General features: G+C 42.2%; 2 protein-coding genes across 5 annotated transcripts; both read right to left on the reverse strand.

The window, feature by feature from the left end:
- Positions 1 to 18,852: 18,852 nt before the first annotated feature.
- On the reverse strand, positions 18,853 to 44,828 carry rbm26 (RNA binding motif protein 26). Of its 3 annotated transcripts, none has more exons than XM_061815109.1 (23): positions 44,358 to 44,828; positions 44,046 to 44,164; positions 43,825 to 43,943; positions 42,916 to 43,004; positions 42,560 to 42,801; positions 39,598 to 39,873; positions 39,272 to 39,511; positions 37,513 to 37,608; positions 36,827 to 36,967; positions 36,579 to 36,719; positions 36,173 to 36,281; positions 35,927 to 36,086; positions 31,751 to 31,945; positions 31,376 to 31,474; positions 31,232 to 31,297; positions 31,051 to 31,149; positions 29,371 to 29,445; positions 26,651 to 26,821; positions 25,705 to 25,809; positions 22,315 to 22,518; positions 21,626 to 21,712; positions 20,334 to 20,447; positions 18,853 to 19,486 (listed from the first exon to the last, which is right to left on the reverse strand). In XM_061815109.1, the coding sequence occupies exons 1-23, from the start codon at positions 44,414 to 44,416 to the stop codon at positions 19,397 to 19,399; spliced, it is 3,096 nt and encodes a 1,031-aa protein (XP_061671093.1). In that variant the 5' UTR covers positions 44,417 to 44,828; the 3' UTR covers positions 18,853 to 19,396. The 3 variants fall into 3 exon arrangements, with proteins under 3 accessions (XP_061671093.1, XP_061671092.1, XP_061671094.1); XM_061815108.1 differs by having other exon boundaries at positions 42,560 to 42,837; XM_061815110.1 differs by lacking the exon at positions 37,513 to 37,608 and having other exon boundaries at positions 42,560 to 42,837; positions 44,358 to 44,827.
- A 2,291-nt stretch (positions 44,829 to 47,119) lies between these two features.
- LOC133498376 (cytochrome P450 27C1) lies at positions 47,120 to 58,325 on the reverse strand. Of its 2 annotated transcripts, XM_061815113.1 has the most exons (10): positions 58,010 to 58,325; positions 54,554 to 56,363; positions 52,546 to 52,736; positions 52,133 to 52,332; positions 51,794 to 52,003; positions 50,969 to 51,132; positions 48,893 to 49,059; positions 48,661 to 48,739; positions 48,271 to 48,474; positions 47,120 to 48,157 (listed from the first exon to the last, which is right to left on the reverse strand). In XM_061815113.1, exons 2-10 carry the CDS (start codon positions 54,839 to 54,841, stop codon positions 48,038 to 48,040), a joined length of 1,623 nt encoding a protein of 540 aa, XP_061671097.1. In that variant the 5' UTR covers positions 54,842 to 56,363; positions 58,010 to 58,325; the 3' UTR covers positions 47,120 to 48,037. The 2 variants fall into 2 exon arrangements, with proteins under 2 accessions (XP_061671097.1, XP_061671095.1); XM_061815111.1 differs by having other exon boundaries at positions 54,554 to 58,325.
- Positions 58,326 to 67,744: the final 9,419 nt, after the last annotated feature.

Here is a 67,744-nt window from a genome sequence, read left to right on the forward strand (position 1 = left end):
TCGTGACAGCAACTTGAAGTGTCCTTGGGCTCTGCAGCAGAACAATGCTCCAAAGAACACCAGCAAGTGAACTTCTGGATATTGAAAAAAAAAAAAAAAAACATTGTTTTTTCCATTTCAATTTTTTTCATACAGGCCTAACAAGCTTTGAATAGTTTTTTGTTCCAAATAAATAAAATCACTATGTAAAAACTGCATTTTATATTTACTTGTGTTATTTTCATCTGATGTATGCATTTTTGATTATATTAAACAAAGCGGGGAACTAATGAACAAAAAAAACGAATTTGAGAAGGATTCCAAAACATTTTCACAGCACTGCCCTTGAGAATGGGGAAAAGAACTTGAACTAAACTGCGTCCTTCTGAAACACCATCTGTGGGATTTGGGCCCAAAGAGAAAACCTGAGCACCCACACAACTCTGTGACGGCAGAATGTAGAAATATTGTATCTACTTGGCACTCCGTCAAGTTTCTCAACAGGTGAAGGCTACACACCCTCCTCGAGCAGAGAGATTGCTCAGCAATCTCAAACCAGGGTATTAGGTTGTTGTGACTTGTGCAGGACATTTGTTGAAAGCATTGGATCAATTCCAGCCACTGAAGAAAGGTGCCAACTCCAAATGACACGAGCAACAAAACCCTGGGAAAAAGGACAAAATAAGCACCCTCTTCCTTGCCCCTCAATCAAAAGTCTTCCCCCCAGATGACAGCTTGCTGGCCAACCACTCAAACCTGTCTACATTCTAATGAAGGCCGTGGTAGTCATCAGCAGGTGACTGCATACTGAAATGAAAACAATGCAATCGCCTTTCTTACAGGGCACCATAAACCACAGCATGGTAAAATACAAATATGCAAAACAATCATATTCAGTGTGAAACCTTCCAGTGTTAACAATGGTGGATCTGAACTTGTATGACACCTCCATTGTCCTGCACATACCAAGAGTTCAACTGGGGAAAATGGATGACAGTGAGCAAAGTGGCATAAGAATTTGTCACAGGTTTGGTGATAAGAAGCCTTCCAAATACTAAACCACAGTCAAAAGCCGGCAAAGATTGTGGCAGTAGTGTAACCTCACCCGGAGGCTGCTGTTAGTACACTATAAACCTCACCTATGTCTGCTTTCCTCCACCTGTGGCTCCAAATTTTCCTTGACATAGACTTGATTTTCCTGGCTCTCCAATTGTAGTTTAGTCTTGTAACCACTCTTAATTCACCCCTGGTTGAAGTTACTGGCCTGCAGGGTCATATTTTGACAGCAATGATTAATCATTATCTGCCAGTTAATAAAGGCTTTCTTTTTTTATCTGTTATTTTTCCCTGCAAGAAATTTTGAGGGGAGATTTTTGTATCAAATTTCAAACAAATCAGAGGTTGTCCTGGAATGCATTATACAGTATTTGACTACTTATTGTACAGTATGTACTTGTGTTGTACTGTAGATGTACTGTACAGCACTGTATTTCAATATGGATCTATGGTGATTCTAAAGCTAAAGTTTCCTGACGCTCATCAAACTGAACCAATTATGCCAACACCAATAACAAGTGATTTCACTTTTTTTTTCCCTTTGTGTTTTTCTTATTTATTTGCAAAGAGACGTGCCACACAAAGGGGCCCTATTTCCCTGTCCCCTCACAGTGGACATTAACACCAGGAGCTAGCGTTGTCACAGTAGTAATAAATTGAGGTGAACATTGATAAACTAATGCAATTACCTGCAGGACACGGCAGTCAGCTAATTTAAAGATACCAGGTTTGTTCACGGGGTGGGAGGCGCCCAATAGGCCCCAAGGGTGAAAGATGGCGCCTTTATTACATCTGAGAGGTCATCTTGGTAGCACTGTATTAGGATTGATCTTTTGATCTCTACTTCAAGCATGCACTCCTCCCCAAACTGTACACAGGCGATACGTGGATGGTGTAAAGGGTTAACTCTGCCAACCAGGCAGCCTAATTGAGCACCACACATCTTGCAGCACAAACAGGAACCTGGAGGGTCATAACAAGCCAGCCGTGACTTATTCACATAATAAACCAAGCAGATATCTTAATGAGCCATTGAGCAAACCAGAGGAGGAGGGGCTCCGGGGGCCATTAGACCGCCTGGACCATGGGTACATATTTGTATAGCTGCAATTGCCCAATCATTTGCATATGTGGCTTGCTATAAGACATGTGGCGCATTGCATCCTGGGGCCCAGCGACACAACGGCAACTACCTTTCCTCGCTCGAAGGGTCATAAAAAAACAACTAGACAGATAGATAACAACTGAAAAGGTGATGTACACTGGAAGTATTTCTCTTTTTTTTTTTTAACTATCTTACCACAAGAGAGCCAAAATATTCTTTCAGTAGTTCTTCACCACTGCAAACGTCAACCACAGTAAGTGGTATAATGAACTATTGTAAACGGAGTGTTTATCTACTGTACATAATGCAGCATATCTGCTAAAATAAATAAATAAATAAAGGTACTACCACATATTAAGGTGATCTTGGTTGAGTCGGTGAAAACGTAACACACCAGGGGTTTAATGAATATTTGTGAATTATTATAAGGATAATAGAGTGAAAGTTCTCCGATCAAATACATTATAGATTACAATCCATCTATGCATACTCTATTCTGTTCATGGGCACAGAGAGCTGTTAGACATTTTTGCAATTTCTATAGTTATTCACCACGTACTCTACAGTAAAATAATGTTGGCCTATTTAGCCCTCAGTAGAATTAACATGGATGACTAACTAACACGGACTTATTATAAAAGTGTTTCCAGAAAAAGGCCCTCCGGCAGCTATTTCTGTTTGATCGAATTTTCTATCCGCTTTGTCCATATTTGGCTCACAGAGGAGTCAAAGAGAAGAAATCTTCTCTAGTGATGTAGATAAACTCAAGAAATTCAAATGACATGATTTCAAGCATCTCGGCGAAAACATCTGGAACTCAGGAATGCGGGAACTATTTTAATTCATGTTTCACCTATTTTACACAGACAACAAATCTACACAATATTCTAACCTAAATACCTTTTGGCATCGTAAAAAGGTGCACTCCTTTTACCTTTGGCATTTTACCGTAAAATATTCTCCAACCTTCCTTCCATGATTTACGAATGTATGTAAATGCTCTTCGTTAATTATTTGACAACAATAAATTAGGAGAAGCTCAAAAATTGAAAGCAACAGAACTATGAAGCAGCGAGGTCCCAAACATACACTGCACTATTCATGTTGTTGCACTGTTGAAGTGCTGTCATCATAACGATGTTAATCCTTAATGTTCTTAAACAATAACGATTCATGTAATGTCTGTGTGTCCTGTATGTCTGTTCGTTGAATGCGTGTCATATTTATTTTTGCGTTGCATTTATGTCACTCTTAGTTTTTTAGGAAAGCCTGACTGTTGGTCGTGTGCGATTGAAGGACATCCAGGTCAGTTCTGCTCTCTGCTATGTGAAGCCGAGCTAGGTGTTACCTGGAAATTCATCAGTTGTCTTTGGTACAAGCAAATGTTTCCTTGTAATTGCTCAATTTGGCCAACTTCTTTGGCAATCCAAAGCTGTTCTATGTTTTCTTGTGTGACTTATCAGCACTCCCATAAATATAAATTTTAATTAAAAAAAATACAAAAATAGCTCATAACTTTATAGACATGTCAACCACAATCCTATGATGCAGTAGGGACTATATTTGATAAATGAATAATCACTTTAAAGTTTTTACTGTATAGTATGTGGTAAATAACAATTTTGAGAAAGGTCCAAATGTACTGGGATGTGTGTCAATAATTACCAGTATGGATACAACATTTGTGGCTGCATAGTTTAAGCATTTTGAGATGTTAAAAAAAAAGTGTATAAAACAACAGAAACAACATGTGATTATTTCAAGAAAGAAAATGATATATTGTGTAAAACTACTGAATGCTAACAGTGCAGCACCATAGCACAAAATCATAGTTATATATGCTACACATGGGTGACCAAAACTTTTTGCCCCAAGATTATGGAAGTAAATTAGTGCCACCAGGGTTTGAATTTGAAATGCCACAGAAAACAGTATTTCAATTTGAATTTGAAATGTAAAGTGATCACATTTTCAATAGTTGCTACAATTCGCTGTCTGAAATTCAACTGGCTACAATTCGCTGTCTAAAATTCACCGTCTGTGCCACCAGGCCTGGTTACTTCAGGTCATAACCGAAAAACCAGCCAATCGCACTTGGGCTTTCTTAGTATGTGACGTCACGTGACTGGGACACATAACTGCGATTGGCTGGGTGTTCAGTTCTGACCTGAAGTAACCAGGCCTGATGACACAGACGGTGAATTTCAAACAGCGAATTGTAGCAACTATTGAAAATGTGATCACTTTACATTTCAAATTCAAATCCCGTTTTCTGTAGCATTTCAAATTCAAATCCTGGTGGGACTAATTTACTTCCATACAAGATCGAGTTTTCAAGCACCCAACCTCCACTGATCAGGGGGGTATTATTTATCTTGCATGTTTTGTATTTCTCAATAGTTCTTTCCATACTACACAGTAATATGAATTCGTGAAGTACAGACATCAGAATTCAATTGTTTTAAGTCATACATTTCCACAAACCCTGTAATGAGCTATTAAAATACTGAAATATGTCCACTCCTCATGTACATTCTTTCATGGGCAAGACTGTCAACAGTTCCTCTTTTACAATCATATCAGAAAACCCCATCCGAATAAAAATGCACAACTGAGCTGAGACAGGCAGCTGCAGTAAGAAACAATCGTGATCTGCAATGTCCTTCCATATTTGCTTGGACAGTCGGTGCATTTGATTGTTTTTACTAGGTCCAGCTCACGAGAATGTCCCGTTGTGTGCACATCCGCAGGGACACGTCAGGAAAGGCCAGGATTAGCCAAGCCGACTGTCAGTCAATCGACGTATTGGGCACACCTGAATCAAGCAAGGAGATGGACGATAACCTGACTTCTTTTTTGGGAGGACGAGGGGGACACGCGGTCACGCGATCGACCAACACTACCTTTTCGATCAATGCATTGAGCACCCCTGTGCTATTATATACATGTGGGGATGGATCACAATATGCTTCGATGGGAAGAACCTCATTGTAGATCAAGACATGGGATCAAATTGCTGCTTTCGCGGTGTCAAGTGACTCAAGTAAGATCGTAAAAACTACTTCATGCTTGGAATGATTCGTAGTCCGTAATGTGGTGCATGACTCCAGAATCCAATCTGTAATACTGTCCAACAAATTTTGTTAGTACTGTAATTTGTTTACAATGACATACTGGCAACCATGTTGGCATTGAGTTACTCATTTAAAACAATCATTTTTCTTACTTGATTTGTCTACGCGCATTTATTTTAATGTATACTTTTGAAGTTGTAGTTTCACTAGATAATAATTTGTAGCTTGTACACAAATTCAAGTGTCCTTTTACAAATCTAAGTCCTACAAGGTCAGGCTTCAGTCATGATCTGTTATCGTGCACACGTACTCTATTCTCTGCAATGCTGCTTCAAAAGTAATGCTAGGTTGTCACTAATCAGAGGGTCCTGCAGTCAGGGGTCAAGGGTCGGAATTTAATGCGACCTCTGACACATAATTAAATTGCCATCTTTAACCTCAGTTACAAGCTGTCACTGAGCATTGGATTGCTTGCTGCAAATCACAGCAGCAATCAATGTGTGTGTGTGTGGGGGGGCGGGGGGCTGTGTCCTGCAGCATCTGCACAAGCCCGTTATCGCTATTTGAGTTCAACTGTACAATGATCATGTTAATGTACAATCTGATCACATCCAGTGTGGCAAAGACAAAACACAGCAGTGGAGTCAGTTTTTCATAGCAAAGATGGCCCAGTAAGCACTGGTAAGTAAAGCATATCCAGAGCACTGTCAAATTCTCCTTGAGCAAGGCGGCACTGAACTCATCTTAAAATTAACAAGTACGATAAAATTATTCATCAAATAACTTGGCCTGTCACTAAGCCCAAACAAAAGTAGAGATCTTTTTTTTTTCTTTTGTGAGATAAATGGCAAATGAAAAACTGACTCCATTCACATATTTTGAAGATGTTCCGACTGCTGCCAATTTGAATTTGATGTTTGAATTATTTTCAGGTCTGGACAAATGTCTTTTTTTTCCCTGAAGAATGAAAATGGATGTATAGCGTTTCAGAAAAGAGCACTTGAAATATATACTATGCTACAATCATTTTATGAGTACAAATCATAGATATAATACTGAATTCTGACTTGACAGTATGTACTGCATTTTCCTCGCAGTTAGAATATGCGGGTTTGTGCTTGTGTGGATTAGCACTAGGTACACTAGTTTATTCCCACATGCTAAAACACAGATATTAAAGGGCCACTGTCATGAAATACATGATTTTTAGTATGTTATTAATGAAAAAATGGCAGCCGACATGGACCCATGCGTTTTTTCACCACAAAACGTGATTTTGATGTAGACAGCTTTTCTTAACTCTCTTCCTCTCGAGGGATTTGTTTTCGAGACGAAGCAGGGACTGACGTCCATGGCAGGACCGCCCTCAAGTGAACTCATTTGTTTCTATTAGTTTTACCTCCGGGAAGGTAGCTCGTTGTTGCTTCATGTTAGCCAAAATGCTGGCTTGTTGCATTGCTGGACATTGCTTGAACACTCGGGAGGATGGACTTACCCTTCATAAGTTTGCAAGAGACCCGGTTCGTCAGATTCCACGGGTGAAAACGACGAGAGCTTCGGGGGTTCCAAATGATAGGTAGGTATGTGGTACTAAAAAAAAATAATAGTTTTGGGCAGACCACATAATCGGTCTCTCATAATGTAACAAAAGATCCGGGTACGTATGACAGGCGTGCTAAAAGTGTCGATGTGCGCGTCGGACGGCGTCGGCCTCACCGGCGAAGGCTGCTGCATCCCCTTGCCAGTGAAGGAAGAATGCTGGCGACAATGGCGCACTCAGCCGCGTGTGACGACAACGCCGTAAAGCGCCCCGGCTCAGCTCCGTGGTGAGCCACCTTGGCGCCGAAAATGAGCCACACCGGCTAAGGTGCCGCGTCCGCCTCACAGACGGCGGCTGCTCTGAAGAACGCTGCCGACAATGCCGCACTCAGCCGCGTGCGATGACAACGCCGTAAAGGGCCCCGGCTCGACGGTGTAGTTCATCGCGGACGGTGGCGGCTATGGACAACGCCCTAAAGCAGCTCAGCTCGGCTCTGTTATAAGCCACCTCGGCGCCGAAAATGAGCCACACCGCCTGAGGTGCCGCGTCCGCCGTTCACTGCTTCGGTGAAGGCTGCGTGTCAGGCTTGCGGACGGCAGCGGCTCTGAAGAACGCTGCCAACAATGGCACACTCAGCCGCGTGCGACGACAACCCCGTAAAGCAGGAGGCGGTTTGGCTGTGATCGCATATCATCTGAATATGGCTCGAAACAATAGGGTAGTATTACCCCGGTAACTTTACTCAGTTGTGAGATGTTTTCTTCTTTGAAAAGAGCTTCTGTGTCAGAAGGGGCATCTTCGTCTCCCATAGTAGGGCCTACCGCGTGTTTTCATTGGCGAATGTCCAGGGTGACGTCACGGACAGGGGATGCAGCCAATATGGCGACCACTTGGAAGTTGTCAAATGACACTTCTGCAACTTTGCGTATGGATGATGCGCTCTCCGCTCATATTTATTTTTTCTTGTAGACATTGAAGTTAATAATGTTATATATATTTTTCATTGCAATATCTATTTTAGAATGTTTAGAGGGTTGACACTTGACCTTAAAGTCTAGAGTAGGTTTGAATGTGGAAATGTATTGTATATATACTATGGTTTTGCTTTGTTTTGTTTCAAACTTATGCAGACACTCCTGTATAGCAACAAGAACCACACCAATAATAGGAAGAGTGTACAATTTTACAGTGTATTCAATGTCCATTGTATAAAACACCAAAAAAGATTCAAGCATTCACATAGCAACTGTGTCATTTTCAAGACCACCAACTGTGTTTTCAGGCTCCAAAATAATTGTATATTATAAATGAACTACCATTTTACCATTCTAAACAGTTCAAATATCTCTTTAGATGGGAAATATGGGCGGTAATTATCGTAAGCTGTGTTGTTCCAAAAAAGGTCCGTTCACCATTCGTAAAATGAACTAATTCATTACATAATACAACACTTTGATCTAAGTTCATCAGTCCAAATATCCATCCATTTTCCTAGTGGGACCTCAGAACTCTGAGGCCAATGCTTTCCAGCTGCACCAGTGTGCCACCCCATTCCAAATATAATATGATTAATACTTTTTGCCCCTCCAACACTCAATGGATGGATCCGTGACAATGATTGACAGCTCCCTTTTGACCAATCAGTGTCAGTGAGCGTCATTTCCTGAACTCCGCCCATGCTGCCAACAGCTGCGATCCTTTACTCACAAAGAGAGCGTGTGTTTACTTTAAGCCTCTGAATTGTGAGTGAATAGTCTTGCTTATATCCGATTCGGAAATATGGTGCTTCGATGTGGCTGGGGAACGTGTTATGGAGACGAGCACTATCCAGAGAGATTACTGGAAGGATATCTGATGCGCGTTCCCACTTAATTTAGATAAATGCAAACGGTGGATTCAGGCTTGTGGCCGAACTCACGTCCAGCTGAACATATCGAAGATAAATCAGTACAAAGCCGTCTGTTCCAAGGTAAGTTATTCAATTAGTCGGTATAACACCTATAGAGGAAGAAGCAAGCTCAACCTGAGCCGGGCGAAACTCAAAGCTTCCAGCCACACCTCAGCTCTCCTCTCAAGCGTTCTTATCTATGATTAAACACATCACGTTAATACAAATATTTTGGGGCTACATTTACGTGTACAGAACGTATGTTCAGACCAACAGAGGACACGCATACTACCACAATTTATGTAACTTAATGATCCACTATGAATGTAGATATCATTTCGAATGGACATGTTTATGTAGCGTAAAAATGCTAACTTACCCTGCTTTGCATGAACAATAGGCATCAGAAATCCTATCGCACTCGATATCCAACATTAGTTTATGAGGTGGTTGATTCTTTCGCATGGACGGCCAACACATTGCAAAAACTTTAACTGGCATTCCCGTTTGGGAAACCTTGACATTGTGAACATATCCCTGTTGAAAGTAATTCAGGCCTTCTGTACGCTCTCTGTCGATATTTCTGATACCTTGGGCAGAAAGCGAACAGAAATAATATTGGGAATTCGCTCTCATGCATCGCTCGCTACATGCTTCGGCCGCACTGCGTCCCCCATTTCGATCGGTAGCTTGGGGTGCATAACAACAGAATCTAAGTAGGCGTGGCTTAGGCGCCCTGCACGGATCTACCCATTGCTGGCAGCCTATTCCCCTCAAAGGTATTTCTTTTATTGTTGCCTCCTATTCAGTTCACACAAGATTCCAGCTGCAGCTTTTACTAAATACTGCAATCTCAAATACATGGAGAAAAACTCGAACAGACAGCCTATTAACACCGATTCCAGAATGACCACATTCTCCAGTTTATGAACCTTTGTTCATGAAACTCATTCAGGTGCATCACCGTTGGTAGCTGTTGACATATTAGCTACATCTTCCAGGATGACACGTCTGTTTTGGCGCTTCATTTCAGATTTGCATTTCATTTATTGTCATCTTAAATTGGATCTGTGGTCCATCACAGGGCAACTGACCAACGTTTAGGCTCATCATGGAGGTCAGCTGAATAGAACTTTCTGTCAACAAGCTAAACTGGTAGATAACCTGAGATGGACTGAGAAGCAGACTCCAGCCATCTTGAACATAACATGCATGACGGTGTGAGGCGAGCCTTCTTTGTATGAGTGCAGACACTGTGCGAAAACAACAACGTGTCCCTAAAGTCACATGATGGTGAATGACAATGCTGATTATGATTTAGGGGCTGCTACTTTTGTTTCAGACTGCGCCTGGCTTTGTGGCCAGGGGCCCTGTGTTGTTTAAAGGGGTAGAAATACTAAATTAATCATGCTTTGGCTCTACTTGCTAGGGAGTGAAATTTGCTTATGGAAGCCCATGATCACATCAAATATTAATGTATTTACAGAGGCTTGGTATTGTAGCGGTGGGGACATTTAACTTGGGGAGGAGGGTCAATGTGGAAAACACCTTTATATTCCTATATGGTTGAATGAAGGGCCAATGGTTTGGAAATCCATGTGAACGATCGAAGATTGGATTTCATATTGGACTCTTTGTTAAAATCTGGTCTTGTTGTATTTTGACCTCAATTGAAATGCAAGGATATTTTTGTGTTGAGCATAGGCTGAGGTGAGAAACAAATGATTCTGAATAAATACACTGTAAATTGTGTTATTTTATGCACAAGCCTAGATGCTGCACATCCACACGAGCGTCTTCTAAAGCCCCGACAGGCTCCAATAAACAAACTTTTTAGTGACAAATAAAAAGTTGGAATAAAATAATTCCTTTTAGTCAGCATAACTTATCTTTTTGGTGCATAATATTTGGCTATTTTTCTCCTTGGTGGTATATCTGTAATGACAGTACTCTACATAAGCATTTGGAGAAAGTGAGACAGTGCCACAATAGATCCAGTGTATGGCACTGTACTGAAAAATGTTTTATAAATAGTGTGAAGATTTAAATAAAATTATTTAAAAAATGTCAAATGATCACATACAGTGTATTTCCACCTGTTTGCAAGCTCACTAGCATTTTTTGTGTGGAACCCTCACTAACAACTATTTGCTGAAGAACTCACCTATTTGTGCTTTCTGTAACACCCTCAAATGATACCATGCTTTTTCCATGTGAGAGAAGGACTTGGCTAGCATTGGCCACTGTAGATAAAAAAGACAAACAGTAAACAAGATTCCTATGGAGGCAGGCAATGCACCTTGTAGGGATGACACACTGAAGCAGGGCGGTAAACATCCCATAATGATGCCAAGAGGTGTAGATGGCTATATGCAATGGCTTATGTTAACAGCAGATCACATGGTAAAGAATTGAGGCTCACATTAAAGTACAGTAAGTCCAGACTAAATGAAAGATAAAAAGTCAGTTGTGAAAGATGCATTTTAAAAAAATGACACTACGGGTGGGCGGCAGGGTGGATCAGCTGGAAAGCGTTGGCCTCAAAGTCCTGAGATCCCAGGTTCAATCCCGGACCTGCCTGTGTGGAGTTTGCATGTTCTCCCTGTGCCTGCGTGGGTTTCCTCCGGGCACTCCGGTTGCCCCCCACGTCCCAAAAACATTCAACATTAATTGGACATGCTAAATTGCCCGTAGGTGTGATTGTTAGTGTGGCTGTTTGTCTCGATGTGCCCTGCGATTAGCTGGGGACCAGTTCAGGGTGTACCCTACTTACTGCCCGTTGATAGCTGGGATATGTTCCAGCCCTCCCCGTGACCCTTGTGAGGATAAGCGGCTAAGAAAATAGCTGGATGGATAGACATTACGGATCACTAAGTCAAAAATATATTAAAACTGTTTGTAGGAAAGAAGTAATTGGTATTTTTATGGATTGTGAAGCAATGACATTCACCAGCCGGCATCCTCGCACTACTGGTACATTTGTGGAAAATCAAATCATCTGCAAGTCATTTACAGTGGTACCTCTACTTACAAAATTTGCTTCGGAAGTCTTTTTGGAACATGATTTTTTCTTAAGGAGAAGTGCTTTTTACATGTAAATAGCCTAATCCATTCGCAAAAGGAATTTGTCTCCAGTAAGTGGAGCCACCCTAGTATGACATACATGTTGAGTACAACAGCAGACAAACGGTCAATTGACAGAGAACCCCCTTTTTTTTTAACTCACAGATGTGCAAAGACTGCAGAGTCTTCTAGCATTGAGAGCAGTTGGAATGCCTGTGAGAGCGATACTTCACTTCAGTGATCATTGTGCAAAGGGTGCCGAGTCTTAGACTTCAAGGAGTGTATGCAATTTAAAGTGACATGTTAATGGTAGGCTTGATGGGCTGGGGCTGCTACTTTACTTCAAGACCTGGATGACTTTTGCTGTGAATGATCCAACCATGAATTCTGGTCTATGATGAGAGAGTGGGCAAAAAAAAAGAAAAAAAGAATTATTGGGCTGATCAAAGAGGAGCTGTGACTATTTATTGGAGAAAAATACCAATAGGATGCAGTGCATGGAGCAATAAAAACAGTATCAGTCATTCTACAATGATGATGTTTAATAAGCAGTTTTAGGGGGGTGTAACGTTGAGAGGTTCCTACTAAATCTAGTCGGGCTCAAGTCCACACACAGCTTGGGCTCTGGTACCAGTTCCCTTGAGAAGGGTTGGAGTTCCGAACATTGTAGAGTTGCTCACAGTGAGAGGCACTGACCAGGTGTGCTAATAGTTAGTCCCCTGGGGCTCGGTGCCTGTACACTGGGTTTACCCTGGTGGACGAGAGGGTAGCGTCCCTCCGCCTTCGGGTGTGGGGACGGGTCCTGACTGCTCCTTGTGCTTATGCACAAAACAGACGTAAAAGAAAATGAACCTTCAGCGAGACATCAAGGCTCTTGAATAAATACTCAAACAGCTTTCCATAGAACTCTGGTGAGAGTGAACAATGACACCTTCAATGCATATTCCAATTTGTCGTGTTCTAAAGAATATCAGCATTGTTAATGCCACTCTTAATAAATCCCCTCATTTGTCTTCTTGACACAAATCAGAAAGTTCAACACAATACAAAATGAATGGACCATTTCCAGTAAACTAGTTTTACAATATTTTGCAACCTCCACATAGAAGCTAAATGTGTCACTCACACAGCTCCCATGACAAATAAAAGAACCCTAATGCACGGACCCACTCGTGGACGCACTTCTACAAGCAAAAATGAAGCTTGATGTGTACTTTGTCAAGTGGATGTAGAGGTTTGGTGACACCACAGTAGGTAAATGAGATGGCGAGAGGGGGGCCTTAACACCCCCTCACTGAGAGAGAGGGATGAGAGACGCTACGCAAGGTGGTGATGTGAAATGCTGAAATGATGAAGAGCCAAAACTGTAAAAACCCAAATCTGATTCCTCACAATTATATCTGCAAGCCAGACAGGCACCGGGGGTGGTCCCGAAACACTTGAAGTGCTACACACTGATTGGCTTATTTGTCCTCTCTTACCCAAGGCTGAGGAATTGTGGGAGCTTGTTTTGCGGGGAGTCTGCAGGTGCTAAGCCACCTCACACAGACACCAAAGTGCAAGTTTAGCAGCACATAACCAAGTCGCTGCTGGAACTGTACGCATGAGATAAGAGGACATAAACTCACATATCTATGTGTCACTGAACGTGATAGTGACTTGTAAAACCTTTTTTTTTTTTAATTGCATACATTTTTAATTTCAAAACACAATACAGTATTATATTTTTAAGTTCCAAAGACTGTACCTATGACTTTTGGTTGTGCGCCTTTACCTCCAACCTCCAGAATATTATATGTACCAGAATATGATAAACGGAAGCGATGCTTTGTGAAAGGATAGTTAATTAAATATAAAGATTTCCCTAACACACTTGGAAAGGGGGGGGGGCAAAACCTCCAAATTACTATTTACAGTAATTATGTAGGGTTTTTTTTTTTTAACAATGATTTAACATCAAATTAAGCTGTATGTTGCCCCAAACCACATTGAGGTTAATATCCCTTGTTCTTAATCGTCGTATGTGTCAACTTGAGTATTTTTGTCTACTCGACACACCATGTGCTCTGCGATAAGCTCGCAACCAGTTCAAGGTTGTACCCTGTTTCTTCCACAAGGTCAGCCAGGATAGGCTCCTGCTCACGCTAACTCTAATCAGGACAAGCACTAATGAAAACTGATGGACGAGATAATGACGGACAGGGTGTTCAAATACTTAATAGATTGAGGCTCGCTGATCCCCTACAGTACCCATAGGTCTTTAAAGGGTTTCACCTCATAAAAATCCAATTTTGAACATAAATATCAGTGAAAATAAGAGTGGCCTGATTTAAGTTTGACATCTTTGAGGTTTATTGATCATATGTAAAAGTCAATCAAAGACATCTGCCGAACAGTTTCAGGCATTGTTAGGACTTTGTTACACCACTCATTATTTGAGCACCTGCCCACTTCCTCGTAACCCACTCAACTCAGGAAAATGCGTGAAAGACAACACAGAAGTGTCTTAAGAAAAGCTAAAAATTGTACTTTGCATCACCTGCCAACCTCAAGAGTTGTGGAATGAAATGCTTCAATTCATTTCAGAAGAAATTCCCAAGCATTTTGGAACCAAAATTGTGCTCTGTTCAGTGCATTTCATGGAGGATACCTCGAAGTATGTAGCAGGTTACCCACCTCTCTGCCAGCCATTAGTACTTTTATGTAGACAAAGAAATCATACTTTAAAAGTAAGCTCTGTCCATATTCAAATTAGGGAAAATAGGGATCCAATCAGAGCAAAGTGTATTTACACAATGAAATTTAATTGGGGACTGGTTGGGAGATGTGTGTTCAAATCTGGCTCCACTTGTATGGAGTGAGCATGTACCCCCCATGCCTGTGTGGGTTTCCTCCAGGTACTCTGGTTTCCTGTCTCATCCCAAAAACATGCAGGGTAGGGCAAGTGGAGACTCAAAATTGTCTGTAGATGTGAATGTGTGTGCGAATTGTTGTTTTTATGAGCCCTGCGATTGGCTAGTGACCAGTTCAGGATGTACTCGGCCTCTCCCGCAAAGTCAGCTGGGATAGGCTCCTGCACGCCCACGGCCCTAAAGATAAGAGGCAGAGAAAATGGGTGGATGGATGACTATTTATAAGAATTTCGGCAGTCTCATCCACCAGGCGCTTTTGACCAACTAGAATATTGTGAAAATGGCATCCTGATGATTTCCACCCCAAATTACCCTGAAAACCCAATAAAATGACGTCATAGAGATTCTTTTTAAAAATAATGTTTTCAGGCATTTCCTGGGATCTTTAAAGTCCTCTTGAGCAAGGTTCCGTGACCAGAAATCATTGTGGCTCCTGATAATGGAAGGAGACTGCAAAGTCAAAAAGCTCTGCAGTTGTAAAACACAGAACATTGTCAAAGGGTGGAATCCAAATAACTTCATCAGTTATACCATGTTCAAACCATTGCTGTATGGAAAACATAAATTTGTATACGTTCATGACAAATAAATATTAAAATACTTGCAACTGGTCACCAGCAAATCCCAGTGTCAGCTGGTTAAGATACAGTATTTAGTCTCTGTGAATAGCCATATCCTTTATATTTTCACACAGGTAGTATGTAATTTGTGTACCTTATGTGCTGACTGTGTTTATTTGATTGCTTCTATCTGATTTGAACTTTAACATAGATTAGGTAGTATGTGAATTGTGTATCTTGTGTGCTGACTTTATTTGATTGCTTGTTTTGACTATCTGCAGCCCAAAGGGGGGCACAATTCCTGAGCTACCTGTAGGCCGGTCCCAAGCCCGGATAAATGGGTTGCGGCAGAAACAGGAACATAGAGTGACCTATGGTAGAAGCACGTAGGCGGATTATATTTTGTGCAGACGATGTAATCTGAAGGAGGTTGCTGATTGTAAGGTAGTGGTGGGGGAGAGTGTAGCTCAACAGCATAGGATGGTGGTGACTCTGGTAGCGGGTAAGAAGATTAAGAAGACAATGGTAGAGCAGAGAATCAGGTGGTGGAAGGTGAGAAAGGAAGAATGTTGTGTGGCCTTTCAGAAAGAGGTGAGACAGGCTCAAGATGGCCGGGAAGAGCTCCCAGAAGACTGGAATATTACTGCCAAGGTACTCAGAGAGGCAGGCAGGAGAGTACTTGGGGTGCCTTCTGGTAGGAAAGGGGAGAAGGAGAACCCCAAAATACAAGAAGTCATCCAAGGAAAGAGATTAGCAAAGAAGAAGTGGGACATGGAGAGGACTGAAGAGAGGTGGAAAGAATACATTAAGATGTGACATAGGGCAAAGGTAGAGGTGGAAAAAGCTAAACAAGAGGCATATAACGACATGTACACCAGGATGGACATGAAAGAAGGAGCAAAGGAGCTCTACAGGTTGGTCAGAGGGATAGAGATGGGAAGGATGTGCAGCAGGTAAGGGTGATTAAGGATAGAGATGGGTATGTGTTGACTGGTGCAAGTAATGTGCTAAGTAGATGGATAGAGTACTTTGAGAACTTAATGAAAGAAGAAAATGGGAGAGAAGGTAGAGTAGAAGAGGCAAGCGTGAATGACCAGGAAGTGGCAATGATTAGTAAGGGGGAAGTTAGAAAGGCACTATAGAAGATGAAAAATGGAAAGGCAGTTGGTCCTGAAAATATATCTGTGGAGGTATGGAAGCAATTTGTTGAGGTGGCTGTGGAGTTTTTGACCAATTTATTCAATAGAATACTAGTGGGAGAGAAGATCCCAGAAGAATGGAGGAAAAGTGTGTTAGTCCCTATTTTTAAGAACAAAGGTGATGTTAAGAGCTATGGAAACTGTAGAGGAATAAAGATGATGAGCCACACGATAAGGTTATGGGAAAGAGTAGAGGAGACTAGACTCTGGACAGGAGTAAGTATCTGCGAGCAACAGTATGGTTTCATGCCTAGAAAGAGTACCACAGATGCATTATATGCCTTGAGGATGGTCGTAGAAAAGTACAGAAAAGGTCAGAAGGAGCTACATTGTGACTTTGTAGACCTAGAGAAAGCCTGTGACAGAGTACCAAGAGAGGAACTGTGGTACTGCATGCGCAAGTCTGGTATGGCGGAGAAATATGTAAGAATAGTACAGGACATGTATGAGGGCAGCAGAACAGCGTTGAGATGTGTCGTAGGTGTGTCAGAAGAACTTAAGGTGGAGGTGGGACTGCATCAGGGATCCGCACTGAGCCCCTTCCTGTTTGTGGTAGTAATGGATAGGGTGACTGATGACGTTAGACTGGAATTCCCTTGGACTATGATGTTCGCAGATTATATTGTGATCTGCAGTTAAAGCAGGGAACAGGCAGAGGAACAATTAGAAAGATGGAGGCACCCACTGGAAAGGAGAGGAATGAAGATTAGCCGAAGTAAAACAGAATATATGTGCATGAATGCGAGGGGCGAATGAGGGAGAGTGAAACTCCAGGGAGAAGAGATAGGGAGGGTGGACAACTTCAAATATTTGGGCTCAACAATACAGAGCAAAGGAGAGTGTAGTAAGGAAGTGAAGAAACGGTTCCAAGCGGGGTGGAACAGTTGGCGGAAGGTGTCTGGTGTTCTGTGACAGAAGAGTCTCCGCTAGGATGAAGGGCAAAGTTTATAAAACAGTGGTGAGGGCAGCCATGATGTTCAGATTAGAGATGGCACTGAAGAAACAAAAGAAAGCAGAACATGAGGTAGCAGAAATGAAGATGCTGAGGTTCTCGCTTGGAGTGAACAAGTTAGATAGGATTAGAAATTAGCTCATTTGAGGGACAGCCAAAGTTGTTTGTTTTGGAGAAAAGGTTAGAGAGAGCAGACGTCCATGGTTTGGACATGTTCATAAGTGAGAGAGTGAGTTTATTGGTAGAAGGGTGCTGAGGATAGAGCTGCCAGGCAAAAGAACGAGAGGAAGACCAAAGAAAAGGTTGATGGATGTTGTGAGAGAGGACATGAGGACTGCGCGTGCTAGAGAGGAAGTTGCACGAGATAGGCTTAGATGGAAAAAGATTACACGCTGTGGAAACCACTAACGGGACAAGCCGAAAGGAAAAGAAGATTTAATGTCTGTGAAGCTGCATTTAGCTATTATGTTGCACAAAAATATAATAAATTGCCAACAAAGGTGACGTCGACCCCAAGGGTGAATCTTTTCAAATCCAGGTTTAAAAAAAAATTCCTCATGCTTTAGACTACTTCCACTTTTCAATTGTATTTCTTGCACTATAAGCTGTTTTAATTGTACTTTTTAGTTTCAAATGTTATTTCTTTGTATTTGAATGCTTTTCATCATGTAAAGCACATTGAGTTTCCGTGTATATGAAATGCGCTAGACAAATAAAATTGCTTTGCTTATTAGTACCAGCATTTTTTCCAGAGGGAAGGCTCACTTCCATACGTTGACAAGCTGACTTGGAACATTACCTGTCTGTTTTTTTTCTTTTTTTAAAACACTATTGCTTACTGGTATAACTTTTTGAAACCTTGAACAAATAAGAGTTAAAACAAACTCATATGCTGGGTCTTAGTGGAACAACTTCTTTACACCAGGACTGCTTGTAATATTTATGAAAATACTTCACATTGGGCAGAACCTTGAGGTACAGTTATTTAACGACCACACCTAGTATACATTTTTGGGTTTACATGCAAAAATTATGCAGGTTAACTTAACCTGCATAATTTGCATGAACGTGTGAATGGTTATCGTCTGCCCTTGCAACAGGCCAGCGACCAATACAGGGTGCACCTGGCCCCTTGCCCAGTCAGCTGCGTCAAGCTATGACGCCCACACATGCTAAAGATTGATTTCTTTGCATTTTGTTTTGTACCAGAAAGTTAAGTCAAAACACAACAAATGAAAAAATAAATTTTATATATATTAAATTAGTATAAACAGTGAACAAGTTTGAGGTTTCTTGAGCTGGAAAAAGATCACCTGCAACAAAAATAAACATTTTAAAGATATGATTCACATTACTATCATTACAATTTTCAATAAACTTCGGGACTAAAGTATATGTTACTGTGGAAATGTTCGATCCTTACCTTGGGGTGAAATCACTGTCATATTCCAGGTTACTTTACCAATACAGTACTGTACAATTGCTCGATGAGGGAATTGTTCAGGAAGTTTGCTCTTTAGGTGATTTTTTTTTTTTTTTTTTTTTTTTTAATGGTCAATGTCTCACCAAGTTTTTTTCCCCACCTGTTTTTGGCAGTGCATTCTGACCATTTAAATGTATTTATTTATTTTTTTTTTACACAATTCAAAATTAAGGAAAATAACAGGAAATGAGCTTTCATACAAATCGAATGAACCCAGACATAAAATATTTACATGATCTTTCAACCAATGTAACACCATCTGAAAAACCTTCATGGTTTGTCATTTAACTATATAGTAATACAGGATTTGTTTTCTCAAAGTGATGATTCAGCAAGCTGTCACATGTCCAGACAAACTATAGTTACTTACGTGATTCATAGTACAAAAGAACACCATCATTCTACATTAAGAGCATTTTTCTAAAAAAATGTATCTGGAATACATATTAAAAATCAAAGTCATGGTTTTTTCAGCCAGTTACATCTTTGTGAAGTCAAGCCAAGGTGCCTAGTCAGATTTATAAACAGGCATTGAAATAAATAAATTGCTGGACATCTGGTCATCGTTGCACAGCATTGAAATCTTCATCTGCGCCAGGAGCGAGGCTCATTGTCGTCTTCCTCCTCGTCGTCGTCCTGCAGCAAGGGATCATCGCTCAGTGACTCTTCTGGGAACTGGACAGAAACAGAGAAATAATAATAATAAGGAAGCTGTAAGCATACATATACAAACACAAGATACGCATGCTCAACATAATGAGAGCCAATACAAGAGATTTAAAATAAAATAAGAAAAGGAGGGGGGGGGGGGGGGACAAGCATCACTGACTGCACATTTAAATTCTAATTAGAGCAGCCTTGTGTAGCAGCTCTCTCTTGTGTTCTATGCCGGTACTACGACTTTTACACTAAGACTTCTTGCTGTTCAAGTTATGTCTCAATACATTTCAAAACTCTAGGAGAATTCATTGATTTCAGCATTACAGTTCCATAAGTGAAACTGAAAAATTATAAAGATTTATCGATACATTTTTCATATCGCTTTATCCTCACTGGGGTTGTGGGAATCTGGGGCCTATCCCAGCTGACTGGGGGAAAGGCAGGGGAAACCCTGGACTGGTTGCCAGTCAATCGCAGGGCACACAGAAACAACCAATCACTCACACCCACGGGCAATTTTGAGCCTTCAATTAAACCAACATGAATGTTTTTGGGATGCAGGAGAAAATATTTTTCAGGAGGCCAAATCTTTCCACTATGAAATCTTTTTGACAGTTTTTTCATGTAACGCTAACTTCTTGAAGATGGTAAAATGTGGATTATCAGTAGCTGTAAACTAAAAATAAAAATACATAAAATCATTAAATTTTTACTCCATGTAGTGAGTCAATGAGTTTTTGAATTTAACTACAGAAATACATGACGTCTTCTAATTCTAGTTTCTTGAGATGTACTCATATCAAGTATAAAGCAACAACACAAAAGTGTCTATTAAATTGCAAGACAGAGAAATGGCACAAACCTCATCCTCCTCTGGCTCTGCCTCATTGGCATCCGCAGCATTTAGCGTCATGGCAGGCTTATGCCAGGCCAGGTGTAAATTACGGTTATTGAACTTGATGCCATGGAGGGCTGCCTACAGTTTGACATATCAAACACATACAAAATAAAAACACATTGTCAGCGGGGGGGGAAAAACATTGAGTAACATAACACCCAAAACAAAGAAACAATACAGTGAGGGCCTCATTATAATCCAGCTCCCACAGCGGACAACTCCCATATTGCATCACGTAACCTACGCACTGCCATGTGCAGCACCTCTGTGCAGCCTGTCGTGGACATTTCAAAAAAAGTTCAGAGAAAGCACCGTACATCATCTCTCCTGATTGGTCATTTTTTGTCACATGCTGTGATGATGCACTCACTGTTCCTCTCTGCTCCACATGCCACCGACATTACTGCCTTCTTGATCGGTTTTGCGCCATTGTAAATGTATCATCTGGTCATTTGAGAGCATTTGTTCAAGCACTATTGCCATTGTTCCTTGTTACAGAAAGGAAAAATGGAACAAAAATGACCAAATAGTGCAGAGGAAACTTCATCCTTTGGCGTCCTTGCCAATACTAGCAGGCATGAGGATTTCGGCAAATATGGTAACCGATCTTTCGGTTCTGTTGATTTTTGTCCTGGGAAACGATTTTTCGGTTCCCATTGATAATGCTCAGCAGGGGAACCGGTTTTTACATGTACTTCAAAATAAAGCCTTAGCAGGCATGAGCATTTTGTCTTTTATGCTTAGCAACCGACATGTTTGACTAGCGTTTGAGTGACCCGGATATGAATAACTCGACCTTACGCATGCGTAGCGCGGAAGCGGAAACCGGTGCTGTTTGTAAACCACACTGACAAAGCTGGGCGTTCATTAAAAATAAAGGGGTTCATGTAGGTTCGTTTTATACAGATTTTTGTATTTCATTACGAACTTGTTTTACATTCCACACATGGGCGAATTTTATTAAAAGTAAGCCCAGAGGTCTGAGAAACAGACTTTCGGTTCCGCGTTTTCTCAGGCTGGGTAACGACACGGTAACGGAACGATCGTTTCCGTGAAATGGTCATGCCTGACTAGCTACACCTTTGACTTGAAGAACTGCACAAAATTTCCCAAACTGCTTTTGTGGTTTGCGCTGGAGTATTATAAAGGTAACCTACACCCAGGTGCAGCGACCTCAGCCCGCTCGTCGCACGCACGAGTATGAAGAGCCCTTAAGTCTTTTGTCTTACATTTCGGATAATTAGAAGGGAACTCACCTGTTCTGCTTCTGCTCTTGTCCTGTAGGTGATGACTGCAGAAAAACTGTTTTCCTCAATCTGGCAATCTTCTATTTCTCCAAATTGCTTCAAAATTGTGAACATGGAACATTGGTCACTTCACAATCCGTCTAATAACAGGAACATCACTCTATACAACTCTTTAAGTATACATACACAATTTATTTTTTAGTTTAGGAACATTATGTGATTGTTTCTGATAAGTGTTTCCCAACCATTGAGCCAAGGCAAATATATGTTTGAAAAATCTCACAGCACACCACCTAACGCAAATGCCACAAAAAGTATGAACACTGCAATAATGATGATTTTGGATCAATTTACCCACGTAGCTCATGTGAAACACGGTAAAGCTGTTTTTCAACTGGTTGATGGGTTAATTGTACCTTCTGTCATCTAGTAGGAAAGCATTACATTATTTTTCCTGTCACTTCCATAGACAAAGAAACATCATTTGTACTAAGTAAATAATTTGAAAAGTGAAAATGTGTAATTTCCCACAGCATAACCAATCTGATGATATCTATCAGCTCACAAATGTGCTGCAACACAGTGGCAAGAAATCACCACTAAATGTATAACGGGCTCAACGTGCAGTGGTGGATTGGACTGCCATCTGTTGGAAAGCCCCTGTATTCATCCGAATATTGTAGGAAGAGCAGACTTACCGCAAAATGTGGTAGAAGGTCTACCCGTTCCGTGTCAGTGAAACCAGTAATCTCCAAAGCACGAGGTCGATGGTCCACAACTGCATGCTGTGGAACACCTCTTCCCCGCCCTCTGGCACCTCTTCCACGGGCCCTTGGAGCGCCACGCCCTCGAGCTGAGATCCCACGCCCTCGACCTGGAGACAGCAGACCTCTTTTGGCAGCCTAAACTCAGGAACACAGGGTAGACAAAAAGAAAGTTGATATCTCCAAGTTTACTCCTCTTTACTGCGCAAACGAACAGCGCAGATGGCATGTAGAGCCCACGTGATCACACTATCTGGTTGCAAAGTGTTAGCATCGTAACAAGGAGTACGAGTGACTGTTCATTAGTCATTTCTTTGCACTCCAGTTGAAATTCACTGTAAAATTAAACTCACCTAAAATAATTACACCTAATATTAAAATACATCAGAGCCTTTATTTCTTCTATTCACAAAAATCGCTAGCTCCAAGTTATTAAAACAATGAATGAAAAACCGACGAGCTAACGAAAATTGACAACATAGAGTGCTTAGATTCTCTCTCTCTCTCTCTCTCTATCTCTCTCAAAAGAATGAATATTGATACACAAATGCTGTACAACCAAATAAAAATAGGCAATACTACGGCACTGTGGCATATATTGAATAAACTGTGAAAAACAAGTTATAATAATATTTGATTATGACTACTTTTTGTTTCTGCAATTGGGCATATCATTGCATGTGAAGTACTACCCCTAAAGGAAGACTCAAAATTAAAGGAATGGGGGCACATATTAAAAGTTAGTAGATGAGGGTTCTGTGTTTCCTTTAATGTTGGAATTATCCACAGATTTCACCAAGAAACATCTCTAAATTGGAAAAGTATGATCGAAATTCCTCTCTCGCTCAGACATTCCATTGAGCCTGGCTGGAAAATTGACAGCCAATCAGAGTTTGCCACGCCTGCAGTGCTTCCTGTTCTGACCCCCCATTTGCTCTTGGATACGTTTCACTGAACAGAGAACGTCCACTATCTGGCACTTTGAATTAAATGAAACAAGAACATGAAAAATAATTACAAACAAAACAAAAATAGCATGATGTACATTGTTCAAGCCTGTGCGCTTGAGCCAGAATACACACAGGCGGAACTTGACGAGTTGGAGATGAGGCATGGCACAAAGACGAACAATAACAGTCCCATTATATGGACCGCGGAGATTTGTTTGATGCTTTTCTGAGGAGTTGGTTTAGATGTAGAGAATATACAGCAGGTGTGGCCATACTTTTTTTTTTAACCCCAAGTTCTACTTTTCAAGCAGCCAGGCTCTCACAATCGACCAGCGGCGGGGGTGGGGGGTGCTGGTTGTACGTGCGCATCGCCGTAAATAGTAACAAGGAAGTATTGCGTGCTAAGAGCCAATAAAGCGAGTATAACAGCAAGTCGATGCTCCGTGTTATTACTACTCCCGCCATTGAGCAAACAAAACAAAAATAATGTACAATGTTCAAGCGTTTGAGCCAGAATACACACAGGCGGAACTTGATGTATTGGAGAAGGGCGTGGCACTAACGACGAACAACAACAGTCCCATTATATGGACCGCGGAGATTTGCTTGATCCTTTTCTGAGGAGTTGGTTTAGATGTAGAGAATATACAGCAGGCGTGGCCAGACTTTTTTTTTTTTTTTTTTACACAAGTTGTACTTTTTAAGCAGCCAGCTCCTCTCGATCGACCGGCGGCGGGCTTTGCACGCGCGCAACACCATAAATAGTAACCTGGAAGTGTGGTGTGCTTACACGTATATATCCATCCATCCATTTTCTTAGCCGCACGATGGTCGCAGGAGAGCTGGAGCCTATCCCAGCTATCAACGGCCAGGAGGCATGTTAGACACACGCAGACATGGGTAGAATATCCAAACTCCACACACGGAGGTCCGGGATTGAACAGCTGCCCCGCCGTGCCACCTCATAAAGTATGTCGTTGCTTATACAGTACCAGCACCAGAGGCTATAACTAAGCGGCTAATAACCAGTAATGATTAGATGTGTGCAAATTTTCCCGGCTGATGAACGAGCCTCAACTTTGACAGCCACAGCTTTATCCTGTCAGGTTGACCCCACGGGAGGTTAAAGAAGGACAAATTTGGGTACGTTTTCTCAGTTTTGTTGCAGTTTGGTGCAGAACATGTTGGCATCTTGGCTTAGCTAGAACAAATGGTCTGTAATGCTAAGCACTAGTGACGTCAGCGGGGGGGTCAAGGATGTTTCTTCCAGGTCTGGCTGTCAAAGCTGGCACATTTTGCTTGGATTTCAGAATTGTTCATTTTTTTTCAATTAATGTCCAAAATATGTCACAATAATATTATTGTACAAATGAATTTTGGGGAGTCTTCCTTTAAAGGACAATAAGTGCTCCACAGGAGCACCGATTATCAAAAAAACTAAACCTCAGTTGCATCAAGATGTTCAAGTGTATTGTGTGTATGTGAAGGAAGAAAATGCTCCCACCCCAAACTGAAAAAAGCTTAAATATCATTTGTATTCATTATTTATTAAGACTATTTTTCACGTTCTTTCATTTTATTTTATGTAATATTTTTCAAATGTAGCATATGGTTAAAATTAAACTGCTTATTTTGCATTTTAGACATATTTTTGTTACTGTATTGTGGGTTATTTTTCAGGATTTTTTAAATCCATTTTTTAATTTCATTAAATTGTACTGTACAACATTTTTTAGTTTATGTAACATTGGTTAACAATAAATAAGTCAGTTTTTTGCATACCTACTGTTGCTGATTATTGTCCATTTGAATAATAGCCCTTGATCAAACCTTTTCTAACACTCCGTACTACAAAATAAGTACTGTATGGATACCCGCAGTGACGTCAGCACGGTATCAGTCAAAATTCAAGGCTGGAATATCGGTATGATATCGGAAGAAAATTTGACAATTGGATTGAGGCATCCCTCCCTGGGAATGTTTTACGAATGAAAATGCAGTGGTACCTTGACTTACGAATGTGTCTAGTAATGCAAAATTCTGCAAAAGTTAAAGATGCGTACATTTGTACGTATTTTCTCAGCTGTCAAATGTTTGCCTCCTCCTCTGTCCCCCGGGATACCTTTTCCTTCTCACTCACCCTTCTCTTCACATAGTCCCCCAATGCCAAGGGTAAATTAACAATCTTTATTATTCTTTACATCATGTACTTTGAATGTTTAGTTGGTTTTTAGGGGAGGGTCTTGGTACAGATTAGGCAAATTGCATGTAAAAAAATGCTTCTACGTACAAAAAAAATTCACGCTACGAATAGACTTCCAGAACAAATTAATTTCCTAAGTAGAGGTACCACTCTAATGATACTGTACTTTACCTCTATCTGCAGCTGCGTATACTTAATCTTCAACAAAGCAGTGTCCTCTCCAGCTTGAGTCTTCTTGTACAGGTCCAGCTCTGTATCAAGAAGTTCCTTCTGAGCCTGAGGGGGGGGGAGAAATCAAGTTTTAAGTAATTTTTTTAGGAAGTCAATTAAGACACAACATTGGTTAATGTACAAGATTCGTTATTTCTTAGTACATTGTTCCAAGTCTGCAGGAAGACATTGAACATGTAATTAAAGACAGACAAAGCACATGTCTGTGTTTTGTTTCTAGAAAAATGAAATGTTTTAAGTACTAAAAACATATGCATTATTATAACAATATGATGCCGAATTGTCGAGATACGGCTTTTTCATTACCATTAGAATGTTCCCGATTTGGGGGTTGGGATTTAAACAGAGCCTTGTGATACTTTCTAGTGCAAGATTCCCCCCCCCCTTCCCCAAGTACAAAGGAATGTAATTTTGTTTGGCTATACTGCTCAGTTGTGAGTTAGCTGTGCTTCGCTTCCAAAACATTTATCACTCCAGTGTGCAGTTAGCAAGGTAAGTTTCAACTGTTTACACCTTTACTTATATGTTAGAATTAAGCTGCAGAAATTTTGTCGAAACTGATGTACAGAGAGTGAACATTTGGGGATTGAAATACAAAATGTCTTTGGTTGTACGACTATGGAACATCTAGAAAGGTTCATTTTCAAAAGGGTGTTTCAATATATTTTAGTTTAAAAGTGGGTGGGGAGGGTAAAATAATTGAAAAAAAGTTTATATGGTTTCTCTTTAAAGCCGATTTTCACTTATTGCTGGTGAGTGAGCAACATATTCCCAGCAACACCTGGGGATTCACTGAATCAAAATGAAAACAACATACAAATCCCCCCACCCTATAAAAAGGTGACTACAATCACAAAGAATGTGTGTGCTCAGCATGCACTATTACTTGGGCCTTGCTCTTGACTGTGTGCAATAAATTGTTGCTGCTGTTTGAGATGACTTTTATCTCTTCTTGTAATTTGGTGATGCTCTTGGTTAAAGTGTCCAAGGTTTCCATGATCTTGGCTTTATCCTCAGCTTTCATCGTTTTGTTCTTCTCAAGTTTGGAGATCAGGAGCTGTGGAAAGCAGGGGCACAAGCGGAACAAGATTGCTAATTCATTTTTATCCGTCGTCAAGATTAAAAAAAAAACAAAAAAAAAAAAAACTACAAGCTTGTAAACATTCACAACTAACATAACACTGAAGAGCTAGTGACAACACAGGGTTCATACTCAGTCTGACCCAAAAAAATTTAACGGCTTTTTAGGAGCATTCTTATAGGGGCTGACACAAAAAATTTAGGGCTGACACGGAAAAAAATTTAGGGCCGACACGAAAAATTTGGGGCCATTGTGGGAAATCAAGAGTAAGGAAAAAAGACTCTCCCAATGGTGCGATCAACCGTTCTTGGTTCATAAAATGTTCCAGTATCTCAGTACCTGTGACAGTGATCACCTGTCGCCCCTTGTGGTAGTTGTCATTGATATGACCATTGTCAACGTCTTCAGATAACAGTATACAGAAAAACAGATTCTAACTACAATTGCAACTATATACACAAATGTTTTCTACTGATGTCTGTCTCAGCACCCCTACTCTAGCTCCTTGAGCCTACCCAGTGCCTCCTCTATTTGTTGCTGCAGAGGTGCCAAAGTGGCTCTCTTGTCCTTTGCTCTGCCTCTGAGTGCATTGGCCTCAGTGATAAACCTCAGATTCCTCTTTTCTTCTACCTCCTCACACAGCCTGTCAGCCTTCTCAATAAGCGTAGATATGTCAGTCTGTATTCTGGCTTTTTTGGCTTTGTGGCAGTAGAGATGAAAAGTGGGCAGCGAAGCCAAATGTAGCCAGGTACGAAGTCTTCCTTTCCCCAGAGTGGTAGTTTTTAGTAATGTCACTGTCTGGGAACATGACCGCAAACACTTTCGAATTATTTTCACAAGATTTGTAACTGTAATGGCTGCAGATCACTTTTAAAGTCCACACGATCTCTGCCTTTAACGAGTCCATCTTCGTGTATTGAACTACGTTCATAAAGCCTGACTTCTGGCTGGACAACTGTAGGTGCGCATTAGGGATCGCAACCGGTTACAAATAACCGGTTATAACCGGTTTTCGGTTTTTGGAAACCGAAACCGTAATCCGACTTTCAAAATCGGTTAAAATTTCCAATCATTTCTTCCAGTTCCGGTACTCCACATTGCACTATTTTTTCAACATCATTTCCACTTTTTTCAAGTTTCGCTGTTAGAGCAAAGTTGGACTCAAAAGAACATTCAGTTAAATAAAAAAAACATCAAACATGGCATCGAGGAAACGCTCGGTATACTTTCATGCCCTTTCAGAAAGTCCGAAAGAAGAATGTTAACATTAAAACATTTTTACAAAAAAAAAAAAAAAAAATGTAACTTACACGAGTGCGTTGTTGAAAGCCACATTCAACAAGCTTGTTTGTCAATATTGTATACAAACTACCCCATTACCGCGGAGCGAATTAACGATCGACGGTGTAGCGCCGGAGAAAAGGAGTCGGAGGCGGAGTGTCGGACACAGGATCAAAACTTGTTTTATTGGCAGCTTTCAAAACACTACTCGCGTAACGGGGGGAACTCTGTGAACTTGTCACTCCGGAAGAGCAACAACAAAAACAGTCCGTGCGGAACCACGCACCCCAACTTGAGGTCCCGCGGGTGAATTATGCAAAACACCACTATGGTACAGTTTTTTTTTTGCTACAGCTCTTCGGTTAAAACCGGTTATGAAAGTAACAGTTTTTTTTGCGATCCCTAGTGCGCATGCACTGCTAGTACCACTGCCTGAAGTTGATGCTTCACTATCTTGATATTTTTAGAAACAGATTCATACCAACGGAAGATGAGAGAGTCTTCGCCAAATCAGCGTGTCTCCTGTTTTTCCCGGTGCGACTCCAGCGCTTTGACGCCCATCTTTTCAAGCTGGTAACTCTGCTTGCACAGATGGCAGTAAAACATGTGCCGATCTTTTGGATCTCGACGAACCCAGCTCCCAAACTCCTTACTTTCAACCCAAGCTTCTTGAAAAATGCACTCCCCCGTGATATAAGTTGGATCGATAAAAGAACTACGCTACGTCGTAACGAAGACGAAGTGAAATGCCTACTCACGGAAACAAACAATGGAATATCGACAAGATGGCGACTAGTTGTCAACACGGTGACTTCCGCTGACAATTTCCGGCTGTTTTGGACGCCAGACGGATCGCTATTTTTTTTTTTAAATAAAAGATTAATTTATTTTTTAGGGAGAATTTTGGCGGTAGAGGTCCTCCCTTTGATTTTTTTAAGGCCTTTTTAGGGGCTTGACCGTTTTTTGCGGATTTTAAGGACTTTTAGGAGCCCCTAAATGCACCTTCGAAAAATTAGGGGTTTTTAGGGACTTTTAGGGCCGCGTGCGAACCCTGCAACATAAGCGTTCGGTAATTGTGGATAATTCTAATATTAGACGAAATGAAACTCTGTACTTGTGTCAATAACTGTACTGCAATCAATATTATAGTCAACTTGTTTTAGTCACTATTAAATAATGACTGAAAAAGATACACACGTCGCTTTTCTTAGCCTGCTTCAGTCCAATCTTTCAGATCAGATTACCTTCTGTGTTTCAATATGCTTCTCCAGTATTTCCTGCTTCTTCTTCCGTACATCCTGTTGTAGCCGAAGGGCTTCCTGTAAAAGCATTTATGGGACATCATCAAATAGTGGATAAAAATGACAACTTCTGTGCTGAAAATGACTGCAGCAAATGAAATTTCCTTCATTTCTTTGCCCTACAACAATGGTTCTCAAATGTTCGGTGCGAGTATGCAAAACAAAAGTAAATCATAATTACTGTACACCTTCAAACTGTGGTTACTCTTACAGTGACTTAAAGGGCATTCACAGTTCAGTTGTGTTTAAGTACAACAGATTTTCCTGTCATCTTTTAGAAGTTTTTTTTAACATTTTTCAACAATGTGTAATACATTTGTAATCCTTATTTTAAGCAAAATTTTTAGGTTCCTATAATAGAAGGCATCAACGTTCAAACGAGGGCTGCTTGATTATGGGCAAAATAATCATCATTGCTTTGATCAATATTGCAATCCTGACACTTAATCACAATTAATCCTCATATTGGGGCAAACCTTGGTTTTTATTGCAAAATTTTTTAACAAATAATAATGCAGCTCTACGGGGGCACTAGCCAGTGATATCTGTAGGATGGTCCTAAGCCCGGATAAATGCAGACGGTTGCGTCAAGAAGGGCATCCCGCGTAAAACTGTGCCAAACAAATATGACCATTCAACTACCATACCGGATTGGTCGTGGCCCGGGTTAACAATGCCCTTGCATCTTTCCTAGTTTATAATACATGAAAAACAATGCATAGTACTTCGGTGAATGTGTAGATTGAATATGAACCTCAGGGATGCATTATTAAGTGAATGAGGTGGCACTTGAATGATTTTGTGAGAAAAGGGATTGAACACATTTTGAAGCAATCTTTTTCAAAAACTGAATCAGTACATTCAAAAGAACCACTGTGCCCATCACTGTTTTACTGTGACAGGCCTCTGATGTCAGGCTGGCTAGGTTCCAACTGTGCATAACGCTAACGGTGGCCTAGAAAATTATTACCTACAGTGGACCCCTGCATACTTGTCACTTGTGGATACACTTCTTCAAGGAATTTATTTTGAAATAAATTTTTTTTTTTTTAAGTTTTCTTTTGGGGGGAAAACCAACCCCAAAAACACTTGTGGCCGTTATCACCACTTATTCAAAAATTGTGTTTTTTTTTTTTTAAGTTTTTTTTCAAATGCAATTATAATGGGCATCAATTAGCCACGCCTTTTCGCTCTTCACTGTCCCGCCTCCCAATCCTCTGCAAATAGTGAGGGTCCGACTGCAACAGACAATGAGGACTGCCAGAAAAATTGTCAATACCCCTACCTGCCATCGAGGGCTTGCATGGTGCCAGACCATGCAAACTCCTCCACATCCTGGTCAGCACCTCTTCCAGGTCCTTCCTTCAGATAGGCGCTAACAATCAATGCAAACTAAAACAAGCACACTTTCGGGCAGTTTCTTCCCTCTTGCCATTAAATTGCTCGAGACTAAGTTACTCTTTGTTGTGCGTTTTTATGTCTTCAAAGTATTTTTTGTCAAAATACACGTCTACTGTCATAGTAGATCGTCTCCAACTACCAGAGACAAATTTATTCTGTATTTGTAACCGACTTGGCAAACAGAGAGGATTCTTATTCTAATACCACCATTTCTCCTCTCACCTGTTTCTTCTTTAGAGAGTCATCTGTGGTTTTCTGGACAGCTTTTAAGGCTGCAGGATTATATACAGTCTTTGAGAGGCCCGCAGACGTTGAAAACACCTGCAATTGTGTAAAATGTGAACACAAAAAACCTTTAAACAATGTATGACGGAAAAAAAGGATCTGATTGGCTAACACTTACCTTCTCAACAGGAGCAGGTTTGGCAGTGAAACCCAAACGATCCTTCACTGAGACTTTTGCAGTGTTCTGAATGAGTTGTGGAAGGAAGGAAAGGTAACACGTTATTATAAGTACTATACTTTTGACAAGTACTCCTACACACACCTGAGAAGTTATGCTGGAGTCCTGTGAAGACTCAGAATTTACAGTGAGAAGAGGCCCAAGGCGATCTTTGACAGACTGCTTCAGCGATGTTGCTAAGGGCTGTGAATGTTCGAGACAGATTTAAATAAATGCAAAAAAAAAAAAAAAAAAAGAGAGTTCTTTCCCCACGTATGTTGTTGCTTAAAAATGTATTAGTCAGTGCCTTACTTTTTGTCCAAAAGGAAATTGTGTAAATCATCCAAAATGAACTATTTTGAGTTTTCCAAATTAAACAATGCCAGAACAATGTGTTTGGATTACACTTTACGTAGGGTGTGAAGTTTTTCCCAGTCTGTTGCTATGTTATTCTACCAGAGATCAAAAAGAACATTTTACCATGGCTGGCTGTGACTGCAACTGCTGTACATGAGACAGAATCTGTCCTGGTCCATCACCTCCATTCTCCCGGAACCAATGCACTCTGATAAAGCGGTTGTTGAGGACAGCCTCTGTGCTTTGTATGGCACGCTTGGCTTCATCCGGGGATGCAAACTGTATCAGTGCACCCTCTGGGTCATTCTGGTAGGCCACCTTTGAAAAAAAAAAAAAACACTATTTTAAAACATGGTAACATTGGAGATGACACTTCAGTAGTTGTGAAAATATTGCTGAAAATCATCAAAAATTGCAAAAGCATACCTTAATGGCAGTTTAGTTTAGAAAATGAACCTTTACAGTGGACCACCAGTATTTGAGGGAGAATACTGACCGACCCTAATCGCGAACAGACAATTCCCATGAATAATTGAGGACAATATCCAGTGTTTTCTTTTTTGTTTTCAGTTTTTGTACGCACGGAGACTGTGTTTTGGATCCTCAAAAATTATCATTTTGTAAATCAGTTTCATGAGTGGATAGAGCTCAGAAATACTGGCCCAAAGTTTCTGTGTGTACAACACATACACATCTTCCCTGAGACGATGGCGTGGTTGTCCCAGTTCTCGCATGAACGTGTGCATCCACTACAAGATAATTATGGATAAGTGTCGGATGATCTTTATCTTGTGATTTTTTTATCAGCAATCTGGATTTTCATTGCCGAGAGGAAGTTCAACTTGGTTGTCAGTCTAAGTCTCCTTTCTTTCCTTGCTTTCTTGCGTGGGATTCTTACCCCCTCCTTTTTTGTGACTTACTGTGACAGTGTAAAAGTCCAATTCCAGGACTCGCACATACAGTAGAAGCGGCAAGTTTACATATACTGTGCAAAACATTTTTTTCTCACTGTCTGAAGTCTAATCAGACTCATGCTCTCTTGTTTCAGGTCAGTCAGGATCACCAAAATTTATTTTATTCAATGCCACAACAATGACAGGGAGATTTTCTTAGAGAAGGTTAGGGTCATTGTCCATTTGGAATACATTTGCACACAAGTTTTAGCTTCCTGGGTGATGCCCTCAGATGTTGCCTTTATATCTCCATGTAATGTTCTTTCTTCATGATACCTTCTATTTTATGAAGAGCTCCAGTTCCTGCTGCAGCAAACCAGGCCCACAACGTGATCCTGCCGCCTCCATACTTTCCAGTTAGTATAGTGTTCTCAGGTCAACAGGCTTCCCTCTTTTTCCTCCAGACATAACGTTGGCCATTATGGCCAAACAACTCCACTTTAGTTTCATCAGACAACAGGACACATATCGAGAAATAAATATTTGTTTTGGTATATTTTTTTTTCAACTGTAATCTATGTTTTTTTTTATATTTCTTCAGGAGGAATGGCTTCATTCTCGGGGATTGGCCTTTCAGTCCATGTCAATGGAGGACACGTTTTAACAGTAACTTTGCTCTCAACAGACCAAACTACATCCCCCCAGTTTTTAACTGGCTTGTCCAAATGATGTTGAGCAAACTTTAAACTAGGTTTGACATGCTTTCTTTCCAGCAATGGAATCTTGCGTGGTGAGCAGCCAGAGAGCCCATGGCGACGGAGTGCTCTACTCACTGTTTTTCTTGTAACAATACCTGCTATTTCCAGGTCTTTTTGATACTCTCCACAGGTGGTCCTTTGTTTTTAGACCACTCATCTGATTACTCTTCGCACTCCTCTGTCAGAAATCTTGTGAGGTATATCTGATTGAGGAAAATTTATGGTGGGTATCATTGGCTTTCCACTTACACATTCCGGCTCCAGGCGTGCTCACTGGAACACTCACAAGCTTAGATATGCAGCTGCAACCAATGCCATCATTATGTTTTGCAACAATTAGCTTCCGATGATGTTGATAAACCTCTCTGCTTTTACCCATCATGAGATGTGTCTTGACGCACACCTTGGCAAGTAAGCCTTTTTGTAGGCCATCATTTAGAACGGAAACAGCATCTTTCATTTGCACTGAAAGGTGTTTGGATTTTTGTTTGATTATAGATAGATCTTAGGGGTCTTTGGCTTCCATGCCTTTTGTAACTCCCTTTGTTCATCTCTTCAATACTTTTCCGTGTCATATTACATTTACACAATTCATATTCTGATCACATTTGTTCTACTTTCTTTGTATGGATTACTTGGGTGGTTCCCAACATCTGGTGAAATTTGCAGGACAATAACATCTTTGGAAGGATATTAAGTGCGAAAAATGATGAGTTAAATATTTCAGGAAGTATATAGTGAAGGATAGGTTAAAAAAAAAAAATCCACAAATCGTGAATATGCAGGGGTCCACTGTATTGTTTTTTTTTTTGTTACTTTTTTTAGTACGAAACCCTCTCAACCAATCACCTACATCAGGGGTGCCCACACATTTTTGCCACAAGATCTACCTTTGAAGCAGCTAACCTCCCGCAATGTATCCAGGGGGACGCAAGTATTTTGTGACCACGTAGAAAGTACGGTAAATAAGGGGTCAACTTACTAACTTGCTCGCTAGAACACCCATTACCTGCACATGAGCAGTGAAACATCAGAAAAGGCCCGGATGAATGATAAGCTGCCTTTTTATTTCTTGGGCATGCAGTCACACCATCGATCAGTCGAAAACTGTTGTCGATGTGCTGAGCACCCTGACCTACATAATGAGTTTTAGGTTCCATATTTTGGGACCCTTCAACAAGTGTAAAATGCACACCACCAATTTGCTGCTATCCATATGCTCAAAATATTGGGAATTATCTCTATTCCTATTTTGCTAGGTTTATACTTGTATTGTTTTCCAAAAATATTGCCTCTAAAACAATTATGAATAAAAAATTTTATGCATGTGCTGATGTAGCAGTAATATATATCTTGTGACAGGCCACAGGACACGTTTGTATTGGTCCCTGTAATTGAAAACTCTTCCATATGCGTTTAGATGGATTATTTTCTTCCTCAACAATCTCACATTCAATTCAGCCACTTTGAAACGCCGCACTGCTTTGCGGTTTCCTACTTCTTCGGCAGCAGTGATGAATTTTCTTTCAAAAGCGGCTGCATAACTATCCCTTGTAGTCGACATTTTTTGTCTTAGTTTGAATTAAAACAAACTCACAGGCAGCCATTTCTGATGTTTGGTGCAGTAGCAACAAATGTGCCTTGCGAACTATCATAAAATGGCATACTCCCGCGAGCAGATCAGGAATCTCAGGTTAGCGGCGAACATTACCGTAATACTGGTAAATGTGTAAAATGGGACAATGAGTATCATACTGAAATGTAAATATATACATTTTTACCACCCTATGTACTTGTATACGACTATAATGTTATTTTCTTTTAATTTTTAATCAATACCTAAATATAATGCGCTCTATTGACTTTTTGAAAATATTTAGATAAATGCTACGCATGATACGCAGGAAATTATGATATTTTAATCCATATTTCATGTTTACTGATGCACCACAGGGACAACTTTATAATACAAATACTCGAAAAGGTTGGTTTGGAAAAACTTGTTCCCTTTAAATAATGTCTAACTACACATCAAATCAAGCCACTGATAATTGACATAAGAAGTACATAGAGGGCACTATTAATTGAATGCCAACTAATTTGCTTGCTAAAGAATTCTTAAAAATGAGAGTACTGCAACTGCATGCATCTCTGATATGGCATTATTCTGAAAAGAGTGCTCTGCCACCCCCAAAATCACTAATTTCTTGGGGAGACTTATCCCTCACTTGCAACTCTACAGAGATGTGGAAAGTGATTGGATGGAGGTTCCCGATCAAAATAACTGTGCTGATAGATGCATATACACCACTGTGTTTTCAGTCAGCTATATGTAAATTTAGTTTCATTTGGCTTGTACTAGTATGAGAAAAGTTTCAGTAAGGAACTCTAGTTTTCCTGGCCATCTTGTTGTTAATTCTCCTCATACTTAATCAAATGTCCAGCCTATACTCCAATGTGCCAAGATTTAATTATACACTGTAAAGGGACCTGACATGGAAATATCAGATTTTGTCAAACACATGTACACGCACATAGTCTTACAAATAAGCTTGTTATGTATCATGGACAGAATATCTTACCTTTGTACCAGAGAGGGGACAAACTACAGCAACAAGCAAGACGACAGCAGTTAAAATATTACCTACCTGCAGGTTGACGATGGTTCCAAACTTGCTAAAATGGTCATTGAGTTTGCTGATGTTGTTGAGATCAGAGGGAATTTGCCGGACCAGCAGCTTGGTGTTAGGAGAGTTAAAGGGACCTCTTCTAATATAGCCCAGGTGGTTGGGTTTGTTATAATTGGGCCTGAGAAAAGAAAAGCATGTTCTATGCAAGACTTCTTGGTTCATCAATTTTTAAGATTTATCACAATAGTCCAGTAACTGCCCCACCTGTCAAACCATGGTTTCTTGTGGAGAATGCCTCCATCATGTGAACCAGCAGGTCTCTTCCTCAAGCCAGAATCCATAACAATTCTCATACTGCTGTTTGGAACCTTGTCTAGGGAAGGACAATGTCTAAACTGACTAGTCCTGATAATGCTACTCGAAAGGATTTAACTATTACAAAGGCAAGGCACACTTTATCTAGTAGTTATTATAAATGGCGGGAACATGGAAAAGTATACAACAGCTATTTTACCACATGCAAATGTATTAAAAAAAACAACTCAAAAACCTCTCAAATATATGGTATTCTTCAATGATCCCAAAGGTAGTTCTGATACTGGTGTATTGCATATTGCTCCCTAATAAACCAGCTTTAATGTTAGCAAATAAATAATTAAATAAGGCCTACCTTTCTGTAGCTCATCCACATCCCCCATAGTGAGGCCGATCAGGTTGGGCCTCTGGGCATTGACGCGGTGGCGGTACACTGGCCTGGAGCTACTAGTGATACTGGGAGCCTCAGGGTTGTACACATCAGTCTCATAGGTATCTGGCAGGTAGAGTATAGCAAGGAATGGTGTAACAAATAATTGTCTAATTTGCTTTCAATTGTATTCAATTACTAGAGAACAACAAAAGTCACACTGCTACAATAACCTGGAGGGAAAAGTGGTGTAGGCATTTGGGGCATTGAAGAGCGCATGCCAGAAGTGACAATAGTGGGAACAGCACTCGTAATGGAATTTGGAGGTGCATCCATTCCAGATGGTTGAAGTGGAGGAAGAGGTGGCGGTGGTCCTGAAAAGGAAGAAAAAAACTAAATACCAATAACAGGTGTGATTAATTCCATATTTATAAATGTTATTAAGAGTCAGTAAAGTTAAGCAAAAATAGCATTGAACAGTAGTGCATCAGCCTTTACAAAACTTCAAAATATTTTGTGTCAAAATTTTACTCAAAAAACAAGTGCCTATTCTCCAGAATGTTGTACATTTTCTTACAAACTCAATTCCAATAAAGTTGGGATGTTGTGTTAAAGAAAAACACCACACAATGACTTTCAAACAATCTTCAACCTCCCGCATAATTGAATACACTACAAAGACAATTATTAATGATCAAACTGATAGACTATTGTTTTTAGCAAAAATTCATTAACTTGGAATTTTATAGCTGGAACACGTTCTAAAAAAGCTGTGACAAGCGGCAAAATTGAATGAGAAAGTTGAGGAATGTTGATCAAACACGTGGTTGGACCATCCAACAGGTGAACAGGCTAATTGAAAATAGGAGTTTTCCTGAATTGCTCAGTCATTCACAAGCAAAGATGGGGCGACACGCACCTCTATCTAAGATGGACTGATGCAAAGTGGAAAAGTCTTCTGTGGTCTGACGAGTCCACATTTCAATTTGTTTTTTTAAATTATGGACATCATGTCCTCCAGGCCAAAGCAGGAAGAAAAAAAAACACATATGAAATGTTATGAATCCAAAGTTAAAAAAACGAGCATTTGTGACACTATGGTGCTGTGTTAGTGCCAATTGACCCCTCCATACAGGGCACTTAACCATGCCTCCTGAAGTGACGTAACGCCACGTGCGCCTATGTCAGACAAACAGTAAAAATGGCAAATACAATACAATACAATACATTCTGAACTGAGACAGACTCCATGCTTCTGATTTTATTCAAATCAACGATATATTATAGATTCTAAATACAATACATTATTAACAGAGAGACGCCATGCTTCTGATTTCATTCAATCATTCACACGTAGCAATGCTATGCTAGCGGAGAACGTCTCATTCATTTATACGAGACGTGTATTAAAAATCAAATTTAGGGCATATCTTCGTGCAAACACAGTCTGGTTAAGCTTCGGCCGCGAGCCAGCAAGAAATCAATACGTTTGTGCAGTCCGATCATCGCTAAATATCGCTCAACAAAGAATAAGTGTGTCAATCGTTCACACGTAGCGGTGTTATGCTAGCGGAAAACGTCTCATTCATTTATACGAGACGTGTATTAAAAATCAAATTTAGGGCATATCTTCGTGCAAACACAGTCTGGTTAACTTTCGGCCGCGAGCCAGCAAGAAATCAATATGTTTGTGGAGTCCGATCATCGCTAAATATCGCTCAACAAAGAATAAGTGTGTCAATCGTTCACACTCAGCAGTGTTATGCTCGCGAAGAACTTCGAATTCATTTATATGAGACATGTATTGAAAATCAAATATAGGGCATACCTTCGTGCAAACATATGTGTTCCGGTTGATATTAGATGGATTTAGTTGATGATGCGGTCTTCCACAAAGTTTGATCCATCGAAGGCATTTTTCGTACTGGGTCTTCGGTTTTGGAAAGGGCACGAATCGAACTCCACCAACTAGCCTTTCAGGATACCTGTCGTCACTATTACAAAGTCCGTGACTACACCTCTTAACCATATTTTTTGTTAAATAACCCAAATACGGGATAAAACGCTAACTAAACCTATACTGGACCATGCAATGTTGTCTGAGAAAATGGCAGGAGCAAAAACGGGCTTTGGTTTATGCAGATCTCTGGCCTCTGAGTGGTCAGTGACGCGGATTGCACAATATGCACGGAGGGGTCAATTGCATGGGTAACTCATGCATCTGTGAAGTCACCATTAATGTTTGAAGTTGCATACACCTTTTGGAGGAACATGTAGCATATGCTCATCAAAGCAATATCTTTTTTATGGACGCCCCTGCTTGTTGCAGTAAGGCAGGAGTTTGCATGTGATCCCCGTGCCTGCGTGGGTTTTCTCTAGGCACTCCAGTTTCCTCCCACATCCCAAAAACATGCAACATTAATTTGAGATTTTAAATTGCCCCTAGATGTGAGTGTGACTGTTGTCTGTCTCCATGTGCCTTGCGATTGGCTGGCATCCAGTTAAGGCTGTGCCCTCCCTCCAGCCTGTTGATAGTTGGGATAGGCTCCAGTATTCCCGCGACCCTTGTGAGGATAAGCGGCTCAGGAAATGGATGGATAGAGTTTAACAAACAACAGCCCAACTTCATTGAAATTGGGTTTGTATTACAATAAAGTAGAAATTATTTCAATTCTTACCTGCAACTGGCGGAAGGCTTGGTGGTAGAGTGCCTGGTGGAGGCACAGGAGGCCCCAGATTCACAGGTGGGGGGTTCAGTAGTGGTGGAGGTGGAAGGCCTGGGGGCGGAGGGCCATCCACACCTGGGATGGGTGGAGGTTGGAAGGGGAGCATATTGGGCAATCCCACATCCTCCACTACAACTGGGTCACTTCCATGGTCGAAAGGGCACATGTCTCCTCTCATGCAGAAGCCTTTCTCTGAAGGACAGACATGACATTATAATGTCTAAATGAGTTTAGTGACTGCAAAAAGCTCATCGTGTCTATTTTTCTGTTTTCCTCACCATCATAGTCACGGCACCGTTTCCTGGGTTGAGGAAGGGGCCCTCTGAAAGGACCACGATCTACAGGGAGCTCTGGGTGGAAATCTGACCAGCTTTCAGTTGTGTTGTTGCTGTGATGATGAGTGGGTGCAATGACTGTAATGGTGCTGCTCAGTGTTGGCACAGGAAAATGGGAGGTGGTTGCAGTGGAAACCAGGACAGCTGTGGTGAAACCATCAGCCCCTTCCAACCTGTCCACTCGATCGTGATCGTACTTCAACTTTCCAGGATCCCGTTCTTTAAACAGAGTGTGACAAGCAAGCAAGTTAAAAGGGAAATAAACTCAACATTTTGGAAGGGCAAGAATTATGTGCCACTACGGATCAAAAAACGGTATTCTGATTTATATTGTGTAGAACCTTAGCTTGCTAAAATGAGACATGCAAATACCAAAGGCATGAAAAAGGTGACCCAAAAAAAAAAAACTTTGTAGGAGTTTTAACACATTAGGCAATTTGGAAAACTCAGAAGAGTACACTAAGGCCAAATACATTTTCGTCATGCAGAAAAACTTTACAGCGTTCAGAAAGAGGATGTTCAAATTTAAGATTAAACAGTAATCCCTCTCTACTTCGCGCTTCACCTATTGCAACTTCAGTGCATCGCGTACCACCCCCCCCCACCCCAATAAAAGCCAGATCGGCATACAGTGCGTACGATATTACATAAAGGCGCAACATGGACCAATTTAGCAAAGAAAAAAAAAGAAAAAGCCAAATCGGGTGCGCATCATCAAAGCCCAAAGACTAACAATTGAGGATTTCCGCTCCAGAGCTGGGTAGAGTTGCCAAACATTCCTCTCAAGTTAAAGTCATGTTACTTGCAATAATGTGACTCAAGTAAAGTAAAAGTCAAAAGTAGCCCTCCAAAAAATTGCTTAAGAGTAAAATGTATATTGTGAAATTATTATAAGTACCGAGTAAAGCTGAAATATCCACATTTTGGCAGACAATGCAAGACAAATACTCAAACATGAAAGCTGTTGTGTTTGTCTAAATCAGGCGTCGGGAACCTATGGCTCACAAGCCATATGTGGCTCTTTTGGTGGTTGCGTATGGCTCGCAGAGCCCTCATAACGACATACTGTATAGAGCAGGGGTGCTCAATCTGTCAAACGCGAAATTCCAGTCGATCGCAAGGCAGTTTTGGTCGATCGTGTGATGGCATGCCACCCCCAAAAAAATCCTCAAAAATTCACCCTGACGTCTTTTTGTTTTTAACATTTTTGCAGCACACGTAACTTTGTCTAACAACAACCTACTGCACACCCACACACTCTTCTTCCTAGTTTACCTTGCACCACCCCCCTCTGCTCTTAAAGGAGTACACTCGTGTTTTATAATGGCAGCGTGCTTATGCGCCGCTCACCACGGGAATTTTTTTTACATAAAGACATGCCTCCTTCAGCAGGCATTGTTGGTGGGCTCATATTAGTAGGGCGAAATGAAAAAAAAAAATGAAACCTGCAGACCAGCTGATTGTGAAAACTCATAACGCAATTCCCGTCATATACCACACACTGCGCCATGTAAGTATTGCTGTACTGACAATGTTTGGTTCTACCTATGCAGATGACATTTTTCTCATATTTAAAAAAAAACATTAGGACCAACCTACGATCACAAATAACGGATGGAAGTCTCAAAGGCTGCATGAAGTTTAATTTAATGAGGTATGAAACAAAAGACAAAGCCACCAGCAAAGAAGTCCCATTAATGGTAAGAAGTATTTTTGTGATCATTGGTTAGCAACATCATAATGTTAATTAAATGAATTTAGAGACTTATTGTACTCTTAAAGTGTTGGTCTTACATAAAATGCACTAATACACTTGCATTTACCTATAAAAATATTGTATGACTTTTGGAATTACATTTTAAAATATTTGCCGTTTATCGCCCTCTCAGCCTAAAAGGTTACCGACCCCTCTCTCAGCCTAAAGGGTTCCCGACCCCTGGTCTAAATGTACAAACGAGTATGCACAGTTACCATGAAATTTTCCCAACTTGGCCGCCAGGTATGCAAGCTGGTCAGGGGGGCAGGCTTATCTAGTGTGAATACCTGTGTTCAGGAAGCCCAATCTTGTGTGAGGTTGTGGCTTTGTGTCATTTGATAAGTGAAGTAGACTTAAGACGTCATTAGCGCTTAAATTGGATTATTGCAAAGACCGCCCAATGTGGAGGTCATTGTCTCACACACAAAATAGTTGATAAATATGTAATAACTGAAAAATAAAAGCACCGCACAACATTTAGTTAATTGTAACAGAGTAGAAGTATTGCTGGGTAATATTCAGAAATTACATGTGTGTGGATGGTGGATGTGTGGAATGATCTAGCTGCCAACATTCAAGTAGTATGAAAAAGCAGCAATGGTGATTCCCATTTTGAATTCAAAACTAATTTGGCCAAAAAGTGACTGATTTGCATAGATGCAAAATGTTATTCAAACTATCTCGTCATCACCAGCAGCATACAGAGGGAGTCTGCTAACCTGATTTCAGGGTCATGTGACATTTGCGACATTGATGAATGCAGTCGTGAATTTAATTTCAATAACCCAAGAGGGGGTGACACTGCCTAAAATGGCGGTCGCCAGAGGTTTGAGTTTGATGGCAGAAATGATGAATCTGTTTAATTCTTAGTTCACACGAAATTTTAACCACAATTCTGTGTTTTGATTATGTATTTATTCCTTGATCCAAAAAATGTTGTCTTTTTTCACCATTAAAAAAAAAAAAAGATTTGATAGCATGCTGCTAGATATTTTAAGTCCTTATGAAAAAGAGCTGGGTATCCATGGTCATTCTTTCTAATCGGGCCAGACTGAACCGCTATCAAGACTGAAACAAACTCGTAATGCTTACATTTAATGCATTTTTTTTCAATCATCTGCAGTTACAGTACAAAAATCAAGTTGTTACCTCTACTCCTGCTTCTCGAATGAGTTCTGCTGTGAGAAGGACTCCCGCTTCGTGGTCTGTCCCGATCACGTTCTCTGTCCCGTTCTCTATCCCGGTCGCGGTCTCGATCCCGGTCTCGAGTACGATCCTTGCTCCAACTCCTGCTGCGGCTGCGACTATAACTACGACTGCGACCCCTCCTCCGATTGTATCGATCACGGTAAGAATCCCTTCTGGGCGGGTTGCGGTCATAATCCCTTTTCCTGGAACGGTCATCTCTTTTACGATCATCTACTCTCCTAATAATTCGAACAACATGTGACAGCCAGTTCAACACAACAAACATTGCATATGAAATAATCTTTTGGTGCACACACCTGCCATCTCTACTGTAGCGGGAACTGGAGGGAGGAGGGCTGTTATTCACTCTTCGAGAAAACTTTTTGTCACGTTCTTCTCGATTGGCCTAAACAATTAAAAAGGAATATGGACATTACACTCGTGCTGTCATAATAATGATTGTTCCTACTTAAAAGAAAATGGACATGATGGGAGTTTCCAGAGACGATAAATTGCCAATATGGTGAGCCAGCACTCAGCTCACGCAGCGAGCTAACGGCGAGAGGGATGACTGTCATTAGCCCCTGGTGGGCCGGTGGAGTGGCATTATCGCCGCCCAATGCACCACAGCTTTGCTCCATGTGCGGCATATAGATCCGCAAAACAAACACACTTAAGGCAAAGGGAACTATTTATTTAGGTCGCTAGCCCACGAGGTGAGACGCTAAACAGCTGGCTTGACTCTGACAATGTTTAAAACATTAGCTCTCACTTTGAGTTGCTGTGTATTTTAAGTGGCCAACAGACACAAAGGAAAAATAACTGTTTATTAACCATAATCTCAGTAATAAACATTAGGGCAGTAGTTGATCAAAGCGAATATATGTGACTGACAGGTGGAGGGCTCATCTCCGGCACTTTCCACAACCCATTGGCAGACTCCTACAGAAAGCAGCCCTTCTTTTTAATTACTTCTGAGGTGTAATAAAAACAATACTATCTCCGTTTATGACAATAGTTTCTTGGAAAATATATTGTGCTAAAAAAAATTGTGACAGAACTACGTGAGACAAAAATTGTTCCTGTAGTTGCTGAAATACACATTTTAACAGTTGGTTGAGTCTATAGATATGCTATATTAGGTAAGAATGTGATGTGTCTGGTCTGCCTCTTCCTTCTTTTCACAATTGGGAACAATTTACATACTTTAATTGAAACAATATTACCTCGTCTTTTTTAGGATCATCTTTCTCAACCTTGACCAAAGTGGGTAGTGGTTCCGTCTGAGGCAGATAGCTTTTGCTGTCTATAGCTTCAAACAGCTTGTCCACAAATTGCTGAGTTTCTGGAAGTGCATTTGAGTCAACAACAAAATACTCAATTGAAAATATATTCCAAGCCTGACAAGAAGACAAATCAAATTATTACTGTGAGATTTATATGATACCTTTCTGGAGAAACACATCCAACTGGTCGATACACAAAGCTTTCAGTTCTTTCTCCGTTTTGTCTTTTTTTACCAGGGCAACAACATACTTGGCGAGTGCTGATGGGTCTGCATCGCAGCTACAAAATGAAAACAGTTTATGAATTGCAGCAGAACCTTAGGCGTGATATGGACATTTGATCAAAATTAACTACAAAGACAGTCATATTTTGCTACTAAGTAAGTGTGCGTGTTTGTTGGACAAACTCATTCATATTAAGTGATGCTGCAGTGTGAAATGAGTTGTGGCTAACAGCTGCCGTTTCTACTTACATGGGCTCGAGTGTGTTAGAGAGCCATGCTTTCAAAGCATCCAGATTTTCAATGATCATTTTAGATGCAAACCGAACTTTCTTTCCACAAGTGCCGAAGTAGATTATGTGCTACGAGAAATAATGGACATTTGCTGTAGTAAGTCGCAACTTGAGTCTTTAGTTTCTAAAATGCTACACGCGCCGTTAGCTTAACTTAGCAGCAACAATGCTGACTGCGTTAGCAGCACAAGTGCCAGGCCGCAAAACGTGCTATCGGACACCCGTAACCTGATTGTATCGGACCCGCGTCTGCCTTGCGCCGAAATGTCAACAGTTTTCACAAACTCGGCCTTAATATCAATAAAATTAACCAGTTAAAAATTCAGGTGATTTGCACGCGGAATGTATTACTTTATTTACGCCCCCCGGTAGCTAACGTGCCAAAGCCGACTATTTACTTCCGCTTTTGATCTCGTCAGCAGCTATCGCGAGATTAGCGCTAGGCTAGGAAGGCGTTTCAATTAGGTGTTTTTTTTCGTCACTGTTCGATATGACATCGTTCCATGTGAAGTTTAAAATTAGCTTTAAAAATATCAATTACAAAGTTTGGTCTATATCATCAATGATTTTCTATTTGAAAAAAATCTGAATCAGCTTTATTGGCCAATAAATAAATAAATATTACGAATACTGTTTGAACCAGCAGGATGTGAGTGAGTGTCCTAACATGGCACAAGGCAGAAAAATAGTAGGTTTGCTGATCAAGAATTTAATGACTTAATTGCAAGAGGGAAAAAACTGTTCGAATGCCTGCTACTTTTGACTTTCATTGATATGTAGTGCTTTCCCGACAGAAGGAGCTGGAAGAGCTGGTGGCCAGGATGTGGAGGATCCAAAAGGATCCTACCTGCTCTGGACCTAGTTCGCATTGCGTGCAAGTCCTCAGTAGTGGGTAGCATGGTGCCAACAATCCGTTATCAGTCTGAGTTTGTCCTTTTTTTGTGGCGACCCCTGACCAGACTGTGATGGACGTACACAATACTGATTGGATGACTGGTGTGTAGAACTGTCTCAGCAGCTCTTGTGACAGGCTGTGCTTCCTCAGAAGAGGTTGATCCTTTGCTAGACTTTTTTGAGGATGGAGTTGACTTTTGCCTCTCACTTCAGGTATTCTGAGACTGTAATTCTTCAGAACTTGAAGGTCTCAACAGTTGGCACAAGATAGTTGGACACCGTCAGGGGCAGCTGTGGTCAAGGATGCCTCCTGAAGTCCACAATCATCTCAGTCTTTAGAGTGTTCAACGCCAGGTTGTGTTGACCACACCAAAGCTCTTGTCTCGCCACTTCCTGCCGATACGCAGAGTCGTTGCCATTTTTGATGAGGCCGATAACCGTTGTGTCATCTGCGAACTTCAGTAGTTTGACAGTCATATGCCACGAGGTGCAGTTGTTTGTGTAGAGCGAGAAGAGCAGAGGGGAGACAACACGACATTGGGGTGCTGATAGTGCACGTGGAGGAGGTTGTGTCCCCCCGCCTCACCAGCTGTGTCCTGCCCGTCAGGAAGTTATAGCTCCACCGGGTGATGGCAGACGAGACACTGAGCTGGAAAAGTTTGAAGGAGAGGAGTTCAAGGATGATGATGTTAAACGTAGAGCTGAAGTCCACAAGCAGGATCCTCGCTGTCAAGATGTTCCAGGATGAAGTGCAGACCCATGTTGACGGCATCATCCATAGACCTGTTAGCTCGATAGGGAAACTGCAGTGGGTCCAGCTGAGGACCTGTGACGCACTAGAGGTGGTCCAGCACAAGGCGGTCAAAGGACTTCATGACAACAGATGTCAAGGCAACAGGTAGCTGTAGTCATTAAGACCTGAGACTGCTGCTTTTTGGGGGAACGGTTATAATGGTGGAGCGTTTGAAGCAGGTTGATACTTCACACACTTGTAGAGACCTGTTGAAGATCTTTATGAAGACAGGATCGAACCCGGGAAGTCAGAACTATGAGGCCAATGCTATTTAGTTGAACCACCGTGAGGCCTATCTTCTGAGGAATGGGGTTCAAATCCTGGCCCCGCCTGTGTGGAGTTTGCATGTTCTCCCCATCTTTCGTGGGTTTTTCCGGTGGTCTGACGAGTCCACATTTCAATTAGTCTTTTTAAATTATGGCCATCATGTCCTCCAGGCCAAAGCGGGGAGAAAAAAACATCTGAAATGTTATGAATCCAAAGTTAAAAAACGAGCATTTGTGACTATGGTGCTGTGTTAGTGCCAATTGCATGGGTAACTCATGCATCTGTGAAGTTACTATTAATGTTGGAAGTTGCATAAAGCTTTTGGAGGAACATGTAGCATATGCTCATCAAAGCAATATCTTTTTTATGGACGCCCCTGCTTATTGAAGCAAGCCAGGAGTTTGCATGTTATCCCCGTGCCTGCGTGGGTTTTCTCTGGGCACTCCAGTTTCCTCCCACATCCCAAAAACATGCAACATTAAGTGGATTAAATTGCCCTTTAGGTGGGCGTGATTGTGAGTGTGAATGATTGTTTGTTTCTATTTGCCCTGCGATTGTCTGGCAACCAGTTCAGGGTCTACACCACCTCCTCCCCGATCATAGCTGGGATAGGCTCCAGCACTCCTGCGACTTTTGTGAGGACAAGCGGCTCAGAAAATGAATGGATGCAAATCATTTTTCAAATGATAATTCAATAATTTTATGGTTTGTAGTTTTACTGAAACTAGTGCAGGAGCAGTAAAACACACACACACACACAAAGCAGATAAAAATGTATACTTCTGTTAAAAATATTAAAGTACAAATCATTTTTCAAATCAAAATTAGATTATATTTATCCTTTCCAGTTTTACTGAAACTACAGTAAGAATAGTCAGGAAAAATAACGATGAGTAAATACATAAACAAATACATAAAACAGTTCTATTTTCTTCCATGCAAACTGGATCTGAATCTCAATCCCTTCCTTTGTTACATATCTCTAAAAATACAAAATTACCCATTCATTAAAAAACTAAACAATTAATACAGTGAATACAAAAACATAATCTTCCTACATGTATTTGCCTCACATTTGTGATTCCTACAAATAACTTCCATCTATTATGCAATTAGATATTAGTTTCATTTTCATATACAGTACAAATACACATAACAGTGGACTGATTAACCTTTTCTGAATGAAAAACTAATTAAAAATAATAGGTACTTGGTTGAAAAAAATGTAGTTTGGAATACAGTCAGAAAAATAAGATAACATACGCTTGTGAAAAAAGTCAATTTTCAATACATTCTGGTTTACCATCAACATTCATCGTGAAACCCGTTGTTTTGAAAATATTATACAGTATGTGAAAAGAAAGTGAAAATGATAACATACAAGAGTGATTTTTCAAGGGTACAATGTGATTATGTAGGTTACAGTTCATTCTGTTGTCATTGTTTTTAACAACTAATACGATAAATGATAGGAGTCACAGCTCAAGAAAACTGCAGTGGTTAGATTTAAATTGGACAAACGTAAAAAAAGCTCCAGTATTTGACTTTTTATTATTGGTCCAGCATGCTGTGTGTCCTTCATTTGTTGCCCAAGTACAACATCAGCAGAAACGTCGGATGGCATTTATGTCTTTGTAAAATGGAAAAAGTAAACTACAGTAGACCTTACAGAGACAAAATTTCACCTAATTTTCTCTGTCAATGAACTGCAGGTGGATGGAGCTTGCGGGGCAGAGGAGACCATGGGTTTTGGCCTTCACGTCACCAGTGACAGGAGAAGTGCCAATGTGAAACCTTTGGATGAGCTGCATCACAACAGAAGAGTGAGTAATATGCACATCACCATTAATTCAAATACTTTATGTGGTACAGTGTACAGAAAACAATATGTACAACTTTGTGTATGAGTGTTTCTCACCCTGGTCAGAACTAGATGCATTTCTAACTCAGCTATTCTCCTGCCAATGCAGCTCCTGATGCCATAGCCAAAGGGAATGGAGCCAAAGTTGTCAACGCGATCTGAGGAATCTTTCCTGATCCAACGATCTGGTCGGAAGTCCAAAGCATCAGAAAAGTTCTCCTCATCCAAGGAAGTCGAGTAGTGACACAGAGCCAACTGAGTCTAGCAAAGTGAGAGGAAGAAAGCGATTGAGAACAACTGGACTTCATTCATTCAAAGATGCATGAGTAATGCAGGATCACATTACAACTGGCCACACTGTGAAAAAAATAATGACTCAGTTTTCCTCCAGCCCATGCTTACCCTACAAGACACACATGTACAATACAATGTCCATATGAGTCTTACCCCTTTGGGGATGTAGTATCCACCCACCACCAAGTCATCCTGGGTAATCCGTCCGTTGCCTGGGAGAACTGGAAAAAGCCTGCTCTCAGGGAGTAACACACAAAGACTTCTATTCACCACCACAGATTCATACTTTTACAATAGGACACAAAGATAATCCTAACAGACATTTAATCGTGTGTAGAATGTGACAACAAAAATGACTGAGTTGTTTGTAGCAAGCAATGTGCACCTGAGAGTCTCTTTGACCAGGCCCCTGATAAGAGGCAGGCGAGGTATGTCTTCGGCCACAGCTACAGATCGAGGTCCCAAAGTCCTCACAACCTCCGTATATATTTGCTCTTGGATTTGAGGGTGCCGTGCTAACAGGTAGCTGGCCCACGACAGTGTGAAGGATGTCTGGAAAAAATTGTCAGAGTTCAATGCATTTTTCTTAACTGTCGTAGTATACTCAATTAAATTTGTGAGACAGGTTTTGCAAGCAGTGACTGAAGTGCAAGGTGATATAAGAGTTTCTATCACGTTGCGTAAGTGTTCCGAAACAGTGAGGGGCTTTTGAGTGGGAGGTGGGGTGGCGGGATATTTTTTTTCCACGTGCTGCGTAGACACCAGCACATGGTCAATCCGCATATACCTTAATTAGATGTGCTAAATCTGGCCACACATTTTGTTCCATTGCTGGGCTATATATAGTTATGAATTAAGCAGAAATACACTCACACACTCCAAATATTTCCTCTGATACAACCACCCAACGTCATTTGTATTACATCACTGGTCACAACGGTAGGTTTTCGCTGAGAGAAGTATATTTACTCTCATGTATGTGTCATCTTCCCTTACTGTACAGTTTTCTTTGGTTTGCCCACCCAAATCTGACTCCCTCTTCCTGCATTTCCATCCAGTCTTCTTGTGAGTTTCCCACCCAAGTATTTCATGACGCATGTGGATTAGTCATGCTGAATAGACACTGGAGATCAGTATGTGATCACTGCCTGACAATGGACAAGCAAACCTTTCTCCAGGCTATTATTTTCACTAGGGGACCTTCCAGACGCTAGTCTACAGTATGGCCTTTCCAATATGTCCCCTATCCCCTCAAAGCCCTCCCTTTAGCACCCTTGCACCTAATCAAGGCCAGCTGGTCAAGACGATGGCAACACCTCCGACAAAGGCCAAGGGGAATCATGTGACTAAGACCCCACAATACTTCATTATTTTGCATCATTCATAGATCCAGATCACCTTTACTACCCCCTATGAAAAATGCCTCTTTGACTCAAAGAGAACCTGCCCTACCCCGTTCCCACTAACCCAGCTCACCTTTGCCCAGTCTGTGCCATAACTCTAGCTGTGGCTAACATGTCTTGACAGCTCCTGTGTTTGCTAAGTAAAGGCACAGCACAGCTAAATCCACCCCCTACCAGCACATGGCCGTTGCAACAAGTTCAACAAAAACACACACCCTTTTATCCGGCGGACCCCAGATGAGCACAAAACATCCTGGGCCCAGAATTCTTAAAAGTCCAACAGCAACCCTGACCAAATTAGGCAAATATACACATTGTAATTATTACACCAGATATGTATGACACCTGAAACGAGATTGGTCAATTGGGAACGATCACATAGTCCATCATCTTTTCCGTTAATAATTATTTCTGACAGAAATCTAATGGTGCGTAACTTACTCAAAACTCTTTTTTTTAAACTTACATACTGGACTCAGATCTGATGAATGATAGTTCATTGCTTTGCTTCATCGCAGAGATTTTAAGGTTATATATAATTTGTTCTTCCAGTTAATGCTAAAAAGAATGTAATAACAATAATTACCTAATATGATCATGAACTCTAACACAGCAAGTGCTATCTAATTGTGGCCTTGTGAGGAAACACATTAAATTGAAACACAGATGTCTTCAGGGACAACCGGGCAAAATTCCCCCCCACTGTGTAGATCCAACAGACACAAAACAATTAGAAGAAACCAAATCAGTGAGAACAAGTTTGTCAGAGAGGGTTCTGAGGGACACCCTCAACACCACCAGTGACAACTGTGAACTGAAGCTGGCACGGCCACACATCCATGTATGTGGTGCCAGAAATGCCACCCTTGAAATTTAACACTGACTCAGTTACTCTCTCTCTCTCTCTCTCTCTCTCTCTCTCTCTCTCTCTCTCTCACACACACACACACACCACACACACACACACACACACACACTATTCCTTCATCTGCTACTAAAACACACATGAACAAGTGCACCACTACATTCCTGGAGCGCGGCGAGCGCCTATCACACACCGTGTCAACTCCTGCAAGAAGCATCTCTGTCGCATTGGCATAGATTTCCTCCATGCTCATCTCCTTCGTGACGAGCATGTGTGTGAGAAGTCCTCCCTTCACCTCCTCTCCTCGCTCAAGCTGGGCCTTGATCTCTCCAAGCCTCTTATCAATGTGAATCACGCCTGGGAGCAGAGAAGGTGGGAGGAATAGAGAGGGGTGGGGTGGGGCAACAAGAGAAGGGAAGTGGAGAGAGGGTAGTGAAAGGGGGGAACAACAAGAGAAGGGAAGTCGAGGGAGAGTAGTGAAAGAAAGAAATAGGAGAGAGAAGGTTATATAAGAAACGGAACCTGTACTCACACAAACTCATTCTGTAAGGAATTTCATTTCACTTTCATGTTCACCAATTGTACATCTGAGCATCTGGGCGTGTGCATCCACTTTGGAATGTCAACTCCAATTTTGTCACGGGACGCATGAACTGTGATGACTGTAAAACTTATATACAAGTACAGTATAATCACCGCATCATATCTTTACATTCATTTCAATGCTTTCACTATTTCAATGTTAACACAAGTGAAGACCCTATGGTACAGGTTTGATCGAGAAACAGTAAGTAGACATGATTTGCTTCAGCGGACTACATAAAATGGCCCCCAAGCCTCAGGTTTAACACCCGTCTTTTAAATAGAGTGTAGAGTTTAGCAGCTAAAAGGTGAGTCATTTACAAAAAACGCTCAAATTTTACTGTAAGTTTGTAGTTATCCGAGTTTACGATACCACTGCATTAAAATTTACTACGCATGCCTTTGCCTCCAATGTTACAAGATGCCAGCGACTTACTGAATTTGAAGAGGCCGTCCCAGGAGAAGCAGAAGTCCTCCCAGGGTTTGGGGATGATGGGCCGCAACCACTTGGGGATGGCTCCAGCGTACATGGTGGTCTTGAAAGAACTGAACATGAGGTGTAGTGCACTGATGTAGTTTTGAGTTTCCAGAGGAATGTCATTTTCCAGACAGCCTAAACGGCACTCGTACAAAATGGCTGCTATACCTGCAAAGACAAAAAAGAAATACCCAAGATTTCAGACATTTCATGTGTGTATATATTAATTATATTATAGTAACCAGAATAGCTGGCTCTTTTCCCTCATCACAAAAATCTGCATTCACTTTTACTAACCTTCCATGGCATATTTGAAGAAGAGGTCATTAATGTTGACTACAGTTACTCCATCCACCTCCTGGTTGCGTATAATACAAACTCTCTTGATGAGGTCGTTGACCACTTTGTTAATCTCATTGGAGAAGACTGCCACATCGCGTGGCCGCATGATGAGCTGTCTAAGGACACTTCGCATTTTCAACCAATGCTCTCCTTCCCTATAGAAAATGAGATTTTAATCCTTTCTCTTTATCACTCTCGCCTATAGGGAGCAATTGGAAAATTGTAGGTAGAGATGGAAAATGGTTCAGAGACAATTAAGTCTTATGAAGGGGAAAATCATACCTCAAATCCGTGATTTTAACCCAACGATATACCATACTGTATACATAAGCTGTTATCTCCACCAGTTTAAGATCATAACTACTCACGCTGAGATGAGGCCTGTTGAACGTCCTCTAATGTCTCTGTACTCTTTCCAGGACTCCATGTTGGCTCTCTGAGGGGCCACACCTTCAGCCCTCAGAACCTCAGCCACCAGATCACGACCAGCTATGGACACCACCAGTTGAGGCCCAAAACGAGATTTGAAAATTTTCCCATACTTTTTGCTGTGCTCCATCTATGTAACATAGACAAGCATGAACAGAACTGACAACATATTCTTGTTTGGCCTTTATTTAAAATGTAGGGTTTTTTTTTAGTAGTACTATCTATGTTGTAACACTTGGACAGCAATCTCGAGACCACATTTTGAATGTTTCAGTCTTGTCTCAGACTGGATTGACTCAGGATTTTCCGTCGAGACCACCACTGATCTGCTATTCTTCAACATCATGAACGTGAGAGTAATGAGAAACATTTGGTGAAAAACAAATAGCTTGAAGTAATATTTCACAAACCTCCCATCACCCACCTAATGACTGCAACGTTCAGGGTGTTGTGACTGAGGGAGATCCACAATCCCCCTGCACACAACCAGTAGTGAATTGTCTGAGGCGTAGGGACAAAAGTGAGCGAGCAGAGCCCAGACCAAAACATGTCCACTGACTCAGCACCAGCTCTTTATTAACTAACAATGGGTCTTATATTTGTTCCATGATTATATTAATTGTATATATTGATGGGTAATACTCTCTAATCTTAGAATGTGCAGAATTATGGAATTTGACAGCAGCATTTTATTTCACCTGCCACTACATGTGCAACCAGACAGTGACGGGCCTTAATTATTTTTCATTGCATACGGTGCCATGACACTCGAAAAGTGGACCTTTTGGTTACAGAAAGTGCGTTTCCTTTTACATTCGGGAGGATTTTTAATCTTCTCAAATATAGCGGTCTCTGACAATGAGTGTATCTTTGTATCCAGATAAGTCGTCCCATGCAGTCAACGCTACTGGATTTATCTCCTACTGGTACCACTGACTCTTGTGTGCCGTGCACTGGTCAACTTTTTGTGTACTAACATTTAAGACGCCATCTCAGCACTGTCGTGTTATTGGTTTTTTTTAAATATTGATACTAAAAATAACTGGTACACTATTACTACAGCACTATTTTTTCATCAAAATACTTTGGTGCTTGGTGTAACATTACACCACGATGTTTAAATTCTGCAAACATCAGGGACCACATCAAACTGTAGCTGGCACATCCAAAGAAAACAAAAAACACAAACTGTAAGCAACACCATCTAATATAAATGGGTCTTTCTGAGACTAATATTTCTGGAAAGCGTCATGGTTTTTAAAATTGATTTTCTTGGTTTTAGTCTTCTCATGGTCTGAGTTTATTTTCGGTCTTGGGCTGGTCTCGGCCTCAGTCACAACATTCTACAGTAAGCTAGACTATCACTTTGTAAGATTTACTTGTTAATGACCTCCATCACATTTCCAGAATTTAATTCTCTTCAAGAAAAATATGACATTCACCAATGTTAACAAAACTCCACAGAGTTCAGCCGCAAATTTGGAAGTATCACTTGGGATTGAGTATTACAATTTTCTACCGCTGTCCATCCTTAAAATTTAGAGAGAAGTGGAATGAAAATAGGTGGCCCCATTATGTTTATGTGAAAACCTTTTGCTAATTTAGACAACGTATAGAAGAAATGAGCAATGATGGGTTAAATCAGTTCCACGAATCACAACAACACAAAAATGTTAAGCATGCTTTAAATTATAAGAATGTTGAAACAAAAACGTCATAGTAAATGTCAGCACATTTGCAAACTAACATGCGAGACGTGTCCTGATACACACACACAAAAAGTTGAGATCAATTTCAAATGTAAAAAAAAAAAAAAAGTTTAGATTTACTTTGTTTCCGCACATAGTTTTGGGGAAATAATAAAGCACTTTTACCAAACATCCTGAACGATTTCACGCATGTGACTTTTTTTTTTTTTTAAACTTCATGGTTTATTGGCGCCTTTACCTGAATTTCATGAATTCGACTAAATCCGTCCCTCCAGAAGAACTCGACGAGGTTGGACGCGGTGCTGGGTCCCGGCATCTCTTTCAAACTCTTGACTCTTCTGCTTTTGGCTGCGAGCTGAGCTGCTGTGATGAGACCGGGAGGCACACCGTCTTCTTCCTCCGCTGACGCCGGGATCCCCAAAGCCTCGCTGGCCGCCGACTTGTGCAAGGCCCGCAGTGTGACCACCAGATGCTTATTTAGACGACTCTTCAGACAAACTGTCGCAAGATGATTGAGCGCGGCCATTTTTGCGACTGCGTCCCGTGCGTAAAAGCGACGTTTACATGTGGCACGTGCTCGTCCCAATGTGAAGCTGCTTGGTGGGCTTGTGTTGTGGGTGACGCGGGTTTAAGTGGTGCCTTGTACAACTTCAATGAAAGAAAAGGATTGGATGTTGACTTCGGTAGACCTCAGTATACGGATGTGGGCGTACCCTTACAGCCCCCCTAAAGACTGTTGGGTTCATCCTTTCTTTGGGAAAAGGAGGGCGTATTACAACATGCCCAAAAAAACGCTTACGTCACACCGATCGATCGGCATGTGTGTGTACACCCTCACCCCTCAAGCACACACAGTCGCGTATAAACATTAAACGCTCACAAAGCCAAGAAACATGTTGGTTGTGTTAGTATATTTCAAAAAGCACCACTTGTTCACTCTCGTGACTGCTGAATGGCTGTTTAGGGATGTGTTTCGAGCACTTTATGACACTTGGAATCGGTTGTATAGACTGCAGTCATTTTGCTTTTACTCGGATATTAAAATTGAAGGAAGCTTTTGTAATAGTGCTGAACATATTGTCCTGTTTGAGCTCATCGCTGTATCTGCATGGTTACTTTATTCTCATTTCATTAAAAACAAGCACCAGCTCTTAACATAAACATTGGTCCTGAAGTGGCCATAAAACCTGAATAGTGGTCACACTGTCATGTATGCTGTGTACCTTAGTGAGGTGATGCATTCACTGTGAAAACGTGAATTAAAGTCTATCTCTGTGACTCATTCCAAGTCGTGGTTTTAAGGGCTGGGAATGGAGAGGGGGGACACAAAAACAGGATTCACAGAGAGCACAACCCCTTGGTCTGGCAAAAACTGAATGGGCAAAGGTGGACACTTTCCCACGCTCACTTCTTTGGCACGCTGCACAATGCATGAGGCTTAGACTAGAGGTGTCATTCTTGATGTTCTATTAAAAGAAATTGTCTTGACTTTTAAAGAAAAAAAATAAAGATTTGAAGACAAATCCCAAACTCTGCTCTCATGTATTCCAATATGCCAAGTGAAAATGTTTGTTTTGATCACCCAAAAGTTTGAGCAACTTGGTCATTGTTTGATTTTCCACTTGGTTATATTAAAAAAAATGAAATATGCCAAACCTTGTAAGATGTTCACAGTTAATACCATACATGTGAAATGCTGGCAGAAATAGTATGAGGTGTTTTTCTTCTTCTTACAGTAGTTTAGAAAATTAGGTTTGACTATTGGGGCACAGTGACCAACTGATAAACAGATCTGCCTCACAGTTCTGAGGGCCTGGGTTCCAATCTAGCCTCACCTGTAAGGAGTTTGCATGTTTGACCTCTGCTTCTATGTCACAACCAGTCCACGGGGTTGGACCCAAATGCATGACTCGGGAGACGTAAAGGCAGTTTGGGAAACGTTTCTATTCAGTCCAGTGTCGGGGATCAAACAGGCAGTCCACGGGAGCAGCAGTAACAAGGTCGACAGGCGTGAGAAGCAGGTCAGTGGGCAGGCAGGGATTGGTACACTGGAGATCAGGAACAGAATCATGAGAATGCGGGAACGAGGCATGAGGCAACGCTTTGGTAAAAGCCAGACTGTACGAGGCGTCCTATTTGCATTCATCGTAATTACGGATAAGGAGGTGCAGGTGTGCGCCTGACTGATTGCTGCCGGTGTGTGGTGTGGCGTGTCGGCAACCGGCACAGCCAGGAAAAGGACCGGCAGGACCTTGACAGTACCCTATCCTCTTAATGGCTGTCCCCAGACGGCCCAGGTGCCTCAGGGTGGGAGGCGTGAAAGTCCCTGATGAGGTTGGGATCGACCACGAACCTGGACAGGATTTTTGAACATTCCTCGGGACCGTAAGCCTCCCAGTCCACCAGATACTGGATACCCCTCCCCCAGCGGCGGGATGACAGGAGTAAACTAGGCCTCCATCAATCATGCGGGGGGGGACCGGCTGGAGGGACCAACGGGGATGGCCAAGCCGGCTTGAGCAGGCTCACATGGAATGTCGAGTGGACACGCAGTGATCTGGGGAGCTTCAGAGAATACTTGTTTTAAGTCAGAATAGCAGGGAGGCACTAGCGACAAGTCCGGCTCCGGTTGCGAGTCCCGTAGCACTACCGGAGCGACCAGATATGATATCACTATTCTGGGAGTCGAAGACATGGAAACTCTAACCTGGAATTGATAAACGCCGTAGCCGTACATGACCGTCGGCTAGCGCTCAGTGTAACCTGAAGCAGGGACCGCGTTGAACCACCCACGGTGTAGTTAACACTCACCGACATTGACGCCTTGAGTGCGGGTTGTGGGGGCTTGACAGGACCCCATGAGGTGGCCCAACCACTCACAATAATACCGACCCTCTCGCCAGCATTGTTGCCGCTCCTTGGGGGAGCCGTGCACCCCCTCGACATGCATGGGTTAAGTCTCAACAGCCTGGACCGGTCTGTGGTACATGGTTCCGTCAGCCATCTCCCTGTGGCGCGTTGACCCTCCCCTGTATCGCAAGCCTCTGGTCAATCCTCAGGGCAAGGGCGACAAGAGAGTCTAGGTTTGTGCGCAGTTCCACTGCGACAAGGTGATCTTGAATACTGGGTGAAAGCCCCTGAAAGAATGCGTCGAGAAGTGCTCCCTCGTTCCACAGGCTCTCCGCTGCTCAGATGCGGAACTCAAGAGTCTGATCCACAACTCTGCATTGCCCCTGCTGGAGCAAGATCAAAGAAACGGCTGCCTCACGTTCCGGGGTGCGTATTGAAATACCTGCATCATAGCACACAGAAAGGAGGTCCAGGTGCGGCAGGTATCGGAACCGCAGCTCCATTTGTCTGTGGCCAAGGCCTCTGCTTTCCCTGTCATGTGGGATATCACGAAGGCTATCCAGGACCAGTCAGTGGGGAAGGCGCAGGGCTACAATTCAAAATGGAGCTCACACTGGGCAAGGAAGGGCTTAATATTACCCGGGTCTCCGGAGAACCGCTCGGGCCGGGAAAGTGGCGTACACACTGTCTGCTGGGAGTCCATGACCGGCAGGGGAGCGGGTATGGACAGACTTAGGCTCGGGGCGGCGGTGGCTGTCGCCGGACTGGCGTCGGCAGCACTGGACATGGACCTGAACCAGGTGTCGAGCCGAGCACCTACCTCTTGTTACCTGTGATTAGTTACCTGGAGAGTGGATTCCTGCTCAGCGATATATCTGCCTTGGATCTGCAGCGACTGACAGATCACAGCTGAGTCGGCTGGGTCCATGTTATGACCAGATCGTTCTGTCATGGCCAGAACACGGGGTTGGACCCAAATGCACAACTCGGGAGACGTGGAGGCAGTTCAGGAAACGTTTTTATTCAGTCCAGTCTCGGGGATCCAGAGGGCAGTCCACAGGAGCAGCAGTAACAAGGTCATCAAGCGTGAGAGGCAGGTTAGTGGGCAGGCAGGAGTCGGTTCACGGGAGATCAGGAACCGAATCATGAGAGTGCGGGAACGAGGCATGAGGCAACGATTTGGCAAAGGGCACACTGTACAAGGAGTCCTATTTGTATCCGTTGTAATTACGGGTAACGAAGCGCAGGTGTGTGACTCACTGATTTCTGCCGGTGTGTGCTGCGTCAGGGACCGGCATAGCCAGGACAAGGACCGGCAGGACCATGAGACTGTAAGGGTTTTCTCTGGGTACTCCAGTTTCCTCCCACATTCCAAAAGTACTTGAGGTAGGTTGATTGAAGACAACAAATTAGACTCGGTGTGGTATTCACACCAAGGGGTAATTTAGAGTCTAAAATTAATCCATGTTTTTGGGATGTGGGAGGTACCAGAGTTTTTTGGTATAAATATTCACGAGTTGAAGATACAGCAGCACGGTGAGGCAGTTATACAGCATTGGCCTCACAGTTCTGAAGACTGGGGTTCAATCCCGGAGTTTGCATGTTCTCCAAAGCCTGCCTGGGTTTTCTCCAGGCACTGCAGTTTCCTTCCACATCCCAAAAACATGCAACATTGGACACTCTACAATTGCCCCTAGGTGTGATTGTGAGTGTGGCTGTTTGTCTCCATGTGCCCTGCGATTGGCCAGCAACTATTTCAGGGTGTACCCTGCCTACTTCCCGATCACAGCTGGAATTGGCTCCAATAATCCCGCGACCCTTGTGAGGATAAGCACGTAAAAAAAATGGATGGATGGGTGGATGAAGGTAATTCCCACCGATAATCTCATGGTAAATCTAGCTAACCCGTCAATGGGGGTTTCCATTGAATATTAACATTAAAGTGGCAATTTCTACAGTGATCATGAGTGTCTTGTATTCAAATGTACAATGTATGGAACTCTTTGTTGCATATTAAGAAAAGCAATAAACTACATCTAGGGTCGGTTAAAAGCAGGCTCAGGGAGGGCAGAGGCTGTGTCTTTGGTTGTGCCTGTGCACGTGTGTGTGTATGCACACAAATATATAATCTGTGCTTCATTCTCAGGCACTAATAGACCAGTAATAAAAATACCCTGAAAAGTTATGTTTAATAGAAAATGTTATTATTAATGTCTATTACTGTTCCATTTGATCAGATCTTGGTACCTTTGGATTGTTTCGTCATTTGGTGACATTTAAAATTTTTGAAAATGGATAAAACTGATCTGAAAATCAGACAAAGTGCGACTCCAAAACCCCGATGAGGACAAAAATTTGATCTTCATTTCCCTTGCCAGGACGCGGGTCACCGGGTCCCCCCTCTGGAGCCAGGCCTGGAGGTGGGGCTTGAAGGCGAGCGCCTGGTGTCCGGGCCTCTACCTGTGGGGGTCAGCCAGGCACAGCCCGAAAAGGTAACATGGGTCCCCCTTCCCATGGGCTCACCACCTGTGAGAGGGGGCATAGGGGACGGGTGCTATGTGAGCTGGGCAGTAGCCAAACCCTGGGACCTTGGCGATCTGATCCCCGGCTACCAAAACTAGCTCTAGGGAATGGAATGTCACCTCTTTGGGAGTTGCTACATAAGGTCAAGAAGTTTTGACTAGATGTAGTTGGACTCGCCTCTATGCACCACTTGGGCCCTGGCTCTGAATGAGAGGGGAGCCGCCCTGCGCCTTCAGGTGGGGGGAAGGGTCCTGACTGTTGTTTTTGCTTATGCACCAAACAGCAGTTCAGAGTACCCGCAATTTTTGGAGTCCATAGAGGGAGTGCTGGAGAGCACCCCCTCTGGGGACCTCATCATTCTGCTGGGGGACTTCAATGCCCACATGAGCAATGACAGTGAGACCTGGAAGGGCATAATTGGGAAGAACGCCCCCCCGATCAGAACCCGAGTGATGCTCTGTTACTGGACTTCTGTGCTCATCATGGATTGTCAATAACGAACACCATGTTCAGCCATAAGGGTGTCCACATGCCGATCTGGCACCAGGACACACGAGCTCGCAGTTTGATAATCGACTTTGTGGCCATGTCATCGGACTTGTGAACTCATGTCTTGGACTCAGGTGGAGAGAGGGGGGAAGTTGTCAACTGATCACCACCCGGTGGTGAGTTGGCTCTTATGGTGGGAGAACGGCTGGCAAATTCCCCTGTCAGAAGGAATTTCAACTTCCACCTCCGAAAGAACTACGCTCACATCCCAGAGGAGGCGGGAAACATTGAGTCTGAGTAGACCATGTTCCGCACCGCCATTGCTGAGGCAGCTGACCAGAGTTGTGGCCGTGAGGTGGTTGGTGCCTGTCGTGGCGGCAACCTGCAAACACGTTGGTGGACACCAACAGTGAGGGATGCTGTCAAGGAGTCCTATCAGCCTATGGGACTCCCGAGGTAGAGGATAGGTACTGGTTGGCCAAGCAAAATGCAGCTTCGGTGGTCACTGAGGCAAAAACCCGGTCGTGAGAGGAATTCATTGAGGCCATGGAGAACGACTTCAAGACGGCTTTGAGGAAATTCTGGTCCTCCGTCCGGTGTCTCAGGAAGGGGAAGGAGTGCCCCATCGACACTGTGTATAGTGGGGATAGGGCATTGCTGACCTCAACTCGGGATGTTGTGAGTCGGTGGGGAGAATACTTTGAAAACCTCCTCAATTCCACAAACAGGCCTTCCGATGAGGAAGCTGAGTCTGGGTGCTCTGAGGCAGGCTCTTCTATCTCTGGGGTTGAGGTCACCGAGTTGGTTAAAAAGCTCCTTAGTGCCAGGGCTCTGGGGGTGGATGAGATTCGCCCACAGTTCCTAAAGGCTCTGGATATTGTGGGGATGTCCTAGATGACATGCCTCTGTAACATCTCATAAATATCGGGGACAGTGCCTCTGGACTGGGAGACTGGGGTGGTGGTCCCCCTTTTTAAGAAGGGTGACTGGAGGATGTGTTCTAACTATAGGGGGATCACACTCCTCAGCCTCCTTGGTCAGGTCTATTCAGGGGTACTGGAGAGGAGGGTCCATCAGGAAGTCAAATCTCGGATTCAGGAGTTTATGGAACAGTGGACCAGCTCTACACCCTCGGCAGGATCCTCGAGGGTGCATGGGAGTTCGCCCAACCAGTCTACATGTGTTTTGTGGACTTGGAGAAGGCGTTCGCACGGGTTCTTCGGGATTATGGGGTACTGAACCCCCTGATACGAGCTGTTCGGTCCCCGTACGACCATTGTCAGAGTTTGGTCCACATTTCTGGCAATGAATTGGACTCGTTTCTGGTGAGAGTTGGACTCCGCCAAGGCTGCTCTTTGTCACCAATTTTGTTCATAACTTTTATGGACAGAATCTCTAGGCGCAGCCAAGGCGTAGAGTGTGTCAGGTTTGGTGTCCTCAGCATCGCATCTCTGCTCTTTGCAGATGATGTGGTTCTGTTGGCTTCATCAAGCCGTGATCTCCAACTCTCACTGGAGCGGTTCAAAGCAGAGTGTGAAGCGGCTGGGATGAGAATCAGCACCTCCAAATCTGAGACCACGGTCCTCATTCGGAAAAGGGTGGCGTGCCCTCTCCACGTCGGGGATGAGATCCTGCAACAAGTTGAGGAGTTTCATTATCTTGCAGTCTTGTTCACGAGTGAGGGAAGAATGGAGCAGGAGATCGATAGATGGATCGGTGCAGCATCTGCAGTGATGCGGACTTTGTATTGTTCCGTTGTGGTAAAGAGGGAGCTCAGTCTAAAGGTGAAGCTCTCAATATACCAGTTGATCTACGTTCTTACCCTCACCTATGGGCACGAGTTGTGGGTCGTGACCGAAAGAACAAGATCCCGGATACAAGCGGTCAAAATGAGATTCCTCCACAGGGTGTCCAGGCTCTCCACTAGAAATAGGGCAAGAAGCTTGGTCATCTGAGAGGGGCTCAGTGTCGAGCCGCTGCTTCTTAAGAGGAGCCAGATGAGGTGGCTGGGGCATCTGATTTGGATGGCTTCCATACGCCTCCATTGTGAGAGGTTCTGGGCATGTGCCACCTGGAAAGAGACCCCGGGGATGACCCAGGACACGCTGGAGAGACTATGTCTCTTGGCTAGTTTGGGAAAGCTTCTGGATCCCTCCGGAAGAGCTGGAAGAAGTGGCTTGGGAAAGGGAAGTCTGGGTATCCCTGCTGAAGCTACTTAACCCACGACCCGACCCGGAAAAGCAGTAGAAAGAGGATGAATGGATGGGTGGATGGATGGATGGATGGAAGTGAGCAGTCTTAGGTAATTCAAGTCAAGAAGGAAACTGAGGAGATGAAGAAATGATGGGGAAGTACACGATCCACGAAAGGAACTTTGAGGAATAGATGGTGGTGCACTTTGCAAAATGGATGAAAATGGGAGTAGAGACCAATTTTTTTCCAGTAGAGGCAGGAACATAGAGCGGAGGTAGAAGCGTGCAGGTGGATTACATTTTGTGCAGACGATGTAATCTGAAGGACGTTATTGGCTGTAAGGTAGTGGAAGGCGAGGGTGTTGCTCAACAGCATTGGATGGTGGTATGTAGCATGACTCTGGTGGTGGGGAAGAAGATTACGATGACAAAGGTAGAGCAGAGAGCCATGTGGTGGAAGCTGAGAAAGGAAGATCGTTGTGCGACCTTTCGGAAAGAGTTGAGACAGACTCTCGATGGACAGGAGGAGCGCCCGGAAGACTGGACTACTACAGCTAAGGTGATCAGAGAGACAAGCAGGAGAGTACATGATGTATGTTCTGGCAGGAAAAGGGAAAAGGAGACATGATGCTGGAATCCCAAAATACAAGGAAAGAGGTTTAGTGAAGAAGACACTCAGAGGACTGAGAACAGGTGAAAGGAATACATTGAGATGCGACGTGCGGCAAAGGTAGAGGTGGCGAAGGCTTAACAAGCGGCATATGACAATATGTACTGTATCGCAGATTGGATACAAAAGAAGGATAAAAGCAACTCTACATGTTGGCCAGGCAAAGGGATAGAGATGGGAAAGATGTGCAGTAGGTAAGGGTGATTAAGGATTGAGAGAAATGTGTTGACTGGGGCCAGTAGTGTGCGAAATAGATGGAAAGAATACTTTGAGAAATTGATGAATGAAGAAAATGAGAGGGAAGGAAGAGTAGAAGAGTCAAGTGTGAAGGACCAGGAAGTGGCAATGATTACTAAGGGGGAAGTCAGAAAGGCACTACAAAGGATGAAAAATGGAAAGGCAGTTGGTCCTCATGACATACCGGTAAAGGTATGGAAGCAATTTGGAGAGATGGCTGTGGAGTTTTTGACCAACTTATTCAACAGAATACTAGCGGGCGAAAAGATGCCTGTAGAATGGAGGAAAAGTGTTCTAGTTCCCATTTTTCAGAACAAAGGGGATGTTCAGAGCTGTGGGAACTAAAGAGGAAAAAGGTTGACTGAGCCACACAATATAGTTATGGGAAAGAGGAGTGGAAGCTCGACTCAGGACAGAAATAAGTATTAGCGAGCAACTGTATGGTTTCATGCCTAGAAAGAGTACCACAGATGCATTTTTTGCCTTGAGGATGCTAGAGGAAAAGTACAGAGAAGGTCAGAAGGAGCTACATTGTGTCTTTGAGGATCTAGAGAAAGCCCATGACAGAGTACCAAGAGAGGAACTGCAGTACTGCATGTGTAAGTCTGGTGTGACGGAGAAATATGTCAGAATAGTACAGGACATGTATGAGGGCAGCAGACAGTGGTGAGGTGTGCTCTAGGTGTGAGAGAAGAATTTAAGATGCAGGTGGGATCATGGCAGGGATCAGATCTGAGCCCCTTTGCTGTGGTAATGGATAAGCCGACAGATGAGGTTAGACTGGAATTCTCTTGGACCACGATGTTAGCAGATGACATTGTGATCTGGAGTTAAAGCAGGGAGAAGGTGGAGGAGCATTTAGAAAGATGGAGGGATGCACTTGAAAGGAGAGGAATGAAGAGTAGCCGAAATAAAACAGAATATATGTGCATGAATGAAAGGGGTGGAGGGAGAAAAGTGAGGATCCACGGAGAAGAGATAGTGAGGGTGGACGATTTCAAATACTTGGGTCCCTAATCCACAGCAATGGTGAGTGTGGTAAGGAAGTGAAGAAACGGGTCCAAGCAGGTTGGAACATCTGGCGGAGGTTTTCGGGTGTGTTATGTGACAGAAGAGTCTCTGCTAGGAAGAAGGGCAAAGTTTATAAAACAATGGTGAGGCCAGCCGTGATGTACAGATTAGAGACAGTGGCACTGAAGAGACAACAGGAAGCAGAACTGGAGGTGGCAGAAATAAAGATGTTGAGGTTCCCTCTCGGAGTGAGCAGGTTGGATAGGATTAGAAATGAGCTCATTAGAGGGACAAAGAAGGGCGGAGTTGACCTTAACAATAGAATGATGAGTTACTATTATATGAATGACTGTACAAAGAAATGAACAATGCAGATGCTAATGCACTTTACCGATCCGGCTTTAGCCAAGAGCTGGTTCCTGTCCTGTAAAGACCGTGTATTTGCCACTTCAGAGACAAACCCCATGCACTTCCGTGAATTTCAAAAGGAAGTGGCCATGACCTTCTTGGGTCAGCATGACAAGGACAAATTTGACTTTTCAGAGCAGCAAGATGGACCAAATGTTTCGTTCCAGGGGAAAAGCCGTTCAATGACAGCAATGGCTCACATCTCAGTCTGCACATCTTCCTGAGGTGGTAAACTTGAAAAATGCAGCACGTTGCAGTGCAAAACTCTGCTTCGGGAGAACTCAAGTGCAATGTGTTACATGCAAGGTGATCTTTTGCTTACAGGCAGATCCCAACGGTTCCACATTCTCTCACACATACAGTAGGTGTCAAGATATTTCAATGGGGAGGAAAAAAAATTTGCATTTACAATCCCAAATTATAACTTCAACGTTTTATATATTGCTTGTTGTATGTTTTGTGTTTTTCATATACATCATCTCCAAATATAATTCTTTGTTTTTAAATTCACATGTTCCCGAACAGCCCAAATAGCGAAAACAAATTAAATACATTCTTAGAAGTGTATGGGACCCACAATCTGGTGCTACGCCCCTGTCTTTACACACAGCACAGACCGGGGAAACGCTACCGCTGCCGTTTTGATGATCAGATCGCGTTGTTTTGGAAAGGATTTATCACGATGCAGCAATGACAGTGAAACAAATTATTGATCAATCCACTGTGATTAAGTCGTTATTTGAACGAATGACTTAATGCACACGAGTCGACATGTGTTTATTTACAGTACAGTACCGTTATCTATACATTTCCGCAATCTAACTCCCGTCAAGTTATGTATGGGAAAATGGTGACCTCAAGTGGACTTTATTATACTACATAACATTGAAAAAGAAATTTTCATTAATTCGCCCTGTAATGAAACGAAAATGTGCATGATTTGTGAGTGACACATTGAAAATTTTTTGTGATAAATTAGAACATTAATGTGCTTTAATAACCCTGGCATCTGCAAACACCAAGTGGACGTTCAAAGTTTAGATCATCCATCCATCCATTTTTTTCACTGCTTATCCTCACGAGGGTCACAGGGAGTGCTGGAGCCTATCCCAGCTGTAAACGGGCAGGAGGTGGGGTACACTGGTTGCCAGCCAATTGCAGGGCACATGGAGACAAACAGCCGCACTCAGTGGCAATTTATAGATTCCAATTAATGTTGCATGTTTTTGTAATGTGGGAGGAAAATGGTGTGCCCGGAGGAAACCAACGCAGGCACAGGGAGAACAAGCAAACTCCACACAGGCGGGTCCAGGATTGAATCCGGGACCTCAGAACTGTGAGGCCAACGCTTTACCATCTGAACCACCGTGCCGCCAAGCTTAGATAAGTGTGTACAAATTGTACACATTCAGTACTAGATCAAATTTACCTTTGCTGTAATGAATGCAATATCTGGGGTATTTGGTGGATACACAACCATCACATTCCACACCCATCCACTCATAAACTGGTTGTGTGTATCTAGACCTTTGAAAGCTTTCATCTCCTCTGCGTTGTGTCAGTCGGGTTGGGCAAAAATACAAGGCAGTTTACTATGTCTGCACAACACACGTCAGGAAAAACCTCAGGATCTTTTACAAACAACTTTTTGTCAATCTCATAAGGATCTATACTACCAATAACTACAAGTTTTGCAACATACATGAGTTATTTGCTAACTAGTGTGGGACACAGGTGTAGATGCAGAACCTGCCATGTTGCTGTCTTGGCGGTGTTTGTCCTCCAACATGGCAGCGTAAACAAAAAACATGTGGAATCGCAGTGTCGTTGGGCCCGGACCCCGAGTGAGTCGTTCAAAAAGCTCCCGGACCCCCAACCTCAACTTTCGCCAATAATGTAATGCTGAACACAGCTATGCCATTCTGGTACAAAGAAATATTCAATATTAGTGGCTCACGTGCTCTTGCTTTTTATTTTTTCACAATAAATCAAAACGTGGTTCAACAGTGGAAAAGGGAATTCTCACATCATGCTTAGCTTCCAGACGATTTCGTTTTTTCATCTTCACATCACGGACCCCCTGGAAAGACATTTTTCACCCCCTGGGGGTCCGTGGACCCCACTTTGGTAACCACTGTTCTATGGAATACCAGCTGAAAAGACCAGAAAATATCAATGGATTTCGGCAATTAAACATGATGGATGGTGCACAACTAAAATACACACATGCCCGTGTAGCCATCGCTTCATTTCAGGTAGGAATTATTCTTCTCAATCTCAAATTACCAAGAAGTATTTATAATGACCCTAACCCCCATTTGAGAACAATGCCTGTTTAAAAAAAAACTGTCGCGGAGGTTTACAGAGGTTAAGTGTGACCACAATCGATTCCATGTACGTTCCGTGGATATGACTCCGTCCTATTATTTTTTTTTCAATCATAGTTAATGAATGCGAGTTTGTGTAAAACCAGGAGTCATTTATTTAAATATTAGTATTTGTATTGAATACTAGCTAAAAAGATCGATGGATTCCGGCAAAGGTTAACGTCTCGCCGAAAACACTTCCGCGTTCACAAGCCTTCAAACCCGTCACTCTGTGGGATATATTCCTGATGAGAACAGATCCAGCAACAAAGTATTCGTCCAGACTTTTATACGCTTTGAAACTTTTCCGTGTGAATCTCGACGACTTAAACACCAGATTCATGTGTAGATCCAGTTGTCCAAGACAAGCGGAAGCGAATTAACAGTCCAATTTTTTTATTGGCGAAAACATCAATTTCGGTATCAAATATGGGTCCTCTATGCCGAGTTTATCTAATTTTTCCAAATACTGTCGTTTATTTTCATCTTCTAAATGTCTGACGGTATCGGACAAGACTCTGAGCGTCGTGCTACAAGACATATTTCCGTGTGATCTCCAACCGATTTAGGATTGAGCACTGCTTAGCTTGACCGACAATATGACGATGTAAACAAAAGTCACGTGATTTTAAGACGTAGGTGCACGAGCTCTATAGGGAGGGTAAGTTTCGCTGCCACCATTT

Source organism: Syngnathoides biaculeatus, chromosome 3 (assembly GCF_019802595.1).
Source record: "Syngnathoides biaculeatus isolate LvHL_M chromosome 3, ASM1980259v1, whole genome shotgun sequence".
Classification (NCBI taxonomy): Eukaryota; Metazoa; Chordata; class Actinopteri; order Syngnathiformes; family Syngnathidae; genus Syngnathoides; species Syngnathoides biaculeatus.

Coding starts and splice junctions, on each gene's coding strand:
- rbm26 (XM_061815108.1), bottom strand. CDS start 44,416: ATGATCATTGAAAATCTGGATGCTTTGAAAGCATGGCTCTCTAACACA. Junction 44,165..44,357: donor TCTAACACACTCGAGCCCAT/GTAAGTAGAAAC, acceptor TTCATTTTGTAG/CTGCGATGCAGACCCATCAG. Junction 22,519..25,704: donor ATACGCAGCTGCAGATAGAG/GTAAAGTACAGT, acceptor TCCTGAGTTTAG/GCTGCCAAAAGAGGTCTGCT.
- LOC133498376 (XM_061815113.1), bottom strand. CDS start 54,841: ATGGCCGCGCTCAATCATCTTGCGACAGTTTGTCTGAAGAGTCGTCTA. Junction 52,737..54,553: donor GTCGAATTCATGAAATTCAG/GTAAAGGCGCCA, acceptor TATGTTACATAG/ATGGAGCACAGCAAAAAGTA. Junction 48,475..48,660: donor GATACTACATCCCCAAAGGG/GTAAGACTCATA, acceptor TCACTTTGCTAG/ACTCAGTTGGCTCTGTGTCA.